Raw genomic sequence first — 72,089 nt, 5'->3', positions numbered from 1 at the left:
AGACAGGAAAATGATACGTTTGCATAAGTGTATCAGTAATGTGAAAACATACGAATTTCAGTTCATCTGTCACGGGCCAGCGCGGGAAACCAAGGTCATAGCCCATATGTGTCTCTACCTGCACTTAACTCACAAGATCTCTTCAATCACGTCTAAATAAAAGCTTAGAAATTTTACCCTGAAATAAACCTTAATGTCACGTTTATCATGGTTACAAATGAAGTAAAATCGGTACAATATTTTACATATACTCTAACGGACGGTTGGCAGTGTTTTACGGCATCCCAGGATAACAAGCTAACTAATATGTGCCGAAACTTTTAACATTAACTAACTTTATTTTGCACGTACAATTTAATTTTCTAAGAAAGCACGCAAAGATACATTTGATAAAGACAACGTTCCCAAAATACACGTTTGTGTTTATGATTGCTCATATACGGTAATTTATTACGTTACAAGTTGATGTTATATGTAGTTGTTATAGACTGCAGGTTGAATTCAAAAAGTAGAGCAGATACGAGATTGAACTTATCCGTTTGTTTCCAACAACTAGTTATTGAAAAAATACTCTGCCACGTTTCGACGATACTCTGCTCTAATGTTTATTTAAGGAGTTCCAGTAGCTCTAATGGAGCAGATGAAGTTAATCGGGGCTTTGTCAAAGGAACGATTCTGGGGAGTTATCCTGATTAGGATTCCGTGCGTAACATTGCGGGTTTCAATTTAGTCAGACGCTGAGTCCATGGCACATGAAACTCTTTGTTATTCTCTTAGCCTCACAGAGTGTTCTCCCTTACTATTTAAACTTGATTTAGAAAAATTAAGACAAAACTATTTTATGAAAATGGTTTATTCAAAGGATTTGAAGGCTACGTTAACTACTAATTCAATCACTTTAATAGAATGATTGAATAAAATAGAGCGTATCAATCACGTCTTTTAGTGAAATGGAATTAAAATACTCCATAAAAGATAACATCGGTAACTTAAAAACCAAACATACCATTGTGTTTATAACCTTGTAATTTTGTCGCGTCTTTTAGTGAAATGAAATTAAAATACTCCATAAAAGATAACATCGGTAACTTAAAAAACCAAACATACCATTGTGTTTATAACCTTGTATTATTGTCGCGTCTTTTAGTGAAATGAAATTAAAATACTCCATAAAAGATAACATCGGTAACTTAAAAAAACCAAACATACCATTGTGTTTATAACCTTGTAATTTTGTCGCGTCTTTTAGTGAAATGAAATTAAAATAGTCCATAAAAGATAACATCGGTAACTTAAAAAAACCAAACATACCATTGTGTTTATAACCTTGTAATATAACTTAATTTATGACATTGAACTTATCTTTGAAACTAAAGACTAATATACTCATAAAATATAATATAGATAATATCTATATAGATGTTCTAGCCCATTAAAGAATGACATGTATGTAGCTTACTTCATTTTCGATATATCCTGCGGATAGAGTGACAATCAGACGGAACATAAAGAATGTTAGCATTTTGGGTGTCACTCAGCTAATTTAGAATATTTTTTAATAGCAAAAGGTGTTAAATAAAAGTAAGGTGATTGATAATCCGCTTCTATCTGGTCAAAGGGCGGTCCTTCCGTCTGTCTAAGATACCGTCTGTCCGTATGTGTAATAAAGTTTGATAGAAATGTCCTAGAGACTTGGATGTTGGTGTATAGATTTTCACCACTAATTTATACTTTAAAGAAGAAATATTACGACTTTTTAGTTAAAAGATAAAATGTTTTATATCAGTCTGCCAATATTACCATTGACATGCAACAACAATAAGTTTCTCTAGGTCCAAGGAAACCCCCTAATGATTTTAACGTCAAATGTTCTAAGGGCAGTCGGACTATCTATAGTTTTATCTTTTTGGTGTGTAAGCTTCTAGAGACTTTTCATTTCATGATTCCGTATAGATTTCTCTTGGTTGAAGGAGGAACAGCATATACTTGTGGATTACATAATACATTTGTATGTTAGATAATTTCGTTACGTTATTTCCCTAAATAATTAGTATTAATTTATTATAACTTTTAAATGAGTTTCTATTTTGCTATAAGAAAATTTAGGGCTCTATGATACATTTGCTTGAATATCATCAAAATGGTACTTGAAGAAAATCTTTAACTTAAAATGCATAAAAAACAGTATTGCTATAAGAAATTTACTAGATATCAAGTATTTTGAAATCTTTATTACATTACAACGTTATCTTTTTCATCGCTATCCGTTAATTAATTAAGTAAGAGATCAAATGTGTAAGGTTAAGTTTGGTTTGATATTCCCCATTGAAAAACCAATGATCCAATAAATGTCAGACCACTAAACTTTAGGATGGGCAAAGAGACCTTTAGCACAGTCAAAGCTTTCAAAACACAAAAGACCCATAAGGCGCACTGTAGTCAATGACTTAATACAAATTAAAAGCCAGTGGGCGAAGTAATTTTATGAATAAGCTTAATTTTTTAACGAACAAAAACATAAAAATAAATTTTGTTGGTACATAATATTTTATTGGGTACTATATGATTCATGCCAACATATAAGAGTAATTGAATCATCTATATCATTTGCTCATTTTCATGCATATCAATGTTAAACTTTAAACAAATTTGATTGCTTTGGTAGGGGTAAATGACTTTATTTTATTATTATTATTATTATTATGAAATTATGTAACCATTTAATTATAAAATAAACTTTACTTTTAAAGTGTTTTACTACATGACGTGAAGCTTACAGTAGTTGCTGTGGTAAATAGAAATCAATGGGGATTGAAACATTTCCATTCCTGACTGTATATCTATCCGCAAGATATATGTAGAAATAAAGGATCAATATACTTAAAATGTTGCATAAACTTTATTTATGTATAAAAAGTGATTTCGTTATGACGACTTAGTTGAGCTTTTGTGGACATTTTTACGTTAGTCTTATGGGTAACAAGGACGGCAACGATATAATAGTAAATTACATAAATGTATGCAGCTGTAATCTAGGCGTAAGGCCTGTTACGCGTACTCTTATGTTTATATAGATTGATATGTTACTTATACAAACTTTCATGGCTTTAAAATGGCTGACGAAATTTAATTGTGTTTGTATTCGAAACGCTTCAATTCCTAAACCTGTCAAGGTAGATATATATCCAAAATAACTTAAGTAATAACCAAAATGTGGTACGTTATGCATGCAACAGTAACGCCTACCTATTTACTTTTAAAAGCAGAATGGATTTTAAGAGTGGAAGTATTTAGCAAAGATAAGGTGGATGCTGGGGCCGGTGCCAACCCAATGTGTAGCATATTAGTTTATGGGAACCAACTTGTTACAGTAAAAAAGTTAACTTTTCCGTTCCATTACCTATATTAATTTATCAGGAACTATTTATCTCCCTCATTTATTTCTTTGTCAACCACGTATTATATTATGCATTATTAGGCAATCCTTTATTAATGATTATACAGAATGTAATTGTTTCTTTGTCAATAGCTTACTTGAATATGTTATACCTGTTATAATGATATATATAATGGAAAATAATACGATAAAAGTATCGTAACCGAACAACACAGTTGTTCTTTTACTTGTCCGAGTAAAAAAGCTACTCCCTATTCAAGCGTGGTGATTTCCGTTAGACAAATTAATCTGTCTTGATTCTGTATAAACGAACATTTCTAGAATATTAATCATTCCTCTACTGATTTGGATGAAGGAAAAACACCTCTTAAAGCTGCTCACCTCGGAGTTGAAAAAGTCCATATAGAGTAAGATCAAGTTTCTTAGATAGATTTGGGTGATAGTAACATTGTAGGCATTAATGTTTGCTCACATATGTTGACTTAGTACCACCACTGGGGACTTTAAGGTTGATCTTTGAAATAGTGGTAGAACAACCAATGAAGCTATTCAGCAATTTGTGCAAGAAAATGTGATTCCGGATACTAGGCCTACTCTTGAAGCAGTTCGAAACTCTTTGAAGCACATATACCTGTATGTTCCATTTATTTTTGTGTCGCCATTATTGAGGGTGTTTTAGGTGGATTTTACGTAAAAATTGTGTGAAGTAAGACCTAGTTTTCGTCAAGTTTCGTGGTTATCAATTGAACTTCGACGTAGCAAAAACTTTCAAAGCTAAGATTAGTATATCTATGGAAGTATTTTTTTTATTAAAAAATGTTCAAGAAACTTGCAACATTAGGAAGGGTGTATTCAAACTTTAGATTATGTTTATGTTAATAAATGTGTAAGTCAATTATAATCATTTAGGTTAGAGGTGAGTACATGACATCAGAGTGTTATATAAATGAATATAGTTAGCGCTGAATGCAAAGATGTATTTATCAGTGTACACCACCATTACTTCGCTATGGTTTTAATTGCATAACTAACAAATATGAAACTACTTTACTTTAGAGTTTCCCAGTTGCATATGCACTGGTGCTCTATATTTAGAAACTAACAGTTGCAAACGCAATAGCAGTTGACAGTGTAGTTATAGTTTGTTATATGTAATAGCAAAATACCAACATGATACAATCCTCTATACCGGACTGCATAATATGTCATTTAAGCTTTACATGAACCACCTAATGAGGATTACGACACGAAATTAGTACTTACCTTGTATATACACAGTACTAAAATAAGTTTCCAATAATGGACTTTTATTACACACTACTCAAACTTTACTCGATATTTATAAATTTCATGGCTATATATTATTGATACTTTAATTGTAGACACTAAAATAGGTCTTAATTATAAATTATTGTATGAGAGGGAAATTCGCGTGCGTAACTTTTAAATTTATAAATTGATGGATTTTTTTTAATACAATAGTTTACAAAAACTTTTATTTTGAGGTATATTTTCCCACTTGTCATTAATAATTACCATTACCAATATCTTAATTGTATTATATTTTCACAAATGCCATACTAGGTAATTTGACCAGCAACATTCTACAGGAATTCCTCCATTTGAACACAGTAAATGATTACTTAATTTTTTTTATTTTAAAGATGTACAAATCATAACATCCGTTAACCTTACACATGTAAAAATATTTTCTATGATATATTAAATAGAGAAAGAGAGAGAGACTCTAATGGCGAGTAGATTATGACTATACAATTTTAGAAAAGTATTAAATTATATCATTCCAAATGTATAAGAGCACTGCAAAAACGATTCTAATCGATAATACGACTCTATTACATGCATTTTCTTCAAATGTATACTGATGCCATTTTTGTTGTAAAGAAAACCTTTTATGTTTGTAAGCCATATCGAGTAAATTGGTAGTTACAGTTCCTTGGCCTGTGTTTTATTAAATTGAGACACATTTGTATCTTCTCTTCAATATAATGCCAAGAATATTAAATAATATTAAATGCTTAGCTTATTGTAGAATATTGACTTCAACTATTATTTATCTTATACAGGATTTATGATTCTTTAAAAAGAAAAATCATTTAAAACTTTAATGCATCCTGTATCTTACTGCAATATGTCAATATGTGAAAACATAATAAGAGTTAAATTTGAGAAGAACGTTGTTCACAGTTAGTTTCTAGTATCATCTTATTATTGTTTGGAAGGCAATTGTGGTTAAAATTAAATAGGTATTTAATTTAGATATTTGGAGTACTTCTTGTTTTATAGTTAAAATAAACTAGTGGGATTCGATGACAAGGAAAGATTTTAATTACTTTTTAAAATCTCATTTTCATGGGTAACATTTGAGTAAAACTAGAGATAAGATAACTGAAGATAACTTATTTTTAAAAAGGCATGGACTGTATAAAGTTCAAGATTTCAAACAAAATTATAGTTATCTTTATTAGATGTGAATAAAATAAGAAAATGTACGAAATAAAAGCTAGTTAGTAGAATTGGAAGTATACTCCAATCCAGGATGTTAAATACCACACGACTGTGTTACATAAACAACTCATATGAAAATTTATTATTTCGCATGGAAACACTTTATCGACTTGGTTATAAGTTAATCTCAACCGAAGCTTAAATTAAAGCTGCAGTTTTCTGACCGAGAGAACCCGATTTAGATTACTGGCGAGGTTAACATAATTTAACATTTTCGGTTTTTCCCTTTAAAAGTTTATTATAACCAACTAAGGTATTGTTGGCATTGAAAGAATCACTGTAACAAATATACATTTTACCCATACGGACGGAATGTCTAATTTTGTTTGACTCAAAAATCAATATACCTGCTTGCAATTTGTTGGGGATAATCTATTGAATAATTTATTGAAAATATGTAACATTAATTGCTAATCCTAAACGTAATCCATCAACTAACTCCTTAATAGTGTCCTAAAGCTTAAGTGGCAAATCCGTGATTTGTTTGAAAACCACCGAAGTATTGAAGGACCCTTTGAGCGTAAGATAGGAATCGAACAGATGGACGAACTACTCTTTTATCCTGAAAACTAAAGACAATATTGTTGCTTCTTAAACCAAGATGCAAAAACATAAAAATGTTAAGTAACTAGTACAGTTGTATAAAGCATTTATACATGAGATACATAGACATATATATGGACAATTGGTCATTAAACTAAAAACTAATATGAGTTTTCCTTAGATTAAAGGAAAATATATCCTGAATCTGGAGTACCATCAAATAAAGAATTATAATACAGATGGGCATACACGGCGTTTAATATTTTGATATCAAAACCAATACTGTTCTTCTTTTCACAAAAATAAATTTATGCATCAAGTTTTATGTATACACAACATTTCTATTTAGAATTAATTAACGTACAAACATGCAAACGGAAATAAAGACTTACGATGGACTGGCCTATAACCTTTTCTTCCCTAAAACCATTAGGGACAATAGTCCTTGCGCCAAGAAGAAACCTATTACCCAAGTCTCTCGGACCTGTTTATCAAGACTTATTACATAGACAGTCTGACCGATTGAGGAACGACGTGATTCCTACATGGCTCTGGAAATCCCTAAAAACATGTATGTCTTTAGTATTCATTGAAAATTTTTGAAAAATTATATGTAAATACTAAAATTTCAGGTTTCTACGTACGATTAGTTGAATAATAGATAAGTATTCTTGTACGTATGGATGAAATTTTACTATTGTATTTATTCAATAAAATTTAAAGTAGAATTTAGTGGCCGCAGCAATTTTAAGGGATTCCCGTGTCCAGGATATTGTGACGAGTTTACTTCTTATATTTTCGTTGTTGATTGATGCTGTGGAAACACCTCGTTGAATGAAAATCGTGTAAAATTGTCTTTTACCAATGTTCTTGTTTTAATATGCAAATATTGATGACAATTAACGGTAACAGCATTCGTAACATCATTTGTTTATATGTAATGCACTAGTACAATTAGTTATATAAACTATTTTTCTAAACTGCTCAAATAATAGCCTCGTTACAATTTGGACAAGCATATGTATAGGTAATTTATTGATTGTAGGAAAATAAAGTATATTTTTATTTATTACTAAAACTATGTTCTGGAAATAACAACGGCCTAACATAGCTTAACATACGAAGTTTTAGAAGTGTTACCAATGAAATTATTCTAATAAAGTATTTTGGACTAGTTTATTCTTAGTTTAGATTTTCAATTATATTTTTGGCGATCAGAGATTAATGATCTATTGTTTAGTATCACACAATATTCAATAGTATAAAGTTTATGTTTAGTTTATACTTATATATAGTCTAACAGTATACGTAATGTACATTGTATACTGTAATATGTATTTGATGTATGAACTATTTGTTGATTTTACATAATACAATAAGTAATAAATAAATTTTTTTGGGGAAGTCAATTACTTTAAACAAATAAGGGGAAAACCGAGAGAATGTTTATAGAACAGTCTAGAAATATTACCACTGTAGTACCCAATAAGGAAATGCACTGTACAAAATGGACTGGCAGCCGTTGCAGTAGCCAGCTGCATTATGCATAACACGATACTTGCCACTATCGCAAATATTCTGCTGCTTACAATGAATACCAAGGAGTACTATGTACACCTTAAGTGCAATTATAGCTTCCATACAACTCATTTCAGCATCGGAATGTGGAACAAGTTCATCATTAACTTATTTTTTTCCATTTATTTATCTGTTAGTGTCATGAATTATCTAATTTCTTATTTATATAAAATATAAGTATTACTATAAATGAAAGAACGTGGTTAATGTTTTTTTAATCTAACGTTGCATAAAATGTCTTGTTTGTTATTCTGAACTAGCAGTTATCCGCTTCTTTGCACGTGATTTCTCCTCTGAAAATAAATTATAATAACTGGAAGATATTAAAATTTCCTGATTCATGTAAGAATACTTGGGCATTTAATAGTTTCTATTAGTAAAAATTAAATACACATATGTATAAGAATATAATACATAACTTAGTTGTTTTATACAATGGAAATGATTTACAAAAGGAATTCAATATAGCTCCTTATCTGCATCGCCTACATCTTACTAGGATTTAACACCCAATGTTGCTCTGTGCGTTTACATTTGTTGGCATTTTGTTAAAAAAAAATTTCGTCGTCTTGTGTGGGTTAGCGGACTTTTTAGGTAAAAACCCTGTGTTAATTAAAAGGATATTTAATTATTTTTATATTACAATTCTTTTTCAAAAGATTTTTAAGTAAAAACTATTCAAATTTAACATAATATTCCATATTGCTAATCAGCCACAAAAATGTCAGAAACATAACTTTTAGCCAGTTCAAATTAAACAACATTAAGTATCTTGTAAATCGAACTGAATCGACAAATATTTTGCAAAGTGCTAATCTCGAGAGCTGTAGGACCTATTTTGACCAAGTCAAGAAAAGAGGGATAACACAATTAAAATGGAATATGTCTGAATTCTGAAACAATTTTTATTATTTGATCCATAAAGAAAATTTAAGAAACATTAACCAGCTGTCCTAAATTCAGCTACTTTTAGCTGAATTTCGACAAATCGGGTGACAAAAGCGTCTGTTTATATTTAAAATATATAGGTTACTAGCAGAATACCCGTGCTTCGCTACGGGAAAATTATTGATGAATCTTACTGCAGGATTTCAGGAGTTCTATAAATGCAAATTAATTGAAATGAAATGAAATGAAAAAATGTCTTTATTAGAGGCGAAGTTAGGACTATAAAGTCCTCTCTACCACTTAACCTCGTAAAAAATTAAACAAACATACGTATACATGTATAACTAAAAATAACTCTATTTATTTACCTTATACATTAAAAGAATCTTAGCTTTAAAATTATAAAAAACAACATCTATAATTAATGTAACTTTATAAATATTTACAAAACTATAATAAGACATACATGCATGCATTCATTCAACTTGCATTCAGTTGCCCTAAGTAACACATTCCAAAGCCGCCAACCGCTATACCCCCTGAGCCCCCAGCATCAAGGCCCTGACCTCCGCCCCAAAGCGAGCGCGCTTATCAATGGCTCTGATGTTTATAGGTAAGGCATTCCACAATCGGCAGGCAGAAACTGTAAACGACTTACTAAAGGTAGTTGTTCGATGAATTGGTATAGATAATAAGGATGTACCCCTCCTTGTACTTCGTTCACTTATATCAGACATAAATTGAAAGTTGTTTGAAAGATAACTGGGAAATTTGTATTTAAAAGAGCGTGCAATAGAATGAGTGAGTGATAGTCTCGAAGATCTTGTAATTTTAATATAGATAATTGTTTGAAGAAGGGCGTTACGTGATCATCACGTCTGAGATTGAAAATGAACCTAATGCAAAAGTTCTGAGCACGCTGGAGTTTATTTGAAAGCTCCACAGTCATGTCATTAATGACTATGTCACAGTAGTTGAAGTGAGGCAGTACAAGAGTCTTTATCAGCATTATTTTAACTTGGTGTGGTAGATATGAAGCCAGCCGCTTGAGGCTGTGAACACCGGCAATGACCCTATTACATATCAAAGAATTGAATGAGTTTTCATATTATTAACTCGCCGTTTTTCTCATTACTTTTGTTTCAATGTTTTCAACTCCTCCTTTTTAAATTTTCTTGTACTGATTTTACCTAACTCAATACTTTAACAGTCACTTGATTATATCACAAAAGTTATTAAATCATAAACTGGATTGCTTTACGGAACTTACAATACTTCTTTGTAGACAACAGTCTTTGTTTTTCCACGAGGCTGAAGGATAGTTAAACTATCAGCAGAGCTAACTCGTGAGCAAGCGATATATAACTGGCCATGAGAGAAGCAATCTTCCCTTAGTTCAACACCGGTCATTTTTAAGGACTGCCCTTGCGATTTATTTATCGTCATAGCAAAGCAGAGTTTTACAGGGAACTGTAGTCTTTTAAACTGAAAATGGTAATCCGATTGAATTAAGGGAATGCGTGGGATAAAAACCTCTTCCCCCTGGCCACATCCAGTGTATATTACGGCTTGTATAACGTGTCTGCGCAACGCTTTGATTTGTAGCCTAGTTCCGTTGCAGAGCTTAGGTGGAACCAGGTTCCTAAGCAACATTATTGGAGCTCCAACTTTGAGGTAAAGATGATGTGGTGGAATCCCTGGAGGATTAAGCGTGTGCAAGAACTCTACTGGGTAGTGTACCGCATCTTCTATTTCCACCACAGAGTCCACCGACTGGTAATGGACAACCTCAGATACCTAGCCATCCTGTCGTACCTCCACCCCACCCCCCACCCCCCAGTCAGACCACTGGTTGTGTTCAAATATCACCTTTGATTTGGTCCGCTCTGTTAAAATGAGACTTCCTTGCCATTTAATTTGGTACCTTTATGAAAACCAGGTTTATTAAGCATTTATAGTATTTATAGATTATAGAAAGGTAAATTTCAATAGTAAACTGTGAAAAGGTCGTAAATGAGAGCATTGTTATTGGACGGTTTTTTAAGCAAATAGTCATAACTATGACTTATTTCTTAGTTCTTTATATATTATGGAATGAATCTAATTTATTCCAATAGAGATGTGAATTTCATAATGCAATGAGCCCAGACAAATTTATTTTCAGAGGGTATAAAGCAGCGTATTTTAACAGAGCGTATCGGGCGAACATATTTATTTTGCCCCACTTATCGATATTTTACAACATAATTAAAATCCAAGAACCCTGATGAGCTTACTTTAAGAGGGCAAAAAGTACAACATTCAAATAGAGCGTATTCAAATAACGTTTTATATGGCAGCATTCAGTGATCTACGTCAACATAAATAGAATTCTTATTAACATATTTTCTAAAATTTATCATGGATTCCTATTTATTCTAGTAGATTTTAAAGTTGCATGGTAAAAAATAGCCACATCAATATTATCCAACTAACGTTTATTTGGCTACTTTTAGCGATGTTTTACAACACTAATATTGCCTTTCCTAAGTATGTCTTTAACTTTTACTGTAGTATACTGTTTATTTTAGTAGGTTTTACAGTTGCAAACTCGAGAAATAACTATAAAAGTACTTTGGGAGTGCTCAAACTGGCTAAATTGAGTCCAACAGTTCGTTACTGTTCGCAAACTATCCACGTTTAAACCACTTAAAAGACGAATTTTTGAAAACCCAGCCTTATTTTACATCTACATCATAAGTACGACCACCATGCCAAATTTCAGGATTCTGGGTCTTGTCGTAGTTGAGATAGAGCGATGAGTGAGTGAGTGAATGAGTGAGTGAGTGAGTGAGTGAGTGAGTGAGTGAGTGGATCAGTCAGTGGTATTTGGATTTTATAGGTATAGATTAGAAGTACAGCGCTTTATATTTAGTGTCATTTAGATCACAAATTCAAATATCAGAATTTTACTCCAGTTTAGACCAGTAAAGAAAACCAAACATTTTAAGTATTATTTACACACTGTTATAAATCTAACCTTAATGGATATAGCTGTGAACCATTTTCACAATAGGTTCTCAAAACTAGTGACCTTTCTCACTGTTATGTGGCATTTTAACAGTGACTTAAGGAAATACAGATAAATGAAAAAAAAAATTCCTCAATATTCAATTTTTGCTAGCCTACAGTCTGAAAAAGACACGTCTTCACATACAAAATTTATGAACCATTATTTTTAAACTTTGAACGAGTTTAGTAAGAATTTCGTCCTTATACCGGAAGTAGGATTATCTCATGCGAATAACAGACTTCTCAGTCCTATGTAATTTTGTATATTTTTTCGTCGGGACAACAAGGCAAATCAAAATATAGCACTGGAATTTCCTGAGATCGAAAGTGGATTATTAAAACCGGAAGTAGTCTCATTTTTACCAAAGCAGATTTCAGAGAGCTGCATTCGCGTATAGGTTTCCGATACTTATTATCAGTAATATTTGACGGAACAACAAGGAAGAGGCAGCAGTTGGAAATATAATTTTATATAATAAAATATAATATAATATAATAAAATTTGAATCAGAAATATCCTTTACGTGAAAAACGTTATTAAATGAAATTTTATTTTTTTTAATTTATTAGCAATTTGTTGACTATTTGCATTACTATTAAATAGAAATTACCATAGCTTTATCACCACAGTTTTATTTACACTACAATGTTTTATCACTTGTTTGTATACTGTATTGGTTTAATCTACTACGTGTAGCATTGGTACCTAGGATTAAGAGTAATATTTATACCTTAATTCTGTGCCTTTTAAATCGCTGAAGAGTTCTAAAACATTTGATTTTGCTAAATGTAGACAATAAATATTTCTTTGATATGAAAGACACTGAAATTATTTGTATTATTGTGGCCCTGTTAATTGAGCGGATTATCAAGGGTAGACCTAACTTTATTATAGGGAAATAAAATTATCACATACCCTAAAAATATGAAAGTGACTTGACGATGTCTTGCTAAACAATGGACTGCATCTTTCAGTACCAACGCTGGTTAGTCATGTCAACAACCACAGTGGCTACTATTCGCACTGTCTCACTGTCTCCGTCAATATCCGGCTCACGGCCACCCTCCTCTATCAGGACTTGCTACTATCCCCACTTCTGTCTCAAATCTTGGCTAAGAGGGACTTGATAAATACCTTTACAATGACTGATGATATGGAATAGTCGATAGAATACACGAGCTCGATAAACTAAAATCCGGCTTGGTAGACGAAGTCCAAACTCTAACTCTTGAACTTTTTGCTGTCAATGTTTAAATTTTAAAGCTTAATGAATTACGAGATTCCATCCATTCTATGCCGGTAATGGTATTTTAATATAAATCGATTGTGATTGAACAATTGCAACTTTTCTTTTGTATAGTGTGTCTAGTATTTATATAAAGGTGAAAATATATAGTTTCGTATCACTGTTTAATTTTATATGCATCATAAAGATTCTTTGGTCCATTTTAAATGTTACAGCTTATATAATTATCGATTTTATTTTGGTATATTATCAGCATCTGTTTAAAATTTGAAATATACTTATTAATAGTCGGTTCGTTGTTTGTTACTGTTAGAACCTGGCCTATTTTATACAGATTAGTGTATCTGCAACAATTAGTTCATATTCTCCCTAGAAAACGGTTGTTCAAATTTAATTCTTATTAGCTTGTTTCAATATATTTCGCGTCAATTGAAACATATAACATTAGTTAAAAGTAACTTGAACATCGGAAAGCTCTCCGATTGTAGAACATTTAAAAGCACTAAACGTTGCGCTGCGCTGTACACAAGCAATAAACACACCGCACGTTGTATGGAGTCAGTGAGTCTGACTAACGCGGCTCTCAAAGTGGACAATAAAGTTAATGTGATTACACAGGAATGTGCAGCCGCCTTTTGTTGTACAACCAACAGAATGATGGCTGATTTTTTTCTTTAGCACTTTAGTTTGTTTAGTTTGTCCATTTATATCCCAGTGCCAGAATGCTAACTATTGGAGTATATAAATGTAATATTCAATTATATTGTAACACCTTTTAATAAGAGGATATTGTGTTTAATTCAGATTGAAAATCTCCATATTTTTCCAACTAAATCCCATGGAGTGACATGCACTATCATTAAGATCATGGTTCCTCATAAAGGCATGAAGCTTCATACACAATTAAAAGTCTATACATGAGTTCGTTTCAGATTTATCGTGCGTACAGATAGACAGACAAACATAAATCTCCAATTATTCAAGAATGATTAGCTTCATAAATCCGAGCCAATAAGAGTCAACCTAAACATAAATAACAGTAATTTGAACCATGGCATGATCACCAAGATAATATGAATATGTTTTAAAGTGGATTATGCCTATTACTATCACAGTTTTAACCATCATTTACTCCCTTCTATTATTAACCGATTATTTAAACTTCACTTCTATAATTTAAGTTTTATGATTTGTAAGTCTTTCAGAAATATATATATATATATATATATATATACTTAATTCATAAAATGAATAATTCTCTATATTAAAATCTGTAGTTGAGATAGCTCGGTGGTGGTACTCAAAGAAACGCTAAGCTCATAGTGGTTAGTTAGTGTTATTTAATAAAAAAATTTATTACACCTGAAAAATGTCTTGAAGATGGTGCTAATTTGCTTTAGTAAATTAACATTACTAAATAACCAAATTACAACATACAACATACATATACTTAAAAATATTTATTTTTTGTAATGGCTTTCAACAGCTAGATTGTATTCCTCAGACAAAAAAATTCAACAAAAAATATTTGTTTATTATTTAGTAAGTATTATAAGTATATGTATTTATTATTAATTCGTTCAATTTGATTTATACAGTAAAACAATGATAATATGGATTATAGATAAGAATTATAAATGAATGATGTTGAATTATCTAAATACTTATATTTAGTACACTATTGTTGTTGTGTATGCATCTGAAATGTCAAGGAATTTAACACCTTAGTCATTGTACGAACAATAATAAAATGCCTTGTAGTTTTTCAATGATTACAAAAATAATAGTAAGTAAGATTTTCTTACCTGTGCCACCTGAATCTACTATAAGACAGGGGAGAACTGTACATTTAAGTAGAATCGGTGTCACCGTCTCTAGGGGACGACCCTGTGTCACGACTGGGTTATTTATAACACAATCTTGAACAAAGAATTGTCTGTACTACACTTAATCAACACGTGGCCGAGATTTTCACGAATGAATTTATATAATCTATCAAGAAGAATTTATTTATCTCTAAATGTAGCATTAATTGAACGGAGGACTGTATTTTTAGTTATAAGTATTTTGTTGTAAGTATTAAAATGTAAAGTTAATATTCATTATTCCTGAAACGCAGTTGATGTAATTATTATTGTTTTAATAATTACATCAATAGTTACAGTAATTATTATAGTAATAATTATTGTTTTATTCGTTTGATAGTTAATAATGGTTTTTTCACTATAGAATCAAGAGTAAGCAGTGTCTATGTTGTCAAAACAATGCCAGGAAACTAAAGATAATTTTAATTCCCTGTAAATATTTTCATTAATATAAGTTTAACTTATAGTATAAATTGTATTTTAATAGAATGAGAAATGGACAAGTTATATTCCTTGCTGATAAAAAATATTTATGTAAATTCGTTATTTAATAGGTATATGTGTGTTAAGTAAATATACGTAATAGATGGTAACTTATAAAAATTCAAATTTAATCACAGAGTCTGCGATACTACAAGTAAAAATACTGTAAAAGAAAGGATTTAGAGGATTTCCTTCCCATATTTACGAGTATAGCTCAAGGGAAATGCAATTAGGCCTATAACCTTTTCACTAACGTGAGTCTATAGAATGTGTTATGCAGACATTGTGTGGACTTCGTTTAGTGAGGAAAGAAATCATTATTAAAATAAAATATGTAACAAACTACTTTTATTTTAATATAAATTGTAATAAAATTTATTTCAAACAGATTAACTCGTTGACCACAGATACTTCAACCGCGGTGTTTTTAATTTAAAATAATTTACTTCAGAGTTTACAATGAACGTTAACTGTGTGGATCATAGCCATACTTTTACCGTAAAGTAATTTAACCAATAAAAATGCGAAGTTATACTTAGAAAAGGAAACTTAATAACTGTTTCCAGTACTTTCGTAGGATCTGTGGTTTAATTTTGTATCTTTCATTACATTTCTAGTATGTACATTGCATAAACACAAAAGGTCTTGTCATAAATATTTTGCATGCAGTGGTGCCCATATAGTAAAATGTTAACATTATCTCTATGGTATTGCCATACCTGTGCTTACAGCTTTCTTAAATACATGTAAGTAATTTGAAATTTGTTAAAGAGAATGTTAAAACTTAAACGTTTCCTTGCATATATATTTGTTGTATGTGTTGTGCGTATTCGTTGCAAAGCGTAATTTTCAATTGTTAAAAGGATTTAAAAATGTTATTTGGGGATTTAAAATCCTAATATATTATTTGATATCGCATTACGCATAGCCTCTCCTTATTCTAAAACCTTTTAATATAGTGTATTTTTATTGATAGTAACAATTAGTTGGTTAACTATTTCTTGGTATATCTAGGTGATTTTTAAAATACATACTAAACTGAAAAGTTTCCAAAAGTGTAAGACGTACGTAGTATTTTTGTAAGGTAGCCTCATTAAAACTAATTATTGAGATCTAACATTTAATCTATATATAATTTAGATATTTTTCTGTAAGCCTACTTAACAATTCAATTTGGTAACAGAAAATCTGGAACAATTAAAAAGAAATTGTTGATAACAATTACCAATCACAAGAAAAAATGTTATTGACACTTCATTGTATATTGCAGAATTCATGGTGTAATATTTGGTGTTAAATATTTGAGAATAGGCTCTACTCTTTGACTGTTAATTCTTTCATTTCTTTCAATTACGAATTTCTATTGCATATAAAATTGAAAAAATTGCTTAGCAGAACGCAAATAATACTTGTACCAATAGACAAAAATCTCGTACATTAAATACTATTACATCGTTAAAAGTGCAACTGGGTTTGAGTCGTAGAATATAAACATTTAAATTTTAAAAGTTGGTACTACAGTTATGATCTATTGATTATCTGTTGTATTGCTTTTTTTGTTGAGTCATCTTTAATATTTTAAAATCTTATTTTCGGCTTAACACGAACTTCTTAAAAATGATAAACATATTTAGTTTGTGACCTAGCAGTGATATAACAAAAATCACGTATTGTGTAATGCCATTGTTATAAATGAAGCAAGTTTAATGCATTTATATTTATTGCATAATTATTTAACATTGTACAAACTTTGGAAGAACCATTAGGGAATTCTAAAATTACCCATTATATACCCAAGTATTCATAATCTTTCACTTATATTATCTCAGCAAAGTCTTAGATATTACCACAAGTATAAAAATGTTTGGATGTACTTAAATTGGATTATACATAATGGATTTTTTAAATATATTCAATAACAAAAACTATCTATGATGTTTTGTTCCTGGCACCCATTTATATTTACTATTATAACAGAGATATGTTAAGGTAAAATGTTCAGATTCTTACTTTATGCATAATTTACATGCATCTTTTTTATAATTTTGCTTTCGTACACAACAATGACACCTAAAAATCATAATATTAAAATTGAGAAGACCAAATCGGTTGACTTAATAGACAGTGGTATTATTGGGATAGAAAATGTTCATTGTTTTATATATGCATACTGTAAACAGAATAATTGTAGCAGTGCGTGTTCAAATTAAAAATTCATATTTTTAACGTGTTTTTACGTTGAAATAACTGTTAATATTCTAATACAATAAGATGAGAAATAACATTAATCTTTTATTATGAAGGTAAATGGCCATCTTAAATCCTACGTTAAAATAGATCAATCTCCACTTAACTTGACATGCAAGTGTTATATACTTCTTTTTAATATAGCATGTATATAAATATACTGTTTGTGATGTGAGAAACGTAGGCTATTTTGTGCTTACGTATCGTATAGTACACGATGTACTCAACTTGACATAAATAATTTGACATGAATAAAAGCGCCTAAATTCTAAACAAGAAGCCAGAAGTTTCATTGTTTATTTGCCTTTATAATGTACTTTCAAAGATACATTCCTCGGATTTCAAAACCCACCATAAATTGTATTAAGTAGGGTGCTGGCGCCATCTGCTTATCCCTTCCTTCACTTATTCATTCACAGGAAATATATAACGCGCAAAGCTTTACGTTTTCTACCTAAACTTTGTTGTATTCATAAAAAATCATATTTGCTTATATCAATGGTATTGCTATAAAATTTAAGAACTATGTTTAATATGATATATGTAAATCCTCGTATAATGCACGTTTAGTTAAATTAATTCACAACATTGATTGTTCAACTAATTCATCCACTTTTTCATTCAAATTTCACAAATAAAATCAATCATTGGTAAATTTATAATTTGAAGTGTACTATATACAGTATAATGAAATTTTCTAAAAGTACACAAAACATATTACAGAATTAATATTTTGCACCTTATTTAATCGGTTTTATTTACAAACATTGAATTAGTTGTTTTAGTGATGGGGTGAAAAACTTGTAAAACTCGATACAGGTTATATATATACAAATTCTTATGGATTTATAACACTCAATACAGTATATTGTTAAACATATGTCGTAATGATTATTAAGATCTTATACGTATAATTTAACGGTAATAATCATAGTTAATTATTTACAATAAAATGATGAAAAGCTGAGGAGATATTTTTGGATATTTTCCAACAAATATTTCAGTGATACAATAAATCAGTAACACTACGATTTACATCTGAAATCTGAGCTCTTCCTCTCATAGATAACTAGTCTAAGACGTACTTCAATATAAATATACGTAAATATATGTTATATATGTATAAAATATATGCCAAAACAGATAATCTATAATTTAACTCTGTATGTTAAATTGTATATTTTTTAGAAAGAAATTCCGTTTTTGATTTTGACAATGAACATGTGTTTGTTGGGGCAACTACATGCACATTATCACTGACAGATGAAATTAGAGATGACACAAACACTAATAACGAAAAGTGAACTAAAGAATGCGGGTCACTACAGGTCTACAATGAATAACCAATCACTGATAATTGAACATTTATCCATTGTAATTGCCTATCGTCATGGCAGAAACAAGATTGGTTCATTTTAAATGTAATTCCCAAACAGTAATACGACTTTGAAATAGTACACTAGAAATTAGTATTAAATTTAAATTTTCATTTCGTTTTTTGACATGACAGCGGCCTAGTAACGACTGTCGTTTGACTGACGGCGGGTGAGAAGGAAAAAACCGAGACTTTTTCCCTTTTTGCCTTACTCCTAGCTATATGGAATTAAAGTACTTTTAGGTACTCCAAACTACGTATAATTATTTGTTCTTTACGCTTCAGATATAATTTAGATTGAATACACATTTTCTTATTCGAAATTCCATACTGATAGGAGCTTAAGTAAAATAAAACCCTCGTAATTTCAAAAATTAGTTAACAAGTATACATAGTGAATAGACTATTCATAATCATGACGATGTTTTAACATTAGCCCAATTTCGAAAGCGGAGCCTCCGAAACGTTCGCTCTTAACCGAAAGTTAGTATTTTGGAGACCTACACTAATCCTAACATATCAATCCTTGTATAATCATATTTTCAACCTTCCTCATTTTCATTAAGGTGCTACAAATATTAAACAATTTTTTTTATGGTTTCTTGACCACTTGGGCTGATAATTGTTTAGTTATAGATTTTAAAGTTTATTCTTAAAGTGAAAAATCGTTTTAATACAATCTAGAAATAGCAAAATTGATTCAAATTAGCAAAGAATTTCACCTACTACAAGAAAATACTTATTGAATATAATACTGAGGATGTTTCTTAAATTTATAAGACGTAAACACATATGAATAAATTGTATTTTCTTAGTTGTACTCCCTGCGTAATACTTGTATGTTACGGTAATAAATCCATTCTAAAAAAAAAATAATTAAATCTGTGACTAATCACGCACATGTTACAAAGTGTTCAATTTGAAAGCCAACTAAACGAGCAACAGTTGTTTAATACACGTATGCCAGTTACTCGCTTAATGGGTATGTTAGGATTTGTGAAAATACATCTGGCCAGAATAGATGGGGTAAAGCCGTTCCGGGATACTTTAGTTACAGTCCCATTACAAGGTGCACATCTAGTTGTGTGAATTTATTTACAGACTCTAAAGCCCGCAGGGTCCTCTCAATATACGACTCCAATTTCAGCTGTCTCAGTTTCTTTGTCCACTGGGAGTTTGTTCTGATGCACACATGTGCAGAATAGAACATTCGTGTTCTTGAAGCATAGCTATTTCAGTGGGGTTTTACGTTTATTTTGATAATTTGTAAATTAATTTGGTAATGATTAATATACGTGAAAATTAATTTTAAAACAAATATGAAACAACGATTATAATTCATAGTTTGATTATTAGCTGCTGCTATGTAATTTATCAGTCGGTTTTTGGGGTATGGAAAGACGTAATTATATAGGGACAGCCTCGTGTATTTTTTAGATCTCTTCTAAGCTTTGAACTGTGTCCACCACGATGCACTGCTACGTGCACAGAACACATCTTGGGTAGTTTCTCTTCCACTTCAGTGTTTGGCATCATATGTAACTAAGTAGAATCAAAAAGAGGTGGTTGGCATTCGATTACGAGCCATCTCACTTTGTTATGAAACCTCCCAGGGATATGTTCTTGGCCCTGTACTGTTTTAAATATAATTCAATAGTTTGACCACAGCAACTCAAAATAGAATATAATTTAAAATAGAGACGATTAAAACGTAAAATTACAGCCAGTAACGATTTAAAAACCGTGATCTAACCAGTTTTTAAGTGATTTAAATACACAATATATCTAAATAAAATAACGTAAACTTCTGTTTTCAAAATTTCAAAATCCAATTTAGTTCTATAGTAAATGTAAACGAAACCTTACTAGAGGAAGTTGACTTCACCCGCTTCTTGGGCTATAACTCGAAAGTGAATCCTGGATCGATTATGTTGAAATAGCGTTTGATATTTTTGTGTTGTGTAATTTTCTCCAGTACTGCTTGTCGGATGTATTAAAATGACCTATTATGATCTTATATGTATATATATATATATATATATATATATATATATATATATATATATATATATATATATATATATATACCCATATATAGTCATTATGATAGGAAAGGATATTCAAATACTTTCAAAATTCAGGAAATTGGGTAGAGATGGGTTCTGTGTGCTTGGTCTGTTATACCCAAACAGTACTTGAGACTATAACTGATAATTTTGTTACACATTTATCCATGGATACAGCTCGAGAGGCGAAAACTATTTTACTATCCAGAGGCATAGGACATGCACATTTGTGCACCCTTCATCTCAAGCCAATCAAAATCTAAAAAACCAACTTAATAAAACATAAAACAATCCAAAAACATACAATAATCTGTTAAAACGCCACTTGCTGATCTAAAATTTCTATTATTTTATATTTCACAGTGTATATGTTCATGAATAAGACGGTAAAATGGTAAATTAATGTAATACTATCGATTTATTACATTTACTCAAGTACGTTTTAAATCTTCGATCATATGAATCGTTTTGTGTTTAAAGTTACCATGTAAAATAAATAATGAACCATGAACATTGATTGTAAATGAAAGAGAAGAATTATTTGTTAGGAAGGTTTTATACATCATTGATCGATATTAGCATGAAAAGTCAAGCCATTCGAATGAAAGTGAAGTGTTGAGAGTAAACATGGCCGATTGACAAAGTGAAGCCCTTTCCTGCCCTTCCTTTCTGCTTCCTCCGCAAACAGCAACATACAAAAAGATTCTATCAGATTTGTGCCAGATCCATTTTACAATCTATGAGCTTCTAAACTCTGTCGTTTTTAACTTAGGAATCCTTTTTACTTATATACATGCATATTTAATGGTGTATACCTTGATAATTTTTGCCTATTTAATATCTTTACATTTAATAACTTACTAAACAAAAAATCAATCCTTAGTTAAAATAGATATTGCATTATTTTTAACGCGATATAGAACGCCGATTTGGAGTATCTAAACCAGTTTACTAAAGTTGTTTTGTAGTCCTAATATCTTGGTCAGGTTTTTAAATATGCAAATCGGTCCTTGGAAGGGCGGTCTTTGTGACGTTTTCATAAAAACAATCTAAGATCGGACCCCAAATTGATATTACCAAATATGCGTCAATAACATTAATTTTTTTAAATTAAGTTATAAAGAACTTGCAAAGCCCATTTTGACCATTGTAAATAGGGGTGGAGTTGAAATAACAACTCAATCTTTTAATGTCAGTGTTCTTTATATAATATTAGTGAGTACCTGTCACGAGAATGTTTATCAGGACAGCCCCCTAGGTATTGGAACGTATTCAAAACTATAGTCTAAACTATAGTTCAAAACTGGGTCTGGATAGTGAATTCGTGATTCTAATTTGTATTATATTGACTTTGGTACAAATACTGGAAAAACGATGATTGAAAAATTTTCAATGTTGAATCGAATTAAAGATAAATAAGAATAAGAAATGTTTACAATCATTGCATGAGGATTTGTAGAAGGCTATATTTATATTTTACAATTTAAAAATATAGATTTTTCACAGCGTAAACATTTGAAGATGACCAAGAGGCGCGATGTCTGTTAGTTAAGAAGGGGAGGAACTAATTTCTAGACAGATAATTTATTCCAGAGAGATTATATAAAAAATAAAGAACAAATTCTGAAAATTTGATTTTAAAATCCAACGTAAATATATGCTTGAACTATAACAATTAGGGATTTTTGACTCAGAATAAATGGACGTTATTCTTTATCACAGAAAACAATTTTATCTATATCATTTAGTGAAAATAAGATGTTTAACTTTTTAGTATTTCGGTAACCGTATTGAGTATGAAGAAAATAAGAAATAATTCCTTTTTTTGTATGAATTTATACAGCTAATAATAGGACATTATAAGGTTACCAACATATGTGATGAAGCTAATCCTTGGAATAGGTTATTTTGACTTAAGGCTCACAAATTGAGCTTAGCCTGTGCGATTTTATCTTCATTCTATACAAATCTTCAAAATGTAAAGAAACCTTATTATTGATAATAAATCGTGAAAATGTAATAAAGAATGTATTTTTTTTTAATTTTTAGAGACATTTATTATTAATTTTACTTGTGATTATGAATTAAAGATGTATCTAACTTTAAGATTTTTTCTGTATCAAATTGGTCTTTCTTTATAAAATAACGTTGCTTAGCGCAAGGATAATATTTTATTTTTTAATTAATAACTTTCAGTTATACAATTTTGGCCAGTTGAGTGAAAGCGTTTCTTTTTTAAATCTATAATTAAACATTACCTGCACGTTACTTTTTAATATTTGTTGTAATTTTGTAGTCATTTTTTGATAAATTTAATATCAAAATAACGTTTTTCTTTTGTTTTAACTGATATCAAAATCTGAGAATAAACTAAAAATGTAGTTTAGCGTATTTATATATGACTTTTATGATCATTTTATAAGTATAAGGGTTGATTAACTATCTCCGAGCACTTTAGAGATAAACGTGGGCTGCAATTTACTGTAACTAAGACCGGATATTGCATATGTAATGGCTAGGATCCGACATAACCCTGGGCACGTGATGTATATAAATGAATTGATTACTGGTACATTATATCATTTTCTAACCCAAAGATTTTGTCATCAAAAGGCCTTTACCAAATTAAACGAAATTAGTGAATACTCATTAAAACATAATATTAAATTTATAATGTTTTATATTTTATCAAACAGTTACAATTTCAACAAAAATTAGTAAATAGTATAATTTCTGCGGAAAAAACATAAAAATTACAATATTTATACCTGTAATTGGTTATCTTTAAACACAAATAAAACACGAAGCTTTTAAAATTTAAGATTTCTTCATATCTAAGCTGCTTTTTTAGAAAGCGTATAGATGTTTACAGTTATACAAATATTAAAGTAACAAAGAAGCATGTTCTTTGAAACATAAAAGATAAATTGAAAACTGAAAAAATTCGAAGAGTAAAAATATCAGATTAGGTGCAATCAAAAAGAAAATTTTGGTTAAAAATAATAAAAAAACTTTAAATACCATAAGTAAAAACAGTACGTTTTAATATTTAAAACTAGTATATTAATATTAGGTTATTGATGAACAGTTTCTTAAAAAAATTCCATTTTTTAATTTATTTATATATTAATTGATGTGGAATAGCACGATATTTATACCGTTTAACATGCAGGATTTTTTTATATTATATTACGAGTGACAATTAAGTCTGGAACCCCTTTTTTAATTTTTGAACCACAATAGAAAGAAATACCAAAGTTCACACGTGCTTACTGGTGATAGTTAACGCACATATCTGCCCCAGTTACCGACCGGATAATCCCTTTGGGGGACGGTCCACAAGGAGTCTGACAAAATTCTTAAATAGCAGCATAGGTCAAGTTTGGTATCAAATTAAAGGTCTTACTTAGCAGAGTACAATGCCGCAAACCGGACTTCAAAAGGTGGATTCATTCAGTAGTTATAGCTATTTGAATTTTAAAACAACTTGAACAATGTAAATTATTAAGTATTACAAGTGTAAACACCAATTTTTTAAGTACCTGTGATCAAAGTAAGTGGTTCAAAATAATATAGATAAGAAAATGCATTTTTGTGCGTTCTGTTTTATTTTTAAATAAAGCTAAATTTCAATACCTATTATTAATTTTTTCCTAAGTAATTCACATGAATCTTTTCAGAATTAACATGTTCTACAAATCTGTTTAAGAAAAAAAATGACCTTTATTTAAAATTTATGGAAGTAATCTTACGTTAAACACAAAAATGTGTTATTTCTTTGCACACAATTCTTGTGTTTTTACGTAAGATATCTCTGAAAGTATTGCATTTACAGCTCTGGGACGAATTTTAATAAATTTTTCAGATATAAAAACATAAAAAACAATCGTATTTGTATCTTTGTAACTACCTTTACCATTTTTATACGGCCTGACTTCACCAAGGGTTCTGAAATCCGGGCGAAATCTTTCGCTAGGCGTAACTCGCTAACGAAGCGTTTTCCGGGCATATGGTTATATGAACCTTTTTACTTGTTTTTTAGCTATATAATAAGCTCTCGAGAGATTGCCGTTTAGTTTTGAATCACCCTGTATATATATACAGGGTGATTCATGAAGTTTCTCCCCCCACTTCTACAGCACATTTTACTAGTAAAAATAATGAAAAAATGTTATATAAACATAGGTCCGAAAACGCTTCGTTAGCGAGTTACAGCTAGCGAAAGATTTCGCCTGAATTCCTGGGTAAAGAATAAAATAAAGCCATACTGAACTTTTGGAAAGGTTAATTAAGTAAGAAATATCGTGGATTCTTATGTATTTTTACCTGATAAAGCTAATAAAATAGGTTTCAGAACTGTACCTGTAGTAGTTTTTGAGGGATTCAGGGTTAAATGCAAAAAAATTGGGGCACGAAACAATGTTTTTTTAAGTTTGATGTACAATAACTTTGTTAAATTGGTAATAAATACATAAAAAATCAACAAATAATAATTGTAGAGAATTTAATTCTGAGAAAATTGATATAATCAAAGTCTAAAAATAAAACAGAAATAAGTACCAAAAAATCGATTTTATTCAGTATAATACATTACTAGCTGTAAAGAAATACCATACGTTATTTAGTTAAAATAAAACAAAAACAAAATGTTTGTTCCTTAATGATGAGATAAATTGAGAAAACAAGATTAACTGTTAAATAAATTTGTTTGTAAATAAAAAATATCATGTTTTATTACGTTGTATTTTTTTTTTAATAAAAATTTACATCAAATGTTCGAAAATAAATGAAGCAAACATTTTCCCATTATTGTTTACTAATCATCGAAATGCAGTTTTTTGTTTTATTAATTTCTAACTTGGTAATGAACGAATAACAGCTGATCAAACAATGGTATTCTGTACTGTTACGTTAGAACTGTGCATTAGTGGTGTTTTGCAAGCTACAGCAGGAGATCGGGTTCTGTGAATCGTGTTATTAAATGCAATTTTTCGGTGAGTTATAATTCGATTGTTTATTCAGCGAAAAAACGCCTTACTTATTTACATCAGAGGAATACGCTGATATGGTTTTTATTTTGGGTTACTGTAATGGTAATGCTAGAGCTGCTGTAGAAGAATATGAACTACGTTACCCTAATAGGAGGATTCCAGATACCAAAACAATTTCAGGAACTTTTCGTACTCTTCGGGAAACAGGATCACTACCAAGTACTAGAACCAAATTATGAACGAGCTGTCCCAACTTGATGATGATATTGTTATTAATGCTGTTCATCGCAGTCCAGGTGTAAGTACACAATGTATTTCTAGGCGGATAGGAGTTTCGCAGTCAACGGTGTGGAGGTCACTTAATCGAAACAAATTTTATCCGTTTCATAAACAAAAGGTTCAACATCTACAGCTAGGGGATGGTCCGCTTCGTTTGGAGTTTTGCAACTTTTTTGAATATTAATAATCAACTCCACAAGCGTATTTTGTTTTACGGATGAGGCACAATTCACTCGGGATGGTGTCAATAACTTGCACAATGAACACTCATGGGCAGAAGAAAATCCACATGAGGTAGTGGAACAGAACTTTCAACACCGATTTAGCGTCAATGTCTGGTGTGGCCTTTTGCACAATCGGCTGATGATTGGACCTTTCATATTACCTGGACGCCTAAATGCTGAGTTCTATTTGCATTTCCTTCAAGAAGAGTTGCCGCAGCAGTTAGAGAATGTTTCCTTTACATCTCAGACAAAATTTGTACTTCCACCATGACGGAGCACCTCCCCACTTTTCACGTGCCGTTTCTGCTTACTTAACTCATCAATTTCCTGGACACTGGATTGGTCGTGGAGGGCCTCACCCTTGGCCACCAAGATCACCAGATCTATCTCCATTGGATTATTGCATCTGGGGATGGATGAAAGACATTGTATACAAGACAAAAGTGAATTCTCGTGATGAATTAATTGCCCGTATTATGCATTCGGCTGTAAAGATACAGGGAAGTCCTGAAAAATTAAGAAACGCAAAAACAAAAGCAATACACAAACGTGCTGCAAAATGTATTGATAATTATGGCCTCATTTTCGAACATCTATTATAAAAAGGTGCGTACGGTTGGCCCAAAACCTGATTAATTTTGCTTAAAACTAGTAATGTATTATACTGAATAAAATCGATTTTTTTGGTACTTATTTCTGTTTTATTTTAGACTTTGATTATATCAATTTTCTCAGAATTAAATTCTATTCAATTATTGTTTGTTGATTTTATGTATTTATTACCAATTTAACAAATTTATTGTACATCAAACTTAAAAAAACATTGTTTTCGTGCCCTAATTTTTGAATTTAACCCTGAATCCCTCAAAAAACTACTACAGGTACAGTTCTGAAACCTATTTTATTAGCTTTATCAGGTAAAAATACATAAGAATCCACGATATTTCTTACTTAATTAACCTTTCCAAAAGTTCAGTATGGCTTTATTTTACTCTTTACCAGGAATTCAGGCGAAATCTTTCGCTAGCTGTAACTCGCTAACGAAGCGTTTTCGGACCTATGTTTATATAACATTTTTTCATTATTTTTACTAGTACAATGTGCTGTAGAAGTGGGGGGAGAACTTCATGAATCACCCTGTATATATATATATATATATATATATATATATATATATATATATATATATATATACATTAAATTGTATAAGTGGCAATAGCCTTATTTAATTTCAATAAACATTGAATCACAAAAAGTACTTGCTCCGCCGGGAGTGCTTTTTGTGATTCAATGTTTATTTAAATTATATATATATATATATATATATATATATATATATATATATATATATATATATATATATATATGTATATATATATTCTGAAATCAGACATTTTGGTACATAAATGTTTTGCTCGAATGGCTAAACATATTTTGCTTTCTGTTTTTACTTGTGTAGGGTGGCCGTAGTACAATTTAGTTATTTAGGTATTGCATAATATTTGTATTAACATTAATTTTGATTTTAAGAAAGCCTTTTCTAAAACCCCATCAACATCTAGGAAGGTAATTGTTGTCCAGGAATACTTCCAAGTAAGCTATAATGTAAAATATTTGTTCAAGGATATAACAAAATATTTGAGCAGGTCTTTATTATGTTGCCATACAAAGAAAATATCATCAATATAACGATATCTGATCGGGGATGTTTGTTTTTGGAGTTGAAGAAATTTTTTTTTCAAAATATTGTGTTTCAAACCTTACAAAATATTTACATAACAGAGTGCTGTTCGCGTTACCATGGCTGTACATTTTGTTTTAAAATATAAGTGTTCTTTGAATTTAAAACAGTATATTGACAGGATAAAATATAAATTATAAAATTGGTTGTATAGGACTTTGAATGCAGATCTGTTATCATGGAAGTTTTTAGTTGCGTATATGCCTTCCTCATATGCGATGTTGGTATACAGTGATGTGACACCAATTGTGACAAGAATAACATTTTTTGTTACAGGTTGGTTAGTATGGAAGAGTTTAGCAATAAAGTCATCTGTATTTTTTTACATCAGATGGTAGTTGTTTGTCGACAAACTGCAGTTGGTAATCAATGTAACCTGATGAGAATGCAATCTGTTCTTCTGAGAGAAGATGTAAAAAGTGTGGCCTAGATGTCTCTAATGTCGAAACGATGTGAAGAGTTCATTTTGAGCTTCTTCATCAGATAATTTTTCTGATCTCCTTAAACAAACATAACTCCAGATTCCAGGAGTAAAGTTCTGTGATAGCGCAAGATGCCTGACACTGAAATAAGAGGAAGGAGAACTGGGTATAAACTCTTCTATCATTATTTTGTTCTTATTGTTTGTGTTGAATCAATTGAAGGATGGTTGTTATCTGTTACACTGGAATTAAACTACGAGTAAACAAGCAAATACTAACAAACGAATTCAAGCAAATTCACTAGATTTTTACACTCTCTTGACCTTCGCGGTTAAATGGAGCAGTTTATAAAACACACCCATTACTCCTTACAAATATTTTTATTGTGAGATGTTTTATTTAATTATTTACTAAAGGTGTATTATTTTACTTATGATTAATATATAAGTAGAAAATATGTAAATTCTAAAAGTTAAAATATACTAAATCCGCTGGTATGAAGACCCAATTGAAGAAATTGCTTCCGCACATTAGTACGCTATCTTCATAAAACGGGCGAAGCTAATTGGTGTATGTTACTTTGCAGCAGTGGTGTGTGGTGTGGTGTGTGGTGTGGTCTGGTGCAGTGGTGTGTTTTATTTTAAGTAGAACAACCAACTATAAATATGTTTCTTTTTATTTCAGCACTACTAATTGAGATGTGCTTACCTTACACAGTATCAACATTTTTTACATATATTATATAGATAACGACAATGTGATGTTATTGTTATAAATATAATATGTCGAAATGTTTCTCAAGATATCCGGCCTCATGAAGTATTCACATTTTGGTTCATTAGGTTTGATTCCATTGCAGGTTTGAATTAACAAATGTTTCAATGATCTAGCACCGGTACTACAACTCAGGAGTTCGCTGAAGTCAAATATTGTCACCAACTTTTAACAGTGAATTTCCTCTACAATATTGTCTTTCTACTCTTAATAAAAACTGTACGCAACACTAATCATTAAAAATTAACTACAGAATACAGGTCCCAATACGTCTGCAATCGTATACTAACCACTTACACCCGTCGGTTTGTATTAAGTGCATGTTTTTAGAGTTAGTTAAGATTACACACAACATGGCGGTTGTGTGGTTCCTGACAGGCATGCCACAACGCTTTGGTATAATTTTTTTATTTTTACCTAGTTTGTAATTATGTATTAGGTTAGTTATTTACCTGAAGAAGAGATCAGATTGCAGATCTCGTAACGTAGTGTTACTGATTTTTTACTTCGCTTTCGATGGCAAATAAATTGTCCAATACTGCTTTTAATAACGTACTATACGAGTTAGTGGAGGAATGGTGGTTTTATGATTTTTTATCACCTTAGTATTTTTATGAACAATAAACTAAAATACTCAACCTTAGATATAAGTCAAATAAGAAGTAATAAATGAACCATAATGATGAAATAGTAAAATGAATGGCTACTGAATGAACAAGGAAAACTATGAGAACCAAACAAAACCCATGTGCTAGTTTTCTCAGGAGACTAATCAGCCAGATGGGGGGGATTTTAAGGTCTAGAAGTTATACTCTACAAGAATGTAGCGAGGGAGGATCTTGAATGAAGCGACGAACATTTTGCCTTCCATCGCCAGGGGTGAGCCATGGAAGTGGTCGTTCAGGTCCATTAAGAAGATATTCTTGAGTACGTCTCGCCCCCACATTTACTGTTTGGCACTCGGGGAGTTGCGTTGAGAGAGTATGGTAAAAAAGTGAGACAAAAGTGCAAATTCGGCTCGGGATGTTAATGTCGTAATTACAAAGTCCTCATTAGATAAGGGTGGCTCATCATTCTAAATGAAAACAAGGAAGCAGTACGAAATATATTGAGTAACAAGCTTCGCTGATACTGCATGTAAAAGTTTAAAGCATATAGCTTCATGTGTATCCCATCTTCCATGTTGAAATTAAATATGATTGTATATTTGTGTTTACGAAATGTATCTGTGATTTTCTCATTACAATCATTGAAACCTATTGAAACATATATGGCCAATATAAAAATGTTCATTAACGCTCAGCCAAATCCAATGCACTGAATTCTATGAATCATATAGAAAATTGAAGCTTAATGAAAATTTTTGTCTTTAGACTGGTTTGTTCTCTAGATATCGTGAAATCAGATCTAAGCAGACAGTCATACAGACAGCTATACGGATAGAAATGGTTTTTTTTATTGAGTGTCAGGATTCTCTAACAGTCAGTGAATAATAGAATACAAAGGTTTTACAAAATCTCATTATAACTACACGTCTTGTAAATGTTTTATTTATAAAAACGAAAAAAAAACTTTAAACAGCGGTCGATTTACAAGGATTATGACATTAAAGGGGCTAAATAATATCCCAAAGGTAGGATTTGAGAAATATTTCGAGGATTGGAAGAAGTGCCGGCACAAGTGCATAGTATGTAATGGAGACTATTTTGAAGGTAAAAATATTAATGTAATATTTATTTGATTGAAAATTCCTGCTTCTTTTTGAACATACTTATTTTGGTGACCCTAACCTTTCTACATTACAAAGTATTCACACACAAGTAGTGTTAATTAAACAGGAAGTACAAAGGATAGACGTCTGAGCTCTCGTAGGCTTGTGGCCACTTCATTTGTTCTAACTAATTAACTAACCACAGTCTTATCCCGTTCCCAACACGCTTCTTCAGTGTTTATGTAGGTCTTGTACTAATTTTCAGCTTTACTGTATTAAAAACTGTACATTATTTTATGACATTTTGATAAATATTTACAATTTAATGCACAGTATTATCACGAGTGTTTAAATTACGAGTAAATGGTTTTTTTACTAAAACACAACAGTATGGGAAAAATCCAATATTTTTCTTGGTGTACAGATCCTAGGTAAAACAATACAGAACTGTTGCGGGAATTTGTTTTGACCATGCATCAATTATACATATTACCAAAAATACAATTTTATATCGGTTGAATAAAATAATATTTGTCTTACAAATTCTAATATATAATTAATTTTTATTGTACATATCTTTTAATTTATACAGTTAATATATTATAAGTAAGCAGTGAGAATAATTTACGTGATTTTATGTCTCATTCTAAGATTGATAATCAGTAGAAAACAACAGAGCTAGTTGAATCCGGTTATAGGGAAAATCAATACTAGAGCAGTGAACATATGTTCATTAGATACTTGCTAAACCTAAATGTGATATAAAGATTGGAAGGGGGAGAGAGAGTCTTTTTCTTTCCAGGCCTCTGGCTAAGAATAGTTCTATCTGAGTAGGGTGTAGAGAAATTATAATGGTTCCTTCAGGTTTTTATGGACAGGAGTGTTTTATAATAGAGTATGTTAAAACTTTAGAGAAATATAAGTTTTTACACGTGGTATTTTAAGACTCTTACAAATTCATCTCTCAATTTATCGTATGAGGGTTCATATTTTTGTCTATTTATAGTAATTTTCTGTATTTATAAAGCTTTATTGTTTATTACTTTCTTCAAATTTGTTACATATTTACAAGTTTTGAATAATAAAATTGAATATTGAATTTGAAAAATTGAAATTGAATTGAATTGAATAATAAAATACATTACACCTTGCTGAATCATTATGTCGTAAAATGAGAAGATGTATTTCAAATTTTAAGAATACTTTATTAACTATATTTTATTTTATTTTTCAGCGTCAATTTTATTTTACGTTTATAGTAGATTTTTTTTAAACTTTATCTCATATATTTTTTATTAAAGAATGTATATTATTTTAGATGATTTTTTTGCTTTGTTTGCTCAAGTAATAGAAATTTTAGTTAGTTATATGATACGAGTTAACTAAGAACATGTAGAGGAATTTAATTGGTTATTATAATTCTAACAATACTACTGACTGATTCTTTCTGTGAAAAACCGAGTTGAGATTTAAGATTTATTATAATATTTCATTTCAACATTTTACATACAGACTCGGTTTAGCCAAATATTTCACCCATAAGGGATCGCTTCTGGTTGGTTTATAGCTTCCAGTTGAACCTACAACTAGGCAGTGCAAAAACCGACGTGTTCCTTAACGTTAAATACCAGCCTGAACGAAGCCTAAGAGATTACTGTCTCGCTTAATTCAGGAGAAACTGGAACAGGCTGGTCTCCTTTCTTCCAAGGTGACGTGGCTGATATAGACTGCTATCCCCGTGCTTACTTATTCTGAATATTCTGACTCTTTAGAAGCAAACGAAGATGTGTATTTCGCAGGACTATGTGCAATCAGAGGTTTCTTTGGAAATATATTGTTCATAACTACATCACAGTGAAACACCCATTTGTATAGGACATTGATATATCAACTTCCGTGTCTCTGTCTCCTTATAACTTTAACACAGGTCTAGATAAGTTCTTATTGTCAATATTTGCTTTAGGATCATAATCTTGGAATTAAATTACTGGAACAATATATATAATTTGCATATCATAGTGTAAAATAAAGAAACAAGTATTAAATAGGAAATAGCGCAGCTTTCTGAACTTTCTATTCAATTTATTCTTTCTAGAACTTTACTCTGGACACATATTTTTCTAGAATTTAAAATTGTAAATTCGTTCCCCACACATATCATAATTAATAGCAACATTGCCTGCTTTCCTAACAATAATGATCAAAATCACCCTTGGGTATAAATGAATCCCTTTATCCAAAATGCTTTGTTAAAAATGAAATGGAAGCTAGCTTTGTTGAAAATTAAAAGAAAGCTAGTCAAGTAGAAATCTGCAGTGGGCGGCTCTTTTCTAACCACTTCCGCCAAGGCGACAGTTCCTTCCGCTGTCACAATTGCTATTGATTGGACACTTTCTTTACCTAATCTTAACTGCCGCGGAAGAGATAGCAGTACTTCTATCTGCTGTTTTACTGTACAATTAAATAATGATTTTTATTACAGGCCATGCATTATGTACTTATAGTATATTATATTATTACTGATATCAAATTATTTATGTTTTACGCTAATTATTTTATAAATTTTATTTCTTAAAACAATTAATTTTCAATTTCCTGACTGGGAATTTTGCTGACCATCATTTAAGTCTATCACTCCGTACGCTATTTTGCCTGTTGGGGGAATATAACATTTTTTACACCAGTACACTGGATATCACGAAAAAAATAGCCGTAGACTGAAATTTTGCATGAAATCTTAGCAAAGCCTTTTACGCTACACAGTTTTTATACTTCTGTATTTTTAATAGAAAGTATACGGTAAAGACAATACACATAGAACATTTAGTAGACATTTATTTCCATATAAATTGCTTATTATTTGCATAATTTAATCCGTGAGAAATACACTGTATATTCCATGTCTTTGAGTAAAAATTGAAAACGATGGACCTCTATCTTATATAATGGTCTCTGATACCCAGATAAAGGGTATAAACATCAGTGTTATTGTATATAGTGTAGGTTATACTTGCAAGTATAAATTTGCAAGTATAACCTACAAGCCTGATATTAATGGCTCCTACTAAAACGAAGGTTAAATTTCGTAACGTCAACTAATATATATTAGAAATTGTAAAGTAACTCAACATTGTGTGTGTGATAGGCAAACGATGTTGGCGACTCCAATATCCGGTTTGACATGTTAAAAACGCTTTTATTACATACATTGGTCATATTTTTCTACCATATGCATACTGAAGAACAAGTTTTTTCTTGTAATTCTTGAAAACATATGCCTCTTTTCCGTCTGGGCAACAGCGTGTTTACTTAGTTGTAAATCTTGAAAGAGCATAAGTATAATTTAAAATACCTAACTCTTCATGTGGTCAAAATTATATTGCTTCCCTTGTCAGTTTTTGTGCCATTAAGGCTTTGAATTTATGTTAATTATCCCTTTGGTATTATTTATTATTTTGTAAAGAATCCTCTTATGACACATAACTGACGCTGCGTAGGCCAGAAAGTAAAAAAAAAGTAAATATAAACTAATTAAATAAAATTTATATATATATATATATATATATATATATATATATATATATATATATACATATAAACCTCGTAGAAGGGCCCACAGTCAGGCGGATAGACATACCAGGAACATTAGCTGATAGGTACTTAATTCAGAACTCCAATACACTCAAAATATAATGTGCTTGATGTCTTTATGTCCTCTTTGTGAAAAAAACCATATGTTAAACAATCTAATCCTGTTTATATAATCACTTCAATTGCATTACGACTACCACCAACTTTTAATATTTAACGTTTCGATAAAATATGAATGTTAAGCTTTAATATGTATATTTTTGTTATATCAAGATGTACCATATACGATGCAACGTACAAGTAATCTGTGCTATGTACTACTCTTTAAGTAGTATGTCATTGTGATTTTACGGTGATTTCATTGCATTGTCTTTAGAGATAATAAAAAAATGAATAAAATAGTGCACAAATACAAATAAGTAGTGATTTAATTATTTCCTTATTATGAAATTTGTAAAAAGGGATCTAGTGGAGTTTTGGTGTACAGAAAATAGTTTGTTATTGATTTGACGCAATCAAATATTGAGCCCGTACTTACATGTGTTGGGTTTGGTAACACTGTGTCTGCGCAATGTTTGATCTGGTATTCGTGTCCATCCAATTTTTCTTGAGTATTCTCCAACACGCAATAAGGTCGTTACCGCGGCAATGTTGTGTCACTTGGGGAAACAGAGCAGACAGAAACAGATGATACTGATCCTATAGTTACAAAAAGTTTTCGAAAGAGTCCTAAAAAGATTTTTAATCATTCATGGTAATAGTAATTATACTTTATAGCAATATTTTATAACAGTTAAATTTTAGTCAGAAGCAAAGTTAATTATTTGAGCCTTGTTTTAGATTATAAGAGACAAATGATTTGTAGTAATGTATTAATCTTAACACCGAAAAATACAGATTAGTAGGTATTTTGGAGGGGTTTTAATACACGGTAGGAGTAACCAAATTCACGTATCGTGTAAAAGGGTCCTTCGTGTGGCATGTACATTTTCAAGTCTAGATCATTTAATTCTTGAGACGTTCTGTGGGCGTACAGATCGACAATAACATAGAAGAGGCATTTTTGCAACCGTTGAATACCCCATGCCGAACAAAAGATAAACCAAATCGTTGTGCCATCCAAATCTTTCTCATGATATCTGTCGGGTAGTTAGCCTATTAGGCAAATGTAAAAATTTGTTGATAATTCCAAGTTAATATTGTCGTTAATATTTGTTAATATGTCTGGAAAAAAACCAAAGAATTGTCATGTAGCGTCATCGAATTTGATGTTTTTTTTTTTGTAAAATATGTAGCTGTATTAAAAATTTAAAGTCTACAGGTTAGTTCGATACAAGGAAACATATAGTGTATTCTTCTTAGTGTATGATTTATTCACTTCTGGAGCAATAACATATCATCTGTACACCTTTCAGTCTAGAGCAATCTACTACTTTGCCATGGTTACAAAAGTAATCAGGATTCCCTATTACAAATCTTCAGCCTATGTAGTTTTCATTAATATTTTATAAGAGACACGTCATCTTTAAACCCTCCTCTGTGTCTGGACATATCCTGATCACTGAGAGCTTTCTACCGTTAAAATAATTATTACTGGGTAACACAAGTCCTATGGAATGTTTCCAATTTTTTTCATGTCTCCAAAACTTCCATAATATTATATAGTTCCACACACTATATAATACTGTGTGTATTCTCAGATGACTTTCAGAGACTACTCTTTGTCTCGAAACTCAGTTTTCTGGATAATGTTAAACTTTGAGGGCTTAGAATAATAGTGGGATTCCTGAGCTTGGTAGTACTACTTGGTAGAATAAAAGAGTTCTGGCAACAACTATTCTCTCTATAAATAGATTTTGAGGGATGAGGGATTCAGGTCCTTACAAGCTTCCCCAGGAGTCTCCTGCCCTAGTGAGAACCATATATTCTGGGAATTTATTTTTCTCTCTGGACGATTCAGAAGTATGAGAACCATAGTCCTCTTGTTATTTCTAGTATTTGGATATTATCTACCCTTTGAAGACTTAAAAGTAAACATGATTTCATTTAAACTATAAGAAATATATTAGTACTAGCCTGATAATGACTTAAAAAGGTTAAATGTTTGTTATCGGTAATACTTATATATATACTATATATATATATATATATATATATATATATATATATATATATATATATATATATATATATGTGTGTGTGTGTGTGTGTGTGTGTGTGTGTGTGTGTGTGTGTGTGTGTGTGTGTGTGTGTGTGTGTGTGTGTACAATTTATTTTATTTATACATATATCAAGAATTTCTTTCAATATATATAATTTTTATAAACATTGAACAACTTGTCCCGCCGGGTCTCAAATCCGGATCTCTCACTTTTAATATATGTATAATTGTAATTATACCTTAAAAGGTATTTAATCGTGCAGGTATAAACTTTTTGATATTTAAAGTCACATCACAAATCGAATCATTAAATCGAAATATACAGCTTTTTCGTTATTATATTTGATTTTTATTACAAAGAGCTTATATAAAATATTTGGCTTTTTCATCGAATACATATTTAGATATTCTATTGTAAAATTATATGATAAAGTACATTAGACAAGTTTCGTTAAACAGGCACACTAATCTGTTTATATGTGTTTGGTTTATTTCTAATTTAACTCACGTTTTGAGACCAAAAATATTTTCGCATTGTCCAGTTTCACGAATATAAAGTAGGGTTTTTTAAAAATACTGCAATTTACCATAATATGTAATAAAGTGAACCTCTGTCTACGAGCTTAATGTTATTAATTAATTATTTTTTGGTTATGAATGATTTAAGATAGTCAAGTTGCAGTGAGTTCGGTTAGCAAGAGGGAAGTTAGCGGACTGAGTTCTCACTCCTTCCCTCTAATCATGTTTTCATCAAGTTTGGTGTTTCCTTGAGTCAATTCATTACTTATAACCCTCAGGGCGGCTGGTTTCCAACAAATTATCAACCTACTAGCAAACCTCACAAAACAAATACATTAGTTATACGATGTGAAAAGTACGTAAGCTCTGTTAACACATTGAAAGCACATTTATATTTTATAGTATTTTTACTGCATATTCATATGAGTGTTTATAAATAACTAGCAAATTAACAATTACAAGCGCAAATTTTATACTTAAAATAAGCGTATAGGGACTTCATAAAAATAGCTAATAGATTTTATTCTTAAGTTTTGGAATGGCTGTATTATATTATGTGCAGTTGAAATAATTTATGATAAAATATCACAGTGCATTATGAATAAAATAAGCTTTAAAAGATGTGTATTAAATAGGGCGATAGATCAAGTCCCAAGATCTAGTGTTACGTGCACTGATATTTCACAAATACCCGAATAGACCATTCATTGTTGCATTATTTAAGTGATAAATAAAAGTAAAGCGTATAAGAGTCTCTCCTATTTCTTCCTCCATCATAAATTATTTTAAGTGTGGAAAACAACTCCTACGTCTCATATTGATAACGTGCAGCGTCACATATTCACGCCTGATGTAAATTGTGTTAGTTCATAAGTACGCAGACTAATAATTAAAATTACTAATTCCTTGTACTATAGTTATAATTATAAAGCGTTCATAACATCCAAAATTAGAGAGAACATGTTTCTCAAGAGTTGTAGAATAATCACCTAATGAAGGTTCCTGTTTTCGGTTTAATACATATAACGCCATATTAATATAGTGGGATAGTACATTTAGCCTTATTATAAAATGAGGACAAAATAGCTATCACAAAATTATTTCAATAATGAGGGAACACTAATAATTACATTGATAGTACACAGTTTTGCTGTTATAGCAACCATAAACATAAAATTTAATTCCACAGCATAGTACCAATACAACACAATTACATGTACATTTAGAAACTAATTCGTTTATAATAATACATCTGATAATTTTCTCAAAGTCAATATTCCTATAACGTATGAATATATTCCTAAATAGATAATATGAGGCATTTATTAAAAAAAATTTGAATATAACTTACAAAATAGAATCACGATACATAAATTGTCATAGATAATATGTGACAGTCCAAAAAATAGTATTGAAACTTTTCATTTACAGATTATATTTTAGTATACAAAACAAACCAAAAATGCTCAAAAACTAAAGCAATCTTAAATAAAAATAATTAAATACATTACAAATATAGTTTATATAACTTTTTACCAACACATTTCCTGAGGTTCATTTTTTATAACACTATTAAAAATGTAAAATTATAGTAAGATATATATTACGAGAAATTATTGTAACTAATTTTAAGACATTGTTATACTTAACTAACTCATTCATTTTAATGCGTTTATAAATTGAAAACTGAAAAGTATAAAAATATTACTGAAACGTTAATTTGAACATCTTGCTGCATGAACATAATGAGGGGGATGGCGAATGGAGTTGTATTGAATAGTAGAGTTCACTCCCTTCCCCCCTCCTCTCATCCATTAGTAATAAAGTAATTGCGAGTTACGAATTTACCACCAGAAATTTTGATGGGTTAGTTTTAAAATGTTCTTATAAATGTTAAATCACTAAAAAAAGTTTTGGATGACATGTTTTTATGGGTTAGTAGAAAATATATTTAGGAAAGACGATAGTTTTACTAAATTATCAATAAAATTAATTACAATTTTTCAATGGGTTATTTTTTCAATTACAGTGATTATAAAAATTGCAAATTATTATTCGGTCTCTATTTTGTAAATAAAATAAATTATGTCATGAATAATGTATTTTCTTTAAATATTCAACGTTGTTTCTGGACTGTCAACATTGTTTTATAAATCATTGTTTATGTAATATTACCAATAGTGTATAGGGGTTATCACAATATTGAGTTAATTGAGTTAAACAATGTTGACCGTGGTCCTTGGGTAGGTGACCAATAGGTGAACCTGTTCTTGCAAGCAGCCCGGCACCTTGGCCATTGGTAGTAGTAGTTCAGGTGGTTGAACAATTGGTTATCAAAGAATACTTATTAGTCCTAACTTCACCTAGTAAAAAATACATCCTTTATATTTTTACATTCTTTATATCCAGAACGCGAAATATTTTGTGATAATGTATCTTTTTTTAATTAAATTTGGATATTTCTGTTTTTACATATTAAGTCATTTTCCTGTTAATTTATCAACTTAGTAGACGGTTTTTTCACTTAAACGCACGTAATAATTAAATGGACAAATACCATAATGAACTCCATTCTCAATAGTATGGATGCCACAATAGATACCTGTCACCTGGTTAATAGGGTATATTCTCTTGCTCTATCGGCCCTCTATACGGTTTAATGACAGCATATTCACTAGTCAGTTCGAAGTACCGGTGGAGGAATTACCAAGTCCAAGTAAATATTTATTACTTCCTCGAAAGAATTCATTTTAAGGAATAGACATTTACCTCTACGTTGTGAATAAATATATTCACAAGTGTATTTTCAAAAAGTGAGAATTATTGGGGTTTTTTAATTTTTAATTAAATAAACAATTATTTTTTAACGTAAAAAACCAGGTCAGTGAGTAAGATTGTTACGTCGTTTAACCTCGGAGGAGGGCCCTCTCTGGCAGCTGCACTAATTAGAACCCTCTTCTCAGCGAGCTTGGTTCATTACTAGAAGTAAAGTATTTTGTCTAATTTCTGGAATAGATATAGATAAAACACAACTAATTACAGCACTTTTACACTCCTAAATTTATTGAGCAGAAATTTAAGAGAAAGGCTTTAGAAAACGTTTGTAAACTCGTTCCGGATCAAACGTTTTCGCTACAACGATGTCAATACGTATAACAGGCTTGTGTTGAACTCTGAAATTTAAATTAACCGGTCACCCGTTATGCTCAATAAAAGTACTTTTTTTGATTAATGGTACATAAAAATGGATATTTTTGAATAGAAATTCTAAAGTGTGTTTCATAAACAAACTCACACTACAACACTGTTTTCTTATATAAGTTTTAATTATAAAACAATGTTATTGTTAAATTATTGAAGTTGCTTTTGAAATAAACAGCAATGCTAAACTTTAACTTAATATCTCTTTAAGTATTTTGAGAATTGATAGAAAATCCGTTTTGTAATAAGCACCTACGTGTTAATAAAAATATATGTGGAAAATAATAGTTTTTTTTGTAGCAATCGCTTGAATATCACAATTATTTTGAAATATATGTTAAATTAAAAACTCATAAAGTGGATCCCTGAACCTAATGTCTATAGCTTTTTCTCTGAAAGAACTTTAACGTAACAATATTTAACCAGGCTTTCATATTTGATTAAAGGCAACTGCACAAGAGCATTGTGGCCAAGCTGTAAAGGGGGTTGAAGTCTTTGTATTTGGCTGTTATGTTACTCATTTGGTCACATAACTAAACTGCCATGTGATCAAAAACATTCTAATAATACTATAAATGCTAAAGTGCCTTTGTTTGTTAGTATTACTTTCACTTGTACACTATTCAACCGATTGTACTGTAATTTTAATGGACATTGTGATTGTTCCTGGAGTAAACATAGGTCTATTCTTATTTCAAATATCCCTGCGGGATTTCCACCACCGCCTTAAATTATGAAAAAAATCCCCATTTTGGTTTTTAAAGTTGTGAAATATAAAATAAAAGAGCCCGTGTAATGTAATCAACTGTTAATGCTATTACATGTTATGCGCGAACATTTTTTATTATTTTCACTTTCAGAATATGACCACGAAGACTCTCTTTGAAGTAGTCGGCAAGAAATATGCTAAATGAAAACTTTTTTGAGTGTATTTTTTGAGCTAATGTACAAGTTCCAGTTATATAAGTCCTAAAATAATAATAATATTTTTCAGTTTATGAAGTGAAAAAAATGTTGTGTTATTGGTAATGCAATTTTAACTGTAAATTTTAACAAATACTGAATAATAGATAAAAAAGAGGATGTTACTATCTGAATTTTACTATGCATTTGAAGACTGATATAAGACCCATCTAGTTGTTTTTGAAAGAAGTGGGCTTCTCTGATCAGTGACACATATTTTCATGTTCTCGGAACAAGTAAAGCCATGGAAAACATATACTAAAGGGAAAGTAAATTATAATGGCCATAAATATATCCTTCTTGGAGTAACTTCTGGAGCGTGGCAACAAGGCAAAATCAATGTTGGCGTCGGAAATATAATTCACTGGAACCAGAATTGGTCATACAGGTGCAAAACTTACGAAATTGCATACAAAGCCGCGAGTTACTGTTAATGATTTGTAGGATTTTATATTTTGACCGATTCCATTACAGTTTTCATTAATTTTGACTATATTATTTTTAACTACTGACGTTCTGCTAATTTTTTAACGTTAATGTTTCATATAGACTATATCAAGTTTATATTTTAGATTGATATTTGGGATAACGTAGCAATTAGTATTTAATAAGTAAATAGACTCATTCTGAAATCTAAAAATTTCAGTTTTACAATACGTTCAGTTACATTACAAAAAATGAGTACACCACACCACCACGTGTCGCGTAACATAATTCGTTTAAAAGTTGCATACTATAATTCAAATCTACAGGTCATTTCAGTTTTTGAGAAGTCATGCATACAGACAAGGAGATATTTATTAAAAAAATGAAATTTTTATATCATCACGGCAGACAAAAGAGAAATTATGGCAGCCCACTCAGGGATAGACTTCAGTGACGCTTAGTCATGCACAATGAAAACAAGAGCATACCTTAATATTACGAAATATAATTAATAAAAAATCACTATCACTACTATATTAATATTTTATAGTAGTTATTAAGTGGCTAATATTATAGTTTTGAAATAATCCGAATATCACTGTATAATTACAGTATAAAGAACAGCCAAGTCACAGCGAAGTGTAAAGCTTATATTAAAATTATCTTCATAAAACAGAGGGACTCGCCGTTGCTTGGCAAGGTCTCTAATTGCCTACCACTTTCTGCTAAAGCATTGCTCCCTGAACAGTACTTCTAATCAACGCTTCACCTGGACGTAAAACTATAAGAAAGTGACATCAATCTGACATATATATATTTTTAAAATGCACTCAGCCAACAAATATAAAAACTTAAAGAAGTAGTTAATTTGTAAATATTAATAGTGATATTCAATGATATTCAATGAATGGCTCAAGAATGTTACTAAATAGTTTTGAAATGAATGAAATGTTATAATTATATCAGAAATTGCTGTGAAATATTAATATTATACTGAAATTAAGTCAAATATTTTTATACTTTTAAGTTCTATAATCTAAAGTGAGGTTTATTTACAAAACAGATAATTAATATAGGCTGGTATCAATACAATGCAAGAAATTTAACAACGAAGGACTGGCTATCTTATAAATTAGGCTTCTGATTCACAGATGATTAGTTCTTAATCATACTTATTATTCACGCATTTGTCTATGTACAATAAATAATTCATAAACGCCTAATTCGTTATAAACTGCAGAGTTGTATATTCAAACTGTAGGGACGAAGTATCAGGTTTCCATAACAGTTTAAAATGAGTTTATTTGCTACGGAACGAGTGGTCTGAACAACCTCGACGTTAACTTTTGTCATTTGGTTGAACGACTTTATTTACTGGAACACTGATGAGAGCGTGTATGTGCATTCGTCACTTTGATTGGCTTTTAGTTAAGTTGAAATATTTGGCTAGTTTTTAAAGATAATTGTAGGAAAAACAGAAGACATAATCAACTAATTTATTACACGTTAAAATTGTAATTAGAATTCAAAATTCCTAATTAATCACATTTATGACAGTTTCTTAGATTTTTATATACGAGTAATTTAAAAATTGTATTTCAGATTGATTAGTAGCCTTATTAATATTTATGAAAGATGGTTTAGTTTTAATTTTGTACTCTAACAATTTTATGCTCTTACAAATTTAAACTTTATATTAAATAATTGCTCAGTGATTTAAAAATTATTTTAATTCACTTGCTACTTTTGTGAAGTAATTATTTATATATATATATATATATATAAAATCGTAAAAGGATTATATTGTTTTACAACATGGTGACAGTCTAAAACCTTAACTGGATAAATCGGTCTGTCTGTGTTAGTCCTTTCCGCTGTTAATTTTGAATGATGTAAATTAACATTAATGCTACAGTTTATTGTGGAAAAGCGGTTAGTTGAGTGTTATTTTTAAGATCAGTTTTATTAACAGGATATATGTTATATTTATTAATATCTATATCTGTGTAATTCACCAACAAGTGAGAGATCCGGGTTCGACTCCCGGCGGAGCAAGTACTTTTTGCGATTCAGTGTTTATTGAAATTAAATAAGTCAACTGCCATTTATACAATTTAATGTAAATAAAAGTCGTTTGACAGGTTGGGGGGGGGGGGGGTGGGGGGGGGGGGGGGTGGGGGGGGGGGGGGGTGGGGGGGGGGGGGGGTGGGGGGGGGGGGGGGTGGGGGGGGGGGGGGGTGGGGGGAGTCCAGCAGGTTAACTTATGTGTACTTAATAGTATAAGTGATAAGTGGGTCTTTTATGAACTATATAAGGGTAAAGGGTATATCAGTGATAATCGAGTGAGGGAAGAACAGCGCTTACTCGAAATTGTTTATGCATGAAGTTACATAGCAGGGAATTTCCTTGCAACAGAGTTGGAAATTTCGACGTGAAACTTTATTAGAGAAAGTACGTGTTTTTTTATATGATAAACAATTTCGTTATAAGAAGTGTATTAATTTTAATACATAATGCCTATATTCAACCTGATATATTAATTGTTAAGTAGCTTGTAAAAGGCAATTCTACACAAGTTAATATACAATTTCGTAATAGTGACTTTCAAGGCATCCCAACAATTAATATTTTTACAATCACCAGCAAGTTACCGAAGCCACCTTAAGTCTGTTTGGATTAAGTATATCTAGTAATTAAAGAATTAAATAATAAATCATATCAGGGTAACAAAGGTCATTTTATGAAGGAAACAGGATTTTTTCCGGACATTTGCCATCGTTCAGTGAAACAAGAAATCAGTAGCACTACGTTTCGAGATCTGAAATCTGATCTCTTCTTTAGGTAATAACTAACCTAATACATAATTACAAACTAGGTTAAAATAAGCAAATCATACCAAAGCGTTGTGGCACGCCTAAGTCAGCAATCACAACCACCATGTTGTTTGTCAACTTCACTAACTCTAAAAACAAGCACTTAAAAAAAAAAACTATACACAATACCAATCATTAAAACTTAACTACATAATACAGGTCTGCATTTGTCCTACCAAAAACCTATGACTGACCAGAGGGCACTAGCCAATGGCAATCGTCACGGCAGACAAAAACAAGGTGGCGGAAATAAAAAGGAAGGGGGACAGGAATGGGCCCTTATTTGTTATTATTGGGTCATGCTAGATGAACTTCTTAAAACCATATTTTGTCTCCGCATTTGTTTATTATAAATATCTGATCCGTTTGATACTTTTGGTTTTCTTTTTAGTTCATTTTTTAGAATTGGCAACCAAGGCGGCCTAATCTCGACTGATGGTTGACTGATAGGTTAGTCTGCCAATTTAATGTATGTTACCTCAATTAATATCCTTTTGTAGAAATGGGGTTCCCGATGTATTATGTTGGCTTAATCCCAATTCATATGATGGTCTTCGGATCAACAATGGTGTGCAATATTTTACCTTTCTGTGAGACCCTTTCTTGTATTTTCTTTGTGCTCTTTTATCCTTACGTTTAGTGGTCTTTTTGTCTCGCCTATGTAATTTTATATCACCGAAACTAAATATAAAAATGCCCTTAACTGCGAGACTTCTTAGCAATACTGATTTTCAACAAATCTACGCCACTTAAGTCAAAGATTACAGCTGCTTATTGAGTTACAAAATAGTGTTTAATCCTTACCAAGCTTCCTTAACTTGCGCTTGAACTGTTATGAACGCTTAGGACGAAGTTGTGAGGATCCAGGAAGGCCTTTATACATAATTAGCCCAGAGTATGAGAATCCCTTCCTGCAAGCAACACTTATAAGGAAAGCTGAATAAACAATTTAGAGTCATGCAACTAGTTAGAATCATGCAAATAGTAACAATTCGAGTAATTTCGACAGTTTATTAAAGGGAGACACGTTATCATATCACCGCAATGAAAAAATAAAGTGTATACATTTTTTTAGGTATTTAAGTTTTTTATTTCCTCTCTAGAAATACCTATAAGCAGGTTAGCAATAATAAACAACTGCTAAGAATAATGACTGAACTCTCCAAAGTTATTTTGAATGGTTGTAGTAGCAGATTACTGAACTGGTACAGATCCCCAGTCTTCTCCTAGCACATGTTAAAATCTCATATAATCACTTTATTTAAAATTTTATGAGATCTCCATTACGCAATAAAAGCAATGTAAAAGTTTTCTCTAAACACAGCGAAATATATTAGAGTGATATGATTTATCGTCGAATTAAGTGATGCCAATGCAAGATGCAAAATTTCAAGTTTGAAGGTCATGTCATATCCAAGATATCCTCTGGGCAGATAGATAGACTTTTGGCTTCTCTAACGCTCAGCCAATAAAGATTAACATACACTAAAACAGTACATTACGTTACGTACATTGAGTATAGAAATCAGAATACAGGCAAGTTTGATTATTTACATTGACACAGTAAACGTAGGTAGGCGATTTTACAATTAAGGAATAATTCAAAGCAATTTATGCGCTAATCTACGATCATAAATAAAGTTAATGTTGAACTTGACTAGAAATATAGCTTGTACAAGGTGGTTTTTATTATTTGTTTGTTTTTTTTTAATGTCGAGACAACAGTAACTTATTTACAACACTTGCCAATATTTGCAACACAATACAATATAAAAAATATTGTTCAACCGACAGTATGGTCAGACATTACATTCAGTCACTTCTCTCCTCGTTTCGTCAACCAAGGTTTCCCCAATTAACAAATTTTGTTGCACCAGATTACCCTTTCTGCTGCCAACTGTTCTAAAAGTATAACAAAAATTTGTGTTAGATAAGTTGATTATATACGTTTACCGAAACAACTCTCAAACCAAAAACGTCTTTTAGAGACTAAGGTGATGCATAATCAATCTTCTATGCTTACAACTATATTACAGTTCACATAGCGCAACACTATGTGATTTTAATATTAATTAGCCTATATGGATTTTTTTATGATTAAAGAAACCTTATAATAAAAATATTTTTTTCAGAATTAGTTTATCATGACTGAATATCCATTAAGTCACGTCGATACGTTTCAGGATGTAATATTTTACTGAAAACAATACTATTGTTCTGGAAGAACAGTATTGCTGGCAATAAACATAAAATAAAATAAACATGTAAGAATCATTTGTATCAGATACTTTAATTATATTTTACGTTTACGGAAAAAAACATTATCAAATCTATAACGTATCTTATAGACTTGAGTGATGCATAGTCACTATCCTGCGCTTACAATTATACAATGGTTCACAGCACAAAATTACGTGACTTTTTTACGTGAATTATAGTATATAATATATGTGTTTTTATAATATAAAATACAAACATGAAATAGTAACGTTAAAATTTTATATTGCGAAATGCATGTTTTGTTTATCATAAGTTTACTGTACTATTGATATATTATGGTATTTGGGAGTACCGAAGGCCGAGTGGTCTAACACGTCAGGCGATCGCACAGGTTCAAATCCTGCCTCTTACTGTAGCACTTTTATCAGCACAATCGACCTCGTACTGTATCGACTCTCCCCCATATTCTGTTTGATTACATCCTCGCCCAGACCAGTGGTCTGTGAGAATTGGCAGATTAATGCTCAAAAGGGATCGGCCTCTACTTAAAAAAAATAAATAAAAAAATAAAAAGCACTAATATAATTAATTAATTTGTAGGAAAGGTGTATGTCTTTATTTTCTCTATTTTCATTATACGTGAATTTGTAATGTTCAATTAGTTTCTACATCTGATATTATATATTTTCTGTTCTTCATTTAAAATACTCCAATGCCTTTTCGTCATTTCTCCCTACAGTACAGTACAGTTATCGCGACCTTGATCATTGACACTGTTTAGTAGTATGTTTACGCAGGAGTTTCTGGGGCGTTAGACTTTAGCATTTTCTATTCTGATGGTTTCCATCACAGACAACTTTCATTAACTTTACAGAGAATGAACCAGTAACCACAATCGCAAAGAGTAACTTAGAGAACCGTCACAATGCCAATAAGCTTATAAGAATGCTTATAATACAATAAACGAGTATTATCAAATAATATTTCCTGGTTGATTTTATTTCAAGACAAAAAGGAGCTATTACTGAGTAATCTGACCAATTAAAAAAACATTCACATCTAATAATGTGTCTAAAGTTTCATATTTTGTTATAAAAAAATGTAAAATGTATTATGATTAAATTGAGAAAATTTACAGTAAATTTGTAAATATCATTCATCGAATTTCCCTTTTCGGTACGTTTCATTTCAACAGGCCAAATGAATAATTCTAGAATCTGTTAATAGAATATCTCTTATACAGTTCCAGTCTATCTAAATATTTTATTATGTAACTGTTCAGAACGTAATAACAACTGACAACCAGATGAATGAGTATTATATCGACTGCTATATTGGCCCATGCAAAATTAGTACATAATTTATTAAAAAAAAATTATTCCTAAGGAATTTTGAACCTGTTATTTTGTTATAAAATAAGAAATAATTTTAAAATAATTGAAAAAAATTGTTTGCTGCTTGCAAAAATTTAGGAAAAGTTTTATAAAGTATGTCTAATTTAAATTGCCATAGTAATATGTGTTTTTAATTTTATTTTTGTTAAATGTCTTTCCAATTAACTACGTTAGCATTTGCAAAGAAAACGAGTGGTATGTTTCTTACCACAATAAGGAGACTATTTATTTCATGTATGGTTGTTGTTTCAAAGATTAGTTAGTCATTTCCTACAGTAAAGAGCACTGAATTTTCATCATGCCATTCTGGGTACTGTTTTTATCCAAAACCGTTATTATTATGTGAACGGTCTTGCTTGTTTTCAATTTCCTCCTTATTTTTCTCATTCAATGCCAAAAGAAGGAAATGTCGAAGAGGGCGATGTAATTGGATTTCCTCTAGAGGATGTGACTGAGACAGTTTTGACGTGACAAAGTGAGCGCAAATCCCCATTATTTTGAAAACTCTTAGGGGAAAGCTGTTGAGGATGTACGTGTTAAGGATATAAAAATATTTTCCGTATTTTTTGAATATTAATTTAGTACGTACAAAAACGTAACTCTTACTACTTTTAGTATGTTTATAACACCGCATTAGAATAAAATTGATAAGGAGGCTATAAATACTATGTAGTTACGAAACACTTCTATGGCCGTAGTTGATACAGTTTCTGTGACATTTTCACTAATATATTTCTGAAAAATGGCATATAGCTCCTATCATATTTGGCAGCTTTGCTATATAATAATAGTTCGATTTCTGAGAGTAACTTTTGTCCAGAGAACGGATTTATAGACCATAAATAGGCAGTGGACATATATTTCGATTCTAATAACATTGTGTATGTACTTGTAACGTTCCCATGATATGTATTGCAAAAGAACAGTTAATGCTACGGCCTATCTTCTGATATTTCATCATTATTTATCATCAAGTTTGGGCACTTAGGAGATTTTTTTTTAAAGTAACTGCTGATTTCATAAATATCTTTCCACTATAACAAGTTTTACCTCTAAATTTTTCGGCCTGCGTGAGCCATCTACCTCTGGGTGTTGCTTCCAAAAAAGATTAATCTTTCCCTTGTAGAATTTAGCGTTTACAACCTAATGGCCTCTAGGGAGCTCTCAAAAAGTCTTAAAAAGGTTTTGAACCAAGAAGAGCTATCAGCCTGTGATATTTTCTCTCCTTCGACCTCAAAAACCCAATGGCTTGGTTAGTTTTCTGCCTCTGTGAACTACTGACCCTTAGGAAATACTTAAATCTTGAATAAACCCGCCCCATTATCTTATTTAAATACCTGCCACTATTGAACCTAGGCACTGAAAACTACTGGCCTGTAGGTCTAGATATTGGAACTCCTCATGCATGCCGCATCATTAAGATCATATCTATGATAAGTTCGTACTTACTAGTGAGAGATGTTATCTTCCAAATTTTTTATAACAGGACTCTTTCAGGACTCCTGGCATGGATGTTGAATAAACTAAGTTTTCACAATATCTTCACTACTTTCGTACCTGAAATTCTAAAAATTGAGAAAATAAGAATTTGAAAACAGTTTTTTAAATTTGAAATTTGATGTTTGAGGTTGAGTGGTAGAAAGGGTTTAAATAACCCTAACTCCGCCTCTTAAATAAAGGCACATTTCAATTTAATTTTTTTTTATTTCAGATTTGATTTCCTTAATATTCGTTGATTTGATAAGTTATGACACATTTTATTTAAATTAAGGTATTGATAAAATTATGAAATTCCACTTACATACTGGACATAAAGCCAAGACCTTTTTCCAAAATGTCCTCAATTATGCTTCTTAGTGAAAATGTGTTATATAAAACGTATGGACCGATTCACTGATGTTAAATTTAAAACATTAATAAGATGTGTTAAGATTTTGAGTAAAATCTCTTTTAGGTGAGAAACTTTTATATATTAATAAACATTAATGTAATGAAAGTAAATAAAACCCTTTAAAAAAAACTTTTTACTACATACACGTGTTTCGGTTTTTAACCATCATCAGTGTACATAAACCTCTAATTAAACAAATAAATAATAAACAATTAGATATACACATGTGGACCTTTTAAACATATGTTAAATTTAAATGACACAGTTGTAATTTTCTTATTAGTAATCTGTATTTAATATTTAATTTTTTTCAAAAATTTGATTTGTCTTATTTTTCAGATTACTATTTAAAATGTTATGAGGATCTTTATTATAATTTAGATAAATATGTAATTCTTCTTTTGTGTTTAATTTCTCTCATTTCCTTTCGATATCTAAAATTTCCATGTTTTTTTCTATATTTGTGTAGTTATGGTCAGCCTCCAATAAGTGTTCAGCAAAATTTGATTTTATTGTAGACATGTTATTTGTTTTCAAAGCTTGTATGTGTTCTTTAAACCTTTTATTAAGATTTCTTCCAGTTTGCCCAATATAATAGCTTTCACAGTCACTACATTTATAATAAAACCAACAAAATACTACCTAATCATAATACTACAAAAATTCAGAAATATATATGTGTACCATTCAATACTAAATTAAACAAAGCTGTTCGAAAAACCTTTCAAAATTCTCCATCAGTCACCAAACAAGAAATAATACATTTAAACTTATTGAAAACAAAGTGAACCAAAATGATGACAAACAGGAATTATACAAACAATCTGGAGTATACAAATTTAACTGTAACTGTTTTAACTGTGTCATTTAAATTTAACATATGTTTAAAAGGTCCACTTGTGTAAATCTAATTGTTTATTATTTATTTGTTTACAGGTTAATGTACACTAATGATGGTTAAAAACCGAAACACGTGTATGTAATAAAAAGTTTTTTTTAAGGGTTTTAGTTACTTTCATTACATTAATATACATAGATAACCCTATAAGTGGAGTTAATAACATAATTAATAAACATATATCCCGCAATCTAGCCTTATTTTAAATGTATTCTGTACAGGATATATGCATTTTTAGATCAAATTTATTCAAATTGTGCACAAACTTGCATAATAATTGTGTCAAAAATCTAAACAGGTAGCCCGGTTCTATGCCCTTTGACCTAAAGACAGTGAATAATTACAATTCCTGAGATTTTTACAAGTAAAATTATTTCCAAGATTGGATAGAACCATGTACTCCAGAACGTTCAACACGGTTAGGAATAAATATTTTGTCAATGTGGCTTTACTTCTTGTTTTTTAAAAATCTCAGTATCTCAGTTAAAATGTTACATAGAATCGTTTTAATAATCCAAGTTTACTTTAGGCTAACCCAATTGACTCTCGGGGTGCTTAAAAATAATCCCGCAACTTTTTACTACAAATAATTCAAAAATAAAGTTTATTATATATAACATGACTTGGCAGCAGATATCCGTAAAATTTGCTCATATGCTGCGTCTGAACTACCTTTCGTTGAAATATTTTTATGAAGCCTTCAAAATAGTAGCTCCATAAGTATCTGTAGCTCCACCCATTTTGCCACAATTGGTCCCAACAACCAAATACTTATCTTCTTTTACGTAGTTCTTGATACATAATACCATGCTTACTAATGCCTCATATAAAGCCAGTTTTAAAATATTTTATTCCAAATAATTAACTAATACTTAAGATAAAAGTATTTAATAAATTATTTGATAAGTAAAGAAAGCTGTTAAAAGTATACTGGGTATAAATTATATATCTACCCAAAAGATGAGGATATCAAAACCTTTATCATTATATAGTGCAATAAACAGTGCTATTGTACAGTTATAATGTCACCTGGTACGCCCTAAATGTGCTGAATTTCCATTGTCCACTGGTGCTGGACTGCAAGTTAAGAGTTTCAGTAATTGATTATGCACTAATCACATTGTAAAAGTACCTTAAGTGAATATTCTGTACTTCTCGGAAGGTAAGCCACTAGCTCGATTCAAAGTTGGAACTGAAATGTGTAATGTGCGCAGAACAAAAAGGTTACAGGAGAATAATGGCTGAAGGGGATTAAAGTTTGAGAGTGATGATGGATATTTATAAGGAAACAATAATAGCTGGTGCATGGTAGAATTATTGTCAATGTTCTTTGAAGGAAAAGTACAAAATAAAGTTGAGTTGTCTACATTTTTGCAGATGATAGGTAATTAACTGCGCGGGCATATTTCCCTTAATACCTTGATGCCGATGAGGGTTCGTGGAGAGATCGCAAGTGAGAAGTCTCTGGAAATTTCTTACAGCAGGAAAGATACACTAAAAACAGTGTAGCTTCCAGAATGGAAAGTGGAAAGCTTCAGGTTGGGAAAGCGATCTAGATGTGACTTTAGGACTCGGTACTAAGCAAACTAACGTGGAATGTTCTGTTTGTCTTTGGGTGTTTGGCATAATAAGGAAAGGGTTTAAACACTTTTGTTTTTTAAAATGATGATTTAGCGTTAGTGCAAAGAGAGAGTAGTCAGTTTTCGATATAGAAGAAGAGCTGTGGTGTGGCGCATGGTGTGTAAAAAGGTAAGCTAAACGCGCCTGAATGACAGACAGGATGGTTGAAGAAATTCAGAAAAACGAGGATAAGCCATAATTTTTGTCAGATACGAATAAAGGTGTTGAATTTAAATAGAATGAAACTTAGTTTTGCAGATATAAAATTTAGTTCAATTATTATACGTGTGTTCTTCGTGAAATTTGTTTGACAATCAATAATGTTTAGCCCTCTGACAAAACTTCTATTCGGTTTTTCTACAGGCCTAACATATATTTTTGTATATTTTTGAATTTGTCGATCTGTCCACAAAATATATCCAAAAAGAAATTAATATTAGACCTTTAAAGCAATTTCAGAGATAATTCTTACGCATGATCTTACATGATAATGACTTCTCCTAACCTGTATTTAATCTGTAATCTGTATCTGACCCAAGGTTTACTATTATGAAACAACCTAACCGTATCCAAAAACCGAACTATCTTGGTAAATAATGACACTGCCATGTAATTTTGCTATCTTCGAGTTATAAAAATACAACTGTTGTCAAAATGCTGATTAAAGGTTCTAACATTAGGAAACATAAATCTTTTTAGAATCATTTCCTTACTGTAAACATTACAGTTTTATAAAATAAAACCCTTACGTCAGAGTTAGTCTAAATCCTAACAAATTCAAGAAAGTTTTCAGTCGTGCAGGAAGATGAGATGTTAAACAAAGGAAGTGAGGGTGGTGAATGAGATGGGTTCAGTTTAACAATATTAAGCCCCTTGAGAACGGTGACACAAGTCTCCGTTGATGTGTTTGTGATGTCGACATTGAGAGCTATTACACTCGGTATGTCGCTGGCGAACTGGAACCTTTTCTTAGAGCGTGAACCCAGAATATAAATTTTATTCACTAACTGTGTGATGTTTTTTAAATCTCTAAATACCTGAATAGTTACGAGCAAGTTTCTTAATAATACGAGTATTATTAATATTATTATTTATAAGAATAAACATGTTAAGGTTTTGATGCACGCATGTTAGTTCTTTAGTCGCCGAAAATAACAAAAAATAATAAAAGAATTGATGAATATATTATGAGCACTGTAATGAATACTTTTTAGCAGTGATATTATAACTTTATTTGAACTTACAATTGCCATTTCAACACGTGGAGATGTTACGCGTTTCGGAAGACAGAAACATGAATTTTTAGTCCTGAATACTTCAAATTACTGTCACTAGGATTCAGTATTACAGTAAAATATATTAATATAACTCATGTTATATCAATCTATTCCGTAATTATTAATTTTGTTGGTAGATAGTTTACCCTGATAGAAGTCATACAACTTGAAGGAAGAATGTAGTACAACTTTGAGCTATTGCAGTAATCTATGAAGCATAGATTCAATATTCTTAGCGCCCCTGTCACTCAAAATAACATAAAATTGTTATAAACTAACGAGCGTCAAATTTTTAAGCTTAATAAATTGTAATTTTCTACTTAAACAAAAGTTTATACCATAAACTCTCCGGTTTGAAGTCCATGTTTCAAAATTAAGGCATGCATATTGGAACTAAACGCATATCTCTGTAAGATGACGTAGAAACAGTGACTAAGTTAGTCTTCGTTACTTAGTTTGCCTGAGCAAGAGTCACAACACTGCACATAGCTACAGCGTGGATGGCTTAAACAGTTATTTTTGGAACTCATGAGTTTAAAAATAAAATAAAACCAATACAAATTTTTTTTAAATTGGTAAATTTCTAGTCTAAAAACTTAAATTTTAAGGTATAGCCCAAAAGACAACAAGATAACTCTAAAAGTAATAGACAAGAATGGACAATTGTAGTAGTTAATCGTCCTACATTAACCAACAACCACCACGATAAAACAAAAGCCACTCGTGTATCATTCCAAATTCTGTCATTTCCCTACAAAATACGAAGATTTATTTGGTACACAAAACTCTGACAGAACTGTAACAGAAAGCCGCACACTGTTAAATTCCTTTGAATAAAATATAAATTAATGTTGAAGCTTACTGAACATCAAACGTATCTTTAAAATATAACATTCAAAGCCATTGACTTCACTTGTCTTTAGTATTTTTAAACATAATTTTAAATGTACTATACTATGTATCATGTGTAGTTCGGAAAGATGAGAAACATAATAGGGGCGAGAATCCTTCACAGATTTTTCAACAATACAGAAAGAACAAGTTACGTCTCCAACAATGTTGAGCAAGATAAAAGTTTCCCATAAGTGTACAGAAATGTTCTTCAGACGCACCATTTTTATCTATGCACCCTGCTTTATGCTTGGATGTAAAATTTGAGAAATATTTTCTATTTTTCAATACATCTTTTATATCACACCCCTAAATTAAAAATTCCTAGTATTATTCCATACTGTAAGTAATATCTGCTTTCTAAATAATAATTGTCTTGTATGGACAGATTTGGTTTATTGTTACGGCAAAACGTCACTAAATACATGAAGTCCAATGATTGCTACATTTTAAGAAACAGAAATCAGTTCTTTTAAAATATCTGTACTGGAGTGGAAATATTTTAGTAGTAAGTAGCTGGTAGTTCGATGCAGGGATTAGCAAAGAAACTATTGATACTATTCATCATTAAATTACTAAATCTTTTACTAAAAGCACTAGAAAATGTATTTGCCAGATCGGCAAGTATGTTGTGAGCAGTAGCTGGGTGTTGGGTTTTGGGTTTTTGAAATAAAACGATTGTACTGTTCTTTAAATTACCTAAAAATTTATGTTACTAAAACTAGTATAAAATATTTTGCGGAATAGTAAGTATTTAGTGGTAAGTAGCCGAATGCTGGGATTGGCGAAGAAACAGTTTGTACTCTTCATCCTTAAATTACTCAAGTATTTTTGTTACTAAGTATTTACCAGAGTGGCAAGTGTTTATTGGTAAGTAGCAGAATGCTGGGATTGGCGCCAACCCAGTTTGTGCAGCGCATTACTTTATGGTGCCAACTTGTAACAAAAACGTAATGTTACTACTTTGTTTTTCCAATTTATATTTCCCATTATCTCTCTAAGTTATTTAGTTCTCAACGGAAAATTGTAACCTTGTAGTGTGTTTTATTTTCCTAAAGCTACTTAAAATATTTATATCTGTAATAGTCTAACTTAATTTAATATTTGTTGCTATTAGATTTTATTGGGATGGATGACAGTAATTAAAAATAAACGGAGAACAAACGTAAGAATCTTGTTTTTTGTCCACCAGGAAAGTTTAAATTTGTCTTTTCTGTTTTTGATCATCCGTCTATCTTTTCACGTGACAACTAGTTTCACAGAAAAGCAAGACTGATTAGCTGTAGATTGAACTTTTTCATAAATGCGCAGGACACCCTGTAACGCAACCGTGTTGCGGCTTAATCCTGCCTCGCTGTTATTATATATCTAATAGATTCCAAGGATAATGTTACTTTTAGTCCTATTACGGTCAAAATCTAATTCATTCCTTCAACACGTATCCATAGTAGTAAAACACCGCCTTATTTTTTCCTCCGTTCTTTTTTTATTCTTGTGAATAAATAATAAATGTAAACATTAGTATATTTTTGTTGGCGATTTCAATAAATATATCTATTAGTAAATACACTATAATGCAACTTAATTAAGTACTTTGAATAGCTATGCATTGCTTTTAACATTTATAATAAGAGTTACCTAGATAAGAACCCCTTTAAACTTATTATTATAAGATATATGCCAAAAATTTGTATTACAATGTAAAAAGCAAAAAGATTTGTAAAACGTACATTATTATGAGGACATGTTTATTTTTATATGATTAATAACTTCTATTTCTCCAACTATTGCCCTTGCCTACCTTATGGTACCAGAGAAGTGGAGTAAAATTAAACTTTTCATATTCACTATTTATGGTGATCATGCATCGATTTAATACAATAAATACAGTTTTATAACAGAATTTTAATTTCATTGTAAAAATAAATTGCAGCCTGCAAATATATTGAAGATTTCCAAACAATTAAAATGATAAATTCAAGTGATTGCACAAGTAATGCATTATTGCAATTTACTAATTCTTAAATATATCACTAAACGTGTCACGTGTCATTGTATAAAAGAGTAATTATTATTCCAGTTTAAGCATTGAAATAGGAATTTTAAATATGCAGTTAGGACAGATAGTGATTTCATTTTTATTTATACCTGTGAAATTTATTTTTATTATCGAATAACAATAATACCACGGATAAAAATGGTACGTAGGTTTTGGACAATACAAGGGTTGAAACATCGCAATGTATTGAGTACCACAACACCTGCCAGCAGCAGTTTTAATAGTTGCCTGTGTCCGGTATTGTGTGACATATTTACTACCTAGCTAGGAACATTAACTTTTAATGGTTTATTTGCTTCTGTCTGTATATCAAGCTGAAATGACATATGTCATTCTTTCTTTTAGCAGAGTTCTTTTTCTAGACAATGATATTATTTTTTTCATTTCCAACGAAATATATCTACGTTATAAATGCATAGTTTAAAATTTACAAGAAGCATCTTAATGTAAAAACACGTATACAATCTTAAGAGATAGTTGAAGTTAAATCAATATATGGTTGGCTGTCATAAAAAACGTTACAAACACCAGTTGATTAAAAAATTACGAACTTTAATAATATTTGTTTGATGGCAATTAACTGAAAAGTATAGGATTAGTTGCCACTATAAAACCAGTGGGTTGTGGACTGGATGGAATTTCAAAATGAGAATCAATCTATAACTCCAATGGTCCTAACAATGTCTATGTAAAATATCAGTAAAATCTGTGTAGTGGTTTTTACATTATTGGGTTATTCACACACTAAAACACACCGGCAGCGCCATTGAGTTTTTAAATAATATTACCCACAAAAATATCTTCACATTTGCGGATATATTCTAGGTTAGAAAACATTTGCATAACTTAAATTTTAGTCCTTGATTGTAATGACGTAATGTAATATCTTGTTCATTGTACACCTCAATGTGTGGATAAAGTAATTATTTGTGAATATACTAGTAAAAAGTATTTTACAGCTGTCTGAACACAGCACTTTGCTAACTTACAGAGTTGGGCTGAAGGAAAGTAAGAGTAAGCTTCAATACACATACTACTTCTGAGTATTAAACGTCTCTCTCAGTGAAGTTCGACAATAGCTTCACAGGATGTGGCTTACTGCTATGTGTCTCCTCGCAACTCCTGTGTGTTATGTTCACATATAAATATTGAAATGTAAGTAGGCGACACGTAGTGAGAAATTCTTGAATATTACTGCTAAGACTGTCCAAACTACTGCAATTGTGACAGTGAATTACCTTAAACTACGGAGTCTAGCCAACAGCGATATTACCATAATCTTTCTTTTATTGCTAGGGGGTGCTGCGTTATTAGCCTGATTATATTCCCTGACATATGATAAATTGAGCAGGATCACGAGTCCACATACTTAAATTGACCGATATGAAACTCTCTTTATTACTTAAAAAACTCATCATTAGGAATGATTTAGGGATGTCCTTAATTTAGGAAAACGGTGTGGCGATTTCATATTTTTCATTGATGTTTGAAACTTAGAACAGAGGTTTTTCTTGTATATTTATTATAATAAGCGAATTCTACACCATACCATAATCGTCACATATCACATTTCTGGTAAGTTACATTAGAGGTTATTATATTTTTCACTTATTATTTCGAAAATTTAAGATATAATGAATTGTTTTTAGTCTTTTTACAGGAAAAATAAATCTACGACAATATTTTATAACTGTATTTATACTAATTACATGTAAAGTTATAGCTCCAATAGGATTTTTTACAAAGCAACGATATCAATAATTACAATTCCTGACCGCTAAATCCAACATTCTCGTCATTTCAAAATATTAAATTCCATATTAAATCAAGAAATATTTTAGGAGGTTATGGACATCTATAATGTATATTATTATTACCACGGCATATATTGGGGTTTCATAATATTTTAATATTTTACAGTCCTTTATTTTATTACTTCACTGCGGTATCTCCTGTTTCTAGCAATACATAATAATTCATAAGGAAGTTGATTCATCTTAAGAAAATATCAATTAAATAGTACCGACATAATTTTTTTCGTGAGAAAATAATTTTCTTGAACGCAATTATTTGTTTCCGTATTATCTACAACAATTCGCACTCATTGCTATATATTAAAATATATTACTATAATAAACCAATATCCAGTTGTCTGTTGATCCTGAACAGCTGGCAAAGTACATCGAAGGCAAATTACAGAATGTAAATGAATCGCTAAATTATCATATTCCATAAATTTTCTACTGTACTGATGTGCAACAAAGGGGTACACCACGAGGTGTAAACGTGTTGAGGACCTTAGGAATATACCTGTTTTTAGTTACGGAACGGATGAATTTGGTCTGCTTCAAAAAGATGAAAAGGCGGCTAGTCTAAATAAGTCTTGAATATTTACTGTACCTGTAATTGGTCTTTCGAGAAAATAATTTCTTCCGCTATTTCTAGAATGTGTGACGTTTCAAGATACGTAAAATGCTAAATTCAGTATTGAAACTATGGTGGAAAAAGCTAAGATGAGGATATCTATATATCTCATTATTCTTATAACGGTTTTATATTGATAGTGAGGTAAGGCGATCGGTTTCTAAACTCTATGAGCTTTATAAGATAATATAGTCAGGGTAAGGCATCATAAAAATATTTTTTTATAGTAAAATCGTCCTCAATAGGCCAGAGTGTTACGTTATCAGTGTTGCCACAATACCAGTGATTAGGGTGACTTTTATGATCTATATAAGTAAGGGGTGTAGCAGTGATAATCGAGTGAGGGGAGAACAGAGCTTACTCGACATTGTTTATGCATGACGTCACATAGGCAGGGGCTGTACTCGTAATAGAGAAGGAAGTGATGAAATTAAGTTATAGTAGATAAAATACGTGACTTTATGAAATATGAGTGGAAAATATATTTTTGTGCTAAAGCAGTATATTAATATTATTAAATCGTGTCTCTATTCACATGGTTTTATAATTATTAACTAACTTTTAAGAGCATGTTATGTGCCACAATCGAGAGCACTTACATAATAATACACATGTAAAGCATTAAAAGGAAAATAAATTTATAAATATAAGAAATTGTTAATGCAGTGAAACTCTTATGACTAGTTGACATGCATAAAAATTCTATTTTAAATTTTTACTAATAGAAAAGAAATGATTGTTAAATAATTATTAGGATAACATAACATTTTATAATTGTATAACAATAATGAGATGAATAAAATTAATTACCGATTCTGCAACAAAATTTATTGTTATTTTAACATAACCTAGGTCTAAAACCCTAGGATGTCCTCGGAGACCGACAACTCACCGATGGTGAGAGATTGTAGAGGTCCATAGCTTCGTGAGGCTATCAATAACCGATATCTCTCTTGAGTAAAAGTGCCTCTAAAGTACCATATATTACGCAATTTCACAAAATTGCTGCGCTCGACAGTCCATGAGTTTGCAATCACAAAAATCTTCCACAAAAAAAATATTTCCAAAAATCAGCTCCTATCATAGGGTTTAAGAGGCTGTTGTACAGCCAAAAAGATAATAATAAATGCAACTATTACTGTACAAAGTCTCCCAGCAACAAAAGGCTGAGAAAAAAGACAACAGGAATTTTTCTTTTCCAATGAACCCCCCAAAACTATGAATTTGATCTAATTGGCCAAGAACACGTACCTGGATCATTTTATTTTGTATTAACGTCTTTTTCATATAAAGACATCAGAATATCCTTAAGTTCCTAGAGGCACAACATGACGAAGACTAAGAACTACGACAGTCTGAAAAATACTGTAAGGGCTATAATTTATACAGTTTCAAGTTTGGAATCTTCCACTCGAACCCTTCTTTGTGCTAAGACCGAGATCTACCACTGATAAGGGACTATACCAAAAACGAACTCCTGATAAAACACGAAACATCAGGTTGGCTGTAATTTTAACCATTATTAGCCACCAATACCGTGTAAACGTAGTCAGTAAATACACAATGTTAATAGAAGCTTAATACATATGGACTGCCTATATGTTATCTATAAATCAGTATTTTTCGCTTGCAAAAAATACTCCCCGACATAGGGATTCATTCTTAGATAACTAAGTAAGCAAATATGAAAGAAGAAATATACCTCATTTTGGCACAACAATACCACAACTTACCTACATGTTACATGTACTTGTAAATTTAATTTTGACACTATATACTAAATACACCCAAAGTAGGAAGAGTTTTGCTTTTGTACATACTGAATTATTATTCCAAAAGTACCGTAAATGATTATATATTCTTAACACGTACATCCTCAATAACTTTCCTCAAGTGTGTTCAAAATAATTGGGTTTTGCGCTCACTTTGACGCGTCAATCCTGACTCAGTCACCTCCTCTAGGGAAAATCCAATTACAACGCCCTCTTCAACATTTCCTTCTTTAGGCATCGAGTGAGAAAATAAAGAGGAAATTGAACATATCCGTGACTATGCTCATAAACACAACGGTTTTAGATAGTTTAGTGCCCAGAATATTACGCTGAATCCAATGATCTATTTTGCACGAATGAATAAACTAAACTTTATAAAAAAAAAACAATTAGACGTATAATAAATAGTCTCCTTAGTAAGATAAGGAACCTAACATGCAAACATAAACTAATGAAGGTAATTTTAGTAAAGCAATGTAAAAAACCAATGTTACATTATAAGTGGCGTCTAAAAATTATTATTATTGCAATTTCAATTAAAATTTTGAAAAAATAAGTTTCCAATTTTTTAAAAAATAAGCAAAAAAAAAACTTGGTTTTTTCAATTATGTTTAAAATATTTTTTCTTTTATAGTATATTTTACGATAAAACTTTTCAAGAGATAAATAAATTGTTTAATACGTTCTGGGTTAATCTATTGCATTTTCTAATGCAGCAGTACGATGTACCAGACTCATCATTTTCCGGTTTGTAGTTGTTACGTTTTGCACAGTTAACTAATACAATATTTAGCTAAACTGTCATCGTTTAAAAAGCTAACAGTCAAAAAGTACAGGTTTTCAATTCTGCTGATAAAATGATAGATAATTTAAATTTTAAAACAGCCTTATTTAAATTTTAAAGTATTGAAAACTCTAAACTTTAGATACATCATAGTAGTAAAATACATGTTATACATACAAATTTGTTGTGATTACTGGGTAATAACTTCTATTAGTATAGAAATAAGTCAACTAGGAAATATTAATTTAAAATATCTTTATTAATAGTATTTGACACGTCCTGAAGGCTTATTAGTATTGTAATGATTCTCTAAGTGAATTATCGTGGTTACTGGTTCCATCTCTATGAGATCATGAACGTTGTCTGTGTTTTAAACTACCGTAATAGAAAACTACTAAAGTCTCAGGCTCTGAAAACTTCCACGTAAACACACTAAATTACGAAAATTTAGTAGCGAGGGTCAGAATAACTTACTGTAAGGAGAGAAGACGGAAATACAGTGGAATAGTTTAAATGAAGAACATAAATCATATTAATTTTTAATAACGTTTTAGTGCCCAAGATTTAATTAGATACATTATTGGATAAATAGTCTAATTTAACATTGCATATTCACACATAATAAAAAATATCGATAACGCCTATAAAAGAATCAATAATACAGTAACCATGAAATGAAACAAAGTACGTTTTGTAATATAAAACTTTAATGTGTTACCATTTTATATTCATTTTTTTTTAATTACAATGTTTTTAATTATAATGTAAGCAGAGGAGATTTATAATAAATCGTCCTAGCACACAAAAAACGTTTAAGATTTGAGAGTTTTTCGTCGGTAACGTAAATTATAATGAAAGATTAAATTATAATATTGTATTTCATTAGAAATGCTATGATATCAATAATAAACTACCTAGTAGTAATGACTGAACGAACTACAGTATTTTTTTTAGTATGTTTGTAGTAGCCAATTTCCTAACCTGTACAGATTCATCGTGCTTCCCATTGAACCTATATGTGCTTGAATCCATCTCACACACTGAGTTTCTTTAAATTTGGAAGTAATCTGCTATTTCTCGTTGCCATCATGCAAAAAACCTATGTAAACATTTCCCCTAAAACAGGAAAATCTAGTAGAGTGATACCTCGTTGAATTTTGTGTTGCTTAGGCATCATGAAATATTTCAAGTTGTTGGTCACGTTATTTATTAGATACCCTGAGGTTATTTGTTAGATATCCTGAGGTTGTTTGTTAGATATCCTGAGGTTATTTGTTAGATATCCTGAGGTTATTTGTTAGATATCCTGAGGTTATTTGTTAGATACCCTGAGGTTATTTTTTAAAATATCCTGAGGTTATTTGTTGGATATCCTGAGGTTGTTTGTTAGATATCCTGAGGTTATTTTTTTAGATATCCTGAGGTTATTTGTTAGATATCCTGAGTTTGTTTGTTAGATATCCTGAGGTTATTTGTTAGATATCCTGAGGTTATTTGTTAGATATCCTGACGTTGTTTGTTACATATCCTGACGTTGTTTGTTAGATATCCTGAGGTTATTTGTTAGATATCCTGAGGTTATATGTTAGATATCCTGAGTTTATTTGTTATACACCCTGAGGTTATTTGTTAGATTTGTTGAGGTTGTTTGTTAGATATCCTGAGGTTATTTGTTAAATATCTTGAGGTTATTTGTTAGATATACTGAGGTTATTTGATAGATATCCTGAGGTTATTTGTTAGATATCCTGAGGTTATTGGTTAGATATCCTGAGGTCAGACTGGCGGATTATGCCAGCCAATAAAGATTAACACAGCACAATTGATGGAGAAATATATATATATATATATATATATATATATATATATATATATATATATATATATATTTATTTATTTATAGAAGTCAGAACCCATACGTAATTGACTGTATACATTGAAAAATTACCCAGAAGTAGGCATTTTCGCTATACAGGTATAATTTACTGAAATCTATAAATGTTCATAAACAAAGTTAATGTTGAACGTGACTAAAATTACAATTAATTTCTACTGACAATACTACAGTTGCCTTATCACAAATACAAAACAGTATATTCAACAAATATCGTTCAAATTACAGCTTCGTTCAGTCATTACAGTTCAGTCACACGTTTAGTCAACACAGGTTTCCCCCAATCATGAAGTTATATGGCACCATGCTCTTTCTGGCAAACTGTTTCCAAAATCTAAGGTTCCTAAATCATAAAAGGTACACTTTGCTGTACGATTTGGCGTTTCTAATCACTTACTAAATTAGAAATTTCTGAATGTAAATAATTTGGATTAAGATTTAACTTTATCGTGTAATGTTTGTTACAGTAGTAATGAAAATAAAAGAATTCGAAACGGATGTTAACGCTATACTTGTACAATAATTTTGACTCCATTGTTTTTTAATCACACACTTTATATTCTGATATTGTGCATTAAACCAACTTACTTTTTTATTAGTCAGGTAAATTTTTTCATGATTTAAAATTTAACGTTATGCTTACAAGACTTTTGTTAAATGTCAACAAATTAAAACGAGGTTATAGGTACTATTACGTCTTCATGTAATTATATTTATCCAAAAATACAGTTTTGTCTCCACATTTATTAACTAAGAATTATTTCACAACACCTTTTGCACCATTTTATTTGGAAATAAAAGAGTATGGTGATTTAAAGTCTATTAAATCACGTTTAATAGATTTATAGCTTTTTGAAAACCACAGGCAGTGGTTTATCACGATGTTTCTTCTCACACCGCATGTGCCCTACAAACACATACAAATACATTGATGGAAGTAGAAGACGTGAAGTGAGATATTTCATGAATATTACTGTTAAACATGTCCGAACTACTGCAATTGTAGCAGTGAGGTACCTTAAACGATTTCGTACCCGGGACTCTAGCCAACTAACCATATTACCATAATCTCGGTTTTATTGCTGGGGGATGCTGGGTTGTTAGCCTGATTATATTTCCTTACGTAGGATAAATTGAGCAGTATAACAATTCCACAAAATTAAATAACTGAAGTTACCCTCTTTTGTTACTTAACCTTTCTGTTTTCTTCAAACTGGAATAAAATGCAGTAACTCCAGATTTTACATTGATGTTTCTCATGAAGAACAGAGGTAGTTTGGCTCTCTATTATAGTCTGCAAATTCCATGAAACAATTTCTACTGTATTTCAAAGTGAATTATAGTTGTGACTTATTATTTGGAAAACTCAATAATAATAACTTATATTGTCAACGATACAAAACGCTTCATGAAAAGGCGTTATTAATCGAACAAATATTCAATCGAATGGTATCGTTAGCAAACACTTCTTGCATGTACTTCTTACATAATTATAGTCCATTACTATATATTTAGATTTATTATTTAACTATTATTCAAATATTTTTTAAGTATGTTGATCCAGAATCACAGGAAAAGTGAATCAAAGGCAGAATATAAATAAATCGCTAAAAATCTTATATTGTTTTGCAACTCCTACACATTTGTAAGCTTTCAATCGTTGATATATGAAACATACGATGTTGTATTCTTATACTACGGAGGGTGTAAAGCACATGTACAGATTTTGATAAATTATGTGTCAGGAACATTCGTGTTTTTATTTATGCGTACATTGAATTAAAAATGGTTTTGAGACATAAATTCAGAAGAATTTGTGAAACGAGATAATAATACATAAGTCATAAATAATAAAAAAAATAATAAGTGGAGTCAGTCTTTTGACTGACCTACGATACCAAAAAACCATTTATGGACTACTTATTCTGAAATGGGTGCCGTTATAATTTAGATAAAATACTAAATTCAGTATTAAAATATATGGTAGGTCGAGACAAGTTAAATACCCTTATATCTTTCATTATTCTTATTACCAATTAATTTAATGAAGTGAGGCAAGGTAATAAACAAACGACCTGGCCTCGAAAGGTAAATGCAGATCCGAGATGTGACCCAGTTTTCTTGTGAAGCAAATATTTGCTACATAAACATAGTATTTCAAAATACATTTATTTATATATTTTACTCTTATTTCTAATCAATGCACATAGAAATATTGTCTAAGCTTTTTCACAGCACTTGAGTGATTGAGATAAATAATTAAAATATCCAACCATCCTAAAACACACCCATATTAATGGTATTAATGTAGTTGATAGTGGATATTCACTTGATTTCAAATATTAGAATAAAAGTACTTCTTCCCCCAAAGGTTCAAAAGACTACTTCTGCCTAACTATATGAGCGTTACGCGGAAAATTAGTCACGGTATGGAATAATACGAGTATTTAATAAGCAGTTATATCCCTGTCTGGATTCCAGAGGGTTAAGTTATCAGTGACGTTAACAGTATTAGTGATTAGTGTTTTTTTTTACGAACAATATAAGTAAAGGTAAATGATGTAGCAGTGATGATCGAGCTAGGGTAGAACATCGCTTACTCGACATTGTTTATGCAAGAAGTCACGTGGCAGGAGATATCCCTCGCAACAAAGTTGGAAATTTTAACGTGAAGGTATAATGGAGAAAATTTATATTTTAAAATGTCACTTAAAATAGTTTTCAAAGTTTTTTTTAAAGAAGTGCATTCATTTAATTAAATTGTGCCTGTATTCACGTATTATTATTATCTTTTATGTAATTAAAAAGCTTTTAAATGAAATACCACATCACAGCAAAAATCATAGTACACTTACTTAAAGCGTTAAAAGTGGCCCAAAATGAAATAATATTAACATTAAAATGTAACACTCGCCTGCAAGATGGTTACGTCATGTCAAGCCTGTTGGGATTGGGTAAAAGAGATATTGATAAAAATAATGAAATCGTATCATAATGAACGGAGGATATTCATATTAACAAATTTAAATAAAAAATGTCTTCACCTGTGAGAAATTTTCACCTGCATCTGATTTTAATCAGAACTCTAGTCACTTATATCAAACATTATAGCTACTTATTAATGGTAAAAAATAGCGTTATAATCGTTAATAAAGCGCCCTTAACGCTTGAAAGGTTATGAAGTTTCCAGGTAAACCATTATACAGGTTTTGGCACGATTGGCCCAAAATAGAACCCTTCCTGCCACCTGCAAGTCTTACACGTACAAAGTGGAGCTGAATCAATACTTGTGAGTCATGAAACTAGTTAGAATCATGAAAATAGTAACAATTCCAGTCATTTCGACAGTATTTCTATATGGGGACCACGTAATCATATCGTCGCAGTGAGAAACCAAAGCTCATGGGTGTGTTTTGTTTAATTCTCTGATAATGCTATTATGATATCTGACTGGGATACTATGATAGCAATACATTAATGCTATTAATAACATTCAGTTTCATAAACAGTATCATTTATGTTCAGCTCCACAAACTATAACATGTTAGTTTTATATGTAATTTTTGCTGTTTATTTTAAACCGCACAGGAAGATATAAGATTTAGTATGAAATTTTGTGTCTATTTTGTTACTATGTGTTAATACGTTCAATAATATGTATGAGCTCGTGATTTTATAATAGATTTATTAATTGTGACTGAATATTTGTTAAGACGTAGTATATTTCTTCTATAACTTATAATTTTTTGTATATCAATAATCTTTGTGCTTCAGTTTAATTCACGAAAAAACAACAAGTAAATAAGAAGTTTTTGTTACTATCAAGCTTACACTTTGTTCTCCGTATTATCATTGTTAACAATATTATAACAACAGTTTAATTATTAAACATGCGGTTCTTATCTAAGAAAAAAATGTTTAAACAGAAAACTTGATTACATTTAACAAGGTATTTCAATTCATCGCGACCAGTGGGACGTAGTCTGGAGAGATTTTCGACAAGGGAATAGGCCTGTATGTTAACTGAGGCAACATAACATAGTCCGTGAAAACTTCAGGGCAATCCATGAGTTCTTATAACACTACAATACACAGAGATGCACTGTTAGATTTTATTATAATAGAATGTTTTAAGTTAGACCTGGGCTTAATTTTTTATTAATCTGGCCTTCTCTTTGGTCTCCTCTTGCACACGATTGGAGCATGTGAATTAAATATTCGTTTGAAATGGGTAGTAATTAAAGCGCTTAATATTATCAACCCCAAAAATGTGCATCGTTCTCTCCCAATCAATCTAAGATTTTGCATCAACAGCAGATCTTTGACAATAGATCTAAGCTGTGGTCGCTCAAGTATATAATTGAGTTGAATTTGGTAGCGAAGTTAACAAAGAGTGGATCAAAGCTGACAGCGAGGTGTACCCTTAAATGCGGTGGCCTGTCACCTCACATAAACAAAGCTCTAATACTCTTATCATCTGGACTACACAATAAGACTCCCAGGGTCCACATCCTCAGCAAATTGTGCTGCTCAAAAGCTAGTGGCTTATGTGGCTCCTCTATGTACAATGCGATACCACCACCGACCACTCCGGCTGTAAAGCCCTTTTAGTTAACTTGCCGATTCACATCGTACAAGTGTGTACCCCCCGATCTAATAATTGGCTGATGGGGTGACAGGTTTTGGGACAAACCAATGACATCAAAGTCAAAATCACGCTCAAGTGAAAACATTGCAAAAGAGCAAAGCCAAAATGTTTACACAGTGTGAAAAAGCCATGAATATAAAGAGTGTAAGAAACAGGAAAATAAAGAAGGGTTTTTAGGGATGTACCCATGTTAAACCTTTAAGAGAGTAGCTCATCCAGGCGACTGGCACAACGCAAAATGGTGAGGATTGCCAGTCTTCATCATATGTATACTAAAATTAGGATGTGTGTAGATAAAAATAGTTCAATTAGATTGATTACGGAGTAAAGGTAATGTACACACAAATAAATAAATTATAGTATAAATATAGAACAAAATATGAAACAATAATAAAAGGCACTAAGGATATGGGGTTAGAGAACTGTGTGGAATTTTGGTAAAAGAAAAAAGGACAATTACCGAAGAAAATAAACAATGTTATATGGAAATACACATAGTGAAAATTTTCCGAATTCTACCGGGGGTGGATATGAGAACAAGGATTGCAGAGTAACATCTTCCCCTCTCTGTATATGAGTATGCCTGTCTGCCTGTATGCTGATCATTCATTTCTCACAACTAGAAACAAAAAAATTAAAACAAATAGATTTTTATAGTTCATAGAGTTTATTATTTATATTTTTATAGATAACTAAAATCTTTAAAAGTTATTTTACTCCACTTTGTTACTGTTCGTTGCCTAAACTCACAATGTGAGTTAACGATATACTTCTAACTAAATAGGCACTTTATGGAAATTTAATTTTACACAACATTACTGTTACAAGATTGTGGGAGAATGTTCCAAATAATCAGGTCAATCTCTGATAAAAGGCAATGTGACTGAACATTCGAGATCCCTGAAAATAACGATTCCCTGAAAAATAACAATAATAGATTAGCGTCAATGGAGAGAGAGCGCACAGTAGGTTAGGTAAGTCCCTTTATCAGCCCTAACGCCGCCCCTCCTTACATGACCAGTGAGTGGGCACTGTGACATTTCACCACTTGTATCCGTCCTTCCCTTCGGCACGTCTGTCCTCTAGTTAGTCCTGCAATTCGAATGTTTTCGATGCGCCAATGAGCATACAAAGTTTTATAAAAAATTATTTCATTTCAAGCCACATTGAAAATTAAAAAAAATAAGAATCTTTTTTATTGCAGCGACATTGTATATACATTGTATGGCAAACGTCAATACGGAGTTTCTAACATTCCAGGCATTCATACACACAATACACATTCATACTTACCTACAATTTTACAATCACGCCTCTTTCATTCTTCGCCAATGCAACCCACTTAGTACAGCAGAGTCAGTCTTCTAATTGGGCGGTCTCCCAGTCGAATGGCAAAAACTCACCCGCATTATAGAATGCTTGAGACACCAAGAAGCGTTTGAGGCGAGTCTTTAACGCCTTAGGCGTTGGGGCATGTTTAATTGAATTGGGCAGTCTGTTGAGGAAATGCACACCCGCTTGCGAGGGTAGGCGTTCATAAACTACCGTTCTGTGTCTCCCAGTCCGGTAGTTTGCTCTGCCACGCGTCTCATACATGTGTATGTCTTGGCCTCTGGTTAAGGCACATTTACTCATACAAAACAAAGTTGTTTCCAAAATTTAAAGGCACGGCAGAGTCAACAGCTGCAATTTCTTGAAAGCTTCCCTGCACGACTCTCTAAATTTGATTTTGGCGATTACTCTAATTGATTTTTTTGGAGTCTGAATGCTCTTTGAAACTGAGTGTTTGCACAAGATCCCCAAAGGACCACTCCGTAGGCAAGATGGGGGTAAATCAAGCCGTAATACGCCGTAATCAGTACCTGACTCGAACAGTTGGCTAAAGATCTCAAATCAAAAATGCCTGAGCAGAGTTTTGCGCAAACATGGTCAATGTGCTCATTCCAAGTCAGCCCTCGATCGAGGTGTATTCCTAGGGATTTTGAAGAGCAGACTTCTTCCAGTGTGGAGTCGTCTAACAAAATGGCCGGCTCACACTGGTTGCCCGCAGTGCGCAAGGCAAAATTCAAAACGATGGTTTTTGAAGAGTTTGTTGTTAGATTGAGGCTGTGGAAGTATTGGACACAGTTATTGATGTCAACAAAAGCCTGTTGTTCCAAAAACTTCGCTTGACATTGCATTGAAAAAGAGAGTCGTATCATCTGCAAACTGCACCAATTTTCCATGCAAAAGCGATGATTTTATGTCGTTCACGTAAAGCAGGAAAAGCATAGGACTGTGGATAGACCCATGAGGGACTCCATATCTCAGGTGTATTGGTTTGGATTATTTATTTGATATTTGGACAACTTGGGATCTCTGACTTAGGAACGAGCTAAGCCATTTAAGAGGCACGCCTCAAATGCCGTGGTACTCAAGTTTGTCGAGCAGTGTACCGTGATCTACGCAGTCGAATGCTTTGGACAGGTCTAAAAACACACTCATTGTGTGGTTTCGACATTAAATTCCCTCTACAATCATATCGACAAGACTCACAACTTCATCTGTTGTCGATTTGCCCTTTCTGAAACCAAATTGTTCACTTGAGAGCTGATTGTATTTGTCCAAAAAGTGAAACATTCTTATAAGAAAAAGCTTTCCAACAATTTTGCTTATCACTGCAAAATTGAGACAGGCCGATAGTTAGTAATTGAAGCTGGGTCGTCTTTCTTAAAAATAGGAATAACTTTAGCAATTTTCAGGAGAGAGGGAAACACTCCTTTTTTGAATGAATAATTTACTAATTTTTAAGTTTGTAAATATTATATTTAGATTTGTTTGTCGGATAAATAAATGTTTAGTGGACTCAATATTCGCTGAGTATAGCGGCAATATTCAAGGAACAAAATGGAACCCTTAACTTCGGCATTAGAAAACGGATAATAAATTATAAATTATTATTATCTAATTTCTATATCTTAGTGCTTGTGCTATAATCTTTCTATATCTTTTGAAATTGAAATAAACAAAAAAGGTAAAGTAGTGAAAATATTCTACTGAAGTTTTTCAAAGCCTATTTTCATCTCTTATGAATGCTGCCTTTCCTTTTGTCATTACATATTATATATACATCTTTAAAATTGATTAGCAATTTGTTGACTATTTGATTTAAACTATTGAGTAAACATTAGCA

The sequence above is a fragment of the Homalodisca vitripennis genome, chromosome 6 (genome assembly GCF_021130785.1).
Source record: "Homalodisca vitripennis isolate AUS2020 chromosome 6, UT_GWSS_2.1, whole genome shotgun sequence".
In the NCBI taxonomy this organism is placed as follows: domain Eukaryota; kingdom Metazoa; phylum Arthropoda; class Insecta; order Hemiptera; family Cicadellidae; genus Homalodisca; species Homalodisca vitripennis.
Note: the sequence above shows the minus strand (reverse complement) of the source record.